This window comes from Myotis daubentonii, chromosome 1, assembly GCF_963259705.1.
Source record: "Myotis daubentonii chromosome 1, mMyoDau2.1, whole genome shotgun sequence".
Lineage (NCBI taxonomy): Eukaryota > Metazoa > Chordata > Mammalia > Chiroptera > Vespertilionidae > Myotis > Myotis daubentonii.
Genome location: NC_081840.1, coordinates 33,276,584 through 33,338,216, shown reverse-complemented (window position 1 = coordinate 33,338,216; position 61,633 = coordinate 33,276,584). Strand labels below are relative to the sequence as shown.

General features: G+C 37.2%; 1 protein-coding gene across 1 annotated transcript; it reads right to left on the bottom strand.

Moving 5' to 3' along the window:
- Positions 1-15,709: 15,709 nt before the first annotated feature.
- Positions 15,710-56,822, bottom strand: C1H14orf39 (chromosome 1 C14orf39 homolog). The gene is made up of 18 exons (XM_059666835.1): positions 56,735-56,822; positions 55,848-55,904; positions 55,693-55,749; positions 54,612-54,738; positions 48,227-48,316; positions 43,953-44,140; positions 43,820-43,862; positions 41,757-41,877; positions 40,507-40,586; positions 38,135-38,268; positions 37,339-37,415; positions 30,330-30,415; positions 30,181-30,239; positions 27,141-27,202; positions 25,388-25,563; positions 22,764-22,908; positions 18,358-18,415; positions 15,710-16,455 (listed from the first exon to the last, which is right to left on the bottom strand). Exons 2-18 carry the CDS (start codon positions 55,894-55,896, stop codon positions 16,259-16,261), a joined length of 1,749 nt encoding a protein of 582 aa, XP_059522818.1. The 5' UTR covers positions 55,897-55,904; positions 56,735-56,822; the 3' UTR covers positions 15,710-16,258.
- Positions 56,823-61,633: the final 4,811 nt, after the last annotated feature.

Genomic DNA, 61,633 nt, shown 5'->3' with positions numbered 1-61,633 from the left:
AAGTGATCATTTTAATTGAACTTATAGAATTATTTTACATTTTGAAATTTTTATAAGATTTTCCCTCCAAAACCAAATAAAACGTTTTTAAAAACTATAATTGATTTGTGAGGCTCCGTAGCATGTTCCTTTGTTTTCCAGAGAAAACATCCTGAGGCTGAAGGTCCTTAGGGCAGGGATCACGTCTCTGGGCTCTCCACTATATCCCAAGAATTTAGCACAGTGTTTGGTACACTGTGGGTGTTCGATCATATGTGTTGAACAATAAGTTGGCAAGTAAATGAATAAATTAATATACTTAAAAGAAGCTGGTGTCTATCATTATTTTTCTAGAATTCATTCCTTTCCAGTAGTATTCTTGAAGTGATTAAAATTTAACTCTTTAAAATGAATTTATCCCTGCCCCGTGTTTCCTAGTGGTTAGAGCATCAGCCCATACACCAAAGGGTCGCAGGTGCAATTCCAGGTCAAGGGCATGTACCTGGGTTGCAGGGTTGCAGGTTCGATCCCAGCCTGGTCAGGGGGCATGTGGGAGGCAACCAATGTGCCTCTCTCACATCGATGTTTCCTTCTCTCTCCCTCCCTCCCCCATTCTTTCCACTCTCTCTAAAAATCAATGGAAAACTATCCTCAGGCGAAGATTAACAAATGAAAAGAGGATTTAAAAGGTTACTTAACATTTTACTTTTAAGTTTCTCATTTTCATTCCTTTTCTCCTCCTTTTAATAAATCCTCAGTTTTTCAGTGGACTGTAGAGAATTGATTGGTCAGTGGTTTAACATCATGGAATAAAGTGAGTTCAGCCTATCAGTTTAATTTCTCTATATCCTTAATAGGATGGAACAAAATTAAAAAGGTAATTTTAGAGCCTTTCTATCCTTTGGAGAAGTAACTAAAATTTTGAAATGTTTAAAATAAAAAAGATTAGTCTTACTTTCTAATATTTAGGTGGTTGTGACAAGTGAAAAATGGATAAAATGCTCACATTTTAAAGTTAAACTTGAAAGTATGAAATTATATATATTTTTCTTTTCAGCCTACTGATTTTTTAAAGAAATGTAACAAATAGTTATATTAATGTACCAGGAGTCATCCTACTAATATAATTAGAGAAAATTATAATCAAATAAAGTTCATTAATAAACTTTGATATTTGTTGGCTGATTATTTTTTATTTTGCATCAGAGTCTGTTTTTCAGTTAGTGCTAAAAATACACCTTTTAGTTAATAAGTTCTGCTAATTGGTATAAGTATGCATAATGAAAGCTATGCTCTAATAGGATTATGTTAATACTAGAGGCCTGGTGCATGAAAATTCACGCACTGGAGAGGGTCCCTCAGCCTGGCCTGCCCCTTCTCATGGTTCAGGAGCCCTCAGGGGCAGGAGGCGACCTGGCGATCAGGGGAAGGAGATGTCCCATCACACCTCCGCTGTTGCCACTGCCGGCAGCGCAAGCCTCGGCCGGCCCTGGTCACCTGAGCCTCAGGCTGCCCTCGGAGGCTGGGTGGCTGAGGGGGGTCTTCGGAGGCAGGCACGCATAGGCTTGCCATGCGCCTGCCACCCCGGCGGGGCTGAGGGGACTGGGCGCCACCATCTTATGGCTGTGGGCGTCACCATCTTTGAGGGATGGGCAGTCAATTAGCATATTCCCTCTTTATTAGATAGGATTCCCTTTGCATCTGTAAAAAACCTACCACCACTAATTATTAATCATTTTTATGCAATAATCCTTCGCCATTTTTTCAGAAATTTATGGATATTTTGTTTGGATGAAGTCTTCTATTTTGCTCTTTTCCCCATATTTTGTGTTTGGTTTTTTTTTTACATTCAGTATGATTACATGTCTAATAGGTAATGATTCTATAGTTACAAAAACTGCAACAACAGGGAGAATGTCTAATAATGGTTTTCATTTTAAAAAGAAATATATCTTGAGAAACCAAGATGGCGGCATAGGTAAACACCGGAAATTGCTGCCTCACACAACCACTTCAAAACTACAACTAAAAGACAAAACAGACATCATCCAGGACCACAGGAAGGGTGGCTGAGTGGAAATTCTACAACTAGGAGGAAAGAGAAAAGCACACTGAGACTCAGAGGAGGTGCAGAAGTAAAGTGCAGAGGTACGGAGGCGCACATGGAAAGGGCTGGCAACAGAGGACACGGTTGTCTTTTTCAATCGGGAGGGAGTCTCAAACTCCCGACGGCTCTGAACTCCAGTTCCGTGAGTTCCTGGGGATCCAGACTCATACGGGGAGAAACTGGACTGTCTGGCATTGGGTGGAACTCGAGGGCGGCTTTCTCTCAGAGGTGCTTGCAGTGATTACTGTGGGACACTGAGACCCGGGGGCTTCTTAGGGTAGGACTGAGGAGCAGCCCTAGCTGTTTGCTCCACCCTGTTGATTCCCTGAGACCCCGCCCCATCCAAGCTGCGAGCAGAAGCTTTTGCCTATGAATGGGCTGGCCCTTTGAGATCTAAAATTACCTAACAAACTGCAGCTGGGTCAGAGAGACTCAGAACATCCAAAAGAAGGCCCAAGGCCCCACAGCAGCTTGCATTGCTTCACAGCTGGGTCTCATCTGAGCACCTCCAAACCCCAAACAAGGAAGGGGAATCTGCAGATCTCCTCATAGCTCCTGCTGGGTAGCCTCAGGCAGAGGCTAAATTAGCACCTCCTTAGAGATCCAAGAGCCAGTGTACCCAGTGGTCAGACTGGGACCATCCAGATTACAACTCCTCAGATTCATAAGGGACACACTCAGGGGGCAGACTCAGTGAGCACCAAAGCCCCACTGAAACAAGTCTTGCCCCAGAAGGGTGTCTCCAGCACAGAAGTTCTCCCACTGCAGACACAGCTGATTCTCACAGCCAATTGGCCTGGAGGTCAATTCCTCTTAGTGATACTTACAACAATCAAGGCTTAACTACAACAAGACTGTGCACACAGCCCACAAAGGGGTGCACCAAGAGTGTCCACCTCAGGTAATTGGGGAGGCTGAGCCACTGGGCCCTATAGGTCACCTAGCACAGAAAGCCACTCTATTAACACAGGGAAGCAGCCAAAATGCAGAGACAAAGAAACAGGTTACAAATGACAAAAATGGAGGAAAGCAAACTACAGGATATAGAGTTCAAAACCATGGTTATAAGGTTTTTCAAGAATTTTCTAGAAACCACCGATAAATTTATTGAGAACCTCCAGGATATGAAAAAGGACCAACTAGAAATTAAGCATACACTGACTGAAATAGAGAATAATATACAGAGCCGAAACCGGTTTGGCTCCATGGATAGAGCGTTGGCCTGCGGACTGAAAGGTCCCAGGTTCGATTCCGGTCAAGGGCATGTACCTTGGTTGTGGGCACATCCTCAGTGGGGAGTGTGCAGGAGGCAGCTGGTCGATGTTTCTCTCTCATCGATGTTTCTAACTCTCTATTTCTCTCCTTTCCTCTCTGTAAAAACTCAATAAAATATATTAAAAAAAAGAATAATATACAGAGATCCAACAGCAGACAAGAGGATCCCAAGAATCAAGTCAAAGATTTGAAATACAAAGAAGCAAAAAATACCCAACTGGAAAAGCAAAAAGAAAAGAGAATCCAAAAATACGAAGATAGTGTAAGGAGCCTCTGGGACAACTTCAAGCGTACCAACATCCGAATTATGGGGGTGCCAGAAGAAGAGAGAGAGCAAGATATTGAAAACCTATTTGAAGAAATAATGACAGAAAACTTCCCCTACCTGGTGAAAGAAGTAGACTTACAAGTCCAGGAAGTGCAGAGAACCCCAAACAAAAGGAATCCAAAGAGGACCACACCAAGACACATCATAATTAAAATGCCAATAGCAAAAGACAAAGAATCTTAAAAGCAGCAAGAGAAAAATAGTCAGTTACCTACAAGGGAATACCCATACAACTGTCAGCTGATTTCTCAACAGAAACTATGCAGGCCAGAAGGGAGTGGCAAGAAATATTCAGAGTGATGAGTAGCAAGAACCTACAACCAAGATTACTTTACCCAGCAAAGCTATCATTCAGAATTGAAGGTCAGATAAAGAGCTTCAAAGACAAGAAAAAGCTAAAGGAGTTCATCACCACCAAACCAGTACTATATGAAATGCTGAAAGGTATCCTTTAAGAAGAGGAAGAAGAAGAAAAAGGTAAAGATACAAATTATGAACAACAAATATGCATCTATCAACAAGTGAATCTAAGAATCAAGTGAATAAATAATCTGATGAACAGAATAAACTGGTGAATATAATAGAATCAGGGGCATAGAAAGAGAGCGGACTGACTATTCTCGGGGGGGGGGGGGAGGGGTGTGGAGGGTGCGGGAAGAGACTGGACAAAAATCGTACACCTATGGATGAGGACAGTGGGGGGGCGGTAAGGACAGAGGGTGGGGTGGGAACCTGGTGGAGGGGCGCTATGGGGGAAAAAAAGAGGAACAACTGTAATAATCTGAACAATAAAGATTTATTTTAAAAAAATAAAAAGAAAAAGAAAGCTATCTTATAATTTGATTCATCTAATTTTATAGTACTATCAACTTCTGTCACTAGGATCTTGTAATCAAAATCAATGTAATTCTAAAAGTACTTGGAGCTTATGCTTATCACTTAGCAAATTGGATTAAGCAAGTGGTAGGCCAATTCAAAAGAATATCTGCAGCAGTAAGGGACCTCACGCAGCTTCATCATAAGTAGAATGATATGGCTAAGTATACATAACGTTGGCATCTAATCAAATCAAGAGTTTCATTGCCCTTGCTAAATATGTCTCTTTTGAAAAGTTATTTTTAAAAGATATAATTCTGCTTGTTTCCCTTGTGTTTGTGTGATGCTATTTTATAGCTAAGAGACTTTACTAATGTTTCAAAAAGTACTTCTCTTAGAAAACCTTGCATGCTGACCATTAGATTCAAAAAAATAAATTAATACTTTTAATTTTATTTTTTGTTCTTTCCTCAAAGTGCTGTGTTATTTTCAACAAAGTGTAGTGATAATGAGACGTCTTCTTTGATGCAAAACAGATTGTGGTCCTGTGTACGCTATGTACAATTCATTCATTCTTCCCCTCCTTTCCTCCCTCCCTTACAAATCTTTAAAAGAATCTACTATATGCCAGACATATTAAATGCTGATATCTGAGCATCTTTAAAAAATAAATTTATTGTTTTCATAACATTTCTTCTAAAACATTAATAAAGCTTAAGTGATCATTCCATTTTTAACATAATATATTAATGAAATTCCTTTGAAGAGTTTCAATTTTTTAACTTTTTTAAAGTAAAAAATGAATATTTATTTAGAATGAGAAAGTAAATAATAAAGTACAGACATAGACTACAAACACAAAATCTAGAAAATTTAATCTTTTAATTGCCTGAAATGCCTCTGTAATATATTTCCTCAATATTTTCATAGGAAAATTATTGCATATTCCCATCAAGTTTCTTTCTAATCCTATATAATAAAAGCCTAATATGCTAAGTGTCCAGTTGGCTGGTCATCTGTTCAACCAATCAAAGCATAATATGCTAATGATATGCTAAGGCCGCTCAACCACTCACTATGACGTGCACTGACCACCAGGGGGAAGACACTCCAACTGGCAGGTTAGCTTGCTGCTGGGGTCTGGCTGATAGGGACTGAGCGAGATGGGCCAGACACACCCTGGAGCCCTCCTGCGGTTCCTCCCCAGCCAGCCAACATCCCATGTCCCTCCCCGGCCCACATCGTGCACCAGTGGGGTCCCTCAGCCTGGCCTGCACCCTCTCGCAGTCTGGGACCCCTCAGGATGTTGGAGAGCTGGTTTCAGCCTGATCCCACAGGCCAGGCCAAGGGACCCTACTGGTGCACGAATTTGTGCACCGGGCCTCTAGTCTTCATATAATGCTATGTACTCTGGCTGAGGTGGCACAGTGGGCCATGGAAATATGTTGAAAGCTATTCTAACACCACTTTTTAAAAAAATGTTTTTATTGATTTCAGAGAGAAGGGAGAGGAAGGGAGAGATAGAAACATCAATGATGAGAGAGAATCGATTGGCTGTCTCCTGCACGCCCCCTACTGGGGACTGAGCATGAAACCCAGGCATGTGCCCTGAGTGGGAATTGAACCATGACCTCCTGGTTCATGGATCAACACTCAACCATTGAGCCACCCTGGCCAGGCTCCATCACCATTCTGACATGTAATAATAGTAACACTATAGTAACTGCCGGGAGCCGGTCCATCCTTGCTGTTTCAAGGGACCTGGCATACATGGCATGCGGTTCTTAATGTGTTTGCTCACCTTCTTGGCGCTGTGTTTTAACCAAAGTCACCTCTCCAAGAAAGGTTGAATCCCCAGGTAGGGATTTTCCCCTGAAGTTAGGGAGGGAATAAAACCCCTCAACTAAGTGCCAGGCGGGTAATTAATCCCTTTAACTACGAACAATCATGCTTAAACTACATAATCTTTTCTCCCTGGAATGGAGATAAGAAACGCCCTAACCTTTGTAATAGAGATTGATAGGATTGAATCAACTGGTATAAATACAGTTGTAACAAGACAGAAACACTCAGAACTCAGGAGACAGAATTCAGAAGACAGAACCTACACGGAGCCTAGAGACAGAAGAACTTTGCTGGCGAGAGCATGCCAGAGGATCCTGGACCGGGACTGGCCTCGGAGCCTAGAGACAGAGCCTAGCGGGAGAACATGGCAAGGGATCCTGGACTGAACTTGACTACAGAGATTGGCAGGAGAACCTGACTGGAACCTGGACACTGAACCTGACTGGAGAGCCTGGACAGAACCTGGCTGGAGAACCTAGCGAGGGAACATGGCTACAGAACCTCGCTGGAGATCCGAAGCAGAGCCTCTCTGGAGATCAAGACCAGAACTTGGCTGGAGATCCGGGCTAGAGATCCTGGCTAGGCTGCTGATCAACTGAACGCTGTTTCCGTGTCCTTCCTTCTTCGCCGACTCCGTCCACACCTTTGGGGACCCCTGGACCTGCTGGGGCTGGACCCCGGCAAGTAACGTCAATATTCCTAATCTTAGGCAGTCTAATGGGTATGAAATAATATCTCCTTGTGGTTTTGTTTTCATCCTCCTGACAACCAATGAAGATGAGCATCTTTAGGTGTATTGGTCATCTACATATCTTCTTTTGAGAAAGTTTTGTTCATATCTTTTGCCCATGTTTTACTGAATTGTTTGTCTTTTTTGTTATTGATTTGTAGGAATTCTTTATATATTCTGGATACCAGTCATTTGTCAGATATATGTCAGAAATAATTATTTTTTCTTGTTTGTATCCATCAGGATAGAGAAGCCATATAGTAATTTGAACAGGAAAAGTTTAAATAGTTAAGAATACTTACATATAACAGGGGATTGAAGTAACAAAAGATTGGTTAGTAAGAAATAAAGAGAGCTCTAAAAATAAATATAGTAGATAGAATGAGTACCTACTATCCCTAGGACTTGGATGCACAATACCCAAGGATTGAGCCTACAACCTGGGCATGTGCCCTGACCAAGAACTGAACCCATGACCTTCTGGTTCTTAAGTCGATGCTCAACCACTGAGCCATGCTGGCAGTGTTTTTTTTTCTTAACTGTGTCTTTTGCTGAGCAGTTTTAAATTTTGATCAAGACCAACTTATCAAAAATTTTTTTCTTTTAAAATTAATGATTTTTGTGTCCTCTAATAAATCTTTATCTATCCTAAGTTGTCAGAGCTATTCTATTATGTTTCTTCTAGAAGTTATAGCTTTAGATTTTATATTTAGGTCAATGATACATCTCTAATTTTTGCGAAGTATAGCAGATAGGATTTGAAGTTCATTTTTCCGCATATTTATTCCCTTGTCATAGTACCATCTGTTGAAAAGACTTTCTTTTCCCTGTTAGATAGCTTTGGCATCTTTGGGAAAAAGCAAGTGACTACATATGAGAGGGTCTATTTTTGGACTTTCTGCTCTGGTTCACTGATCTGTTTATCTGTCTTTATGACATGACCACATTGTTTCGATTATTGTAATTTTGTAGTAAATTCTGAAATCAGATACTGTAAATCCATCAGCTGTGTTTTATATTTTTCCAAGATTGGGTTTTGTTTTTCCATATAAGTTTTAGGATCAACTTGTGAACTTTAAAAGAAAAATCCTGTTAGGATTTTGTTTGGGATTGAATTGAATCTAAACATAAACTTTGAAAGAATTCAGTTTTTAAATCTTTAAATATGTTACCTCTCTAATTATTTTGGTCAAAAATTTCCTGTGAAATGTTTCTTGGTTTTCTGTGTGAATAAATTCAGGTTCTTACAGAGATGCTACATTGCTGTAAAGGATTAATACACTGTATTTTCCTTCTTATTCACTACTAGGGGCCCGGTGCACGAAATTCGTGCACTGGGTGTGGGGCGGGGGGGAGTGTCCCTCAGCCCAGCCTGCCCCCTCTCACATACTGGGAGCCCTCAGGCGTTGACCCCCATCACCCTCCAATCGCAGGATCAGCCCCTTGCCCAGGCCTGACGCCTCTGGCCTAGGCGTCCGGCCCGGGCAGTGGGGACCTGCAGTGGTAGCGGGGGCGCCGCGATCGCGCGGGCTCTGCCCCTGCCCCTGCAGGATGTCTCTGGCTGAGGCGTTCAGCCTGGGCAGCGGGGACCCACAGCTGCAGCAGCCCCACGATCGTGGGCTTTGCTTTAGGCCCAGGCAAGGGGCCCCTAGCTCCTGGGACTGCCAGCTTCGACCATGCCCAGCTCCCATCGCTGGCTCCACCCCTACTTCCTGCTATCACTGGCCAGGGCGGAAAAGGCACCTGATTCTCCGATCATGGCTGGGGGGCAGGGCAAAGGCGGCCCCAGGGCCGCCTTTGCCCTGCCCCCCAGCTCTTAGCTCCCCCCTGGGTTTCCAATCACTGTCAGTGGCAGGGGGCTTCTTCCTGCTTTCCCTTTTCCCTCCCTGCATTGTGCCTACATATGCAAATTAACCACCATCTTGTTGGCAGTTAATTTGCATATAGCCCTGATTAGCCAATGAAAAGGGTATCGTCGTACACCAATTACCATTTTTCTCTTTTATTAGTGTAGATGTTCCAGCCTGGTGAATGAGAAGGAAAATAGAGTGTATTAATCCTTTACTTTTTAAAAAAGCCAAGTTCCTGCCTCAAAATCTATGCCAATTTTATGTTCATTTTAAATATTTATGCAATTTTTGTGCACTGCTTATCATCCCATTTAGATCTTACCAAATATTTCTTGAATTATTAGATTTGCCACATTTTCCCTTTTGAGGCCCTTTAATTTTCAACACATCAAGTACAGAAAGTAAGAAAAAGACATACTAATCAAATATATGTGGAATATTATTAATTTAAAACCTCAACACACAATTCAAATATTTTTATAGTACCAGAAGGTATCAATTGGTAAAATAATAAAAATAAAATTAGGACCTGGGCCAGGGAGGATCCTGCAACCTGGGTACATGCCCTTGACGGGAATCAAACCGAGGACCATTTGATCCACAGTTTGACGCTCTATCCACTGAGCCAAACCAGCTAGGATGGGAGTAAATAATTTAATGTTACTGTTTCATGATATGTAAAGAAATTCTTTTTTGGAAGAAAGAATTATTTCCTTGCCTGGAACAAAACACACATCGCTTTGCCAGCAGTAATTTTTCAGACCCATTCGGACCGGAATACTGATATAAAACGCCTGCCTACTGAATACCTGCTGTGCCACTGGACAGGCTGTAAAAGTTACTTTAAATATCTTGCATCTCTGTCATTTGATGTTGCTTTGTATTTCTTAATGTTTTAAAAATTTGAACATCAAATTATCTTGTTTTGCATGAAAATCTCTATCTGTAAAACAAATGAGACCACAATTCATCAAGCATTTACCATGAGCTAAGCACCAGGTCAAACACTATCATATTCCTAACAACCCTATTGGTAGGTAGGATCATCAACCCCATTTTGAAAATGAAGAAACTGAAGCAAAGAGGGTAAGCAGTTGGCCCACAGTCAGACCTGAGCAAGAATCTCTCTGTGTTTAAACCCAGACAGTACTCCAGGGCCCACACTATGGAATATTCTTCCTATCATTCCTCTGCTGTACTTAACGCTTCATCGGTCTGGAGCTACAAATACTTCATTAAAACACACTTCCATCAAAAATAAAATAAAAATACTAATGTGAGCTGATTCTTTAGAAAAACTACCTTCAAAAAAATAAGTTAACTTAAGTTCTAAAAAGTATCATATTCATATCAAAACAAAAAAGGTACACTATAAAAGAAATGGTGTTTTAAGAGACAAATTCTCAGCTAGATGTCAACATCAGAATACAAAGTAATGTATTTAGAAGACGAACTGCTGAGCTGCAAATAACCTGGGTGTGAGTCAGAAAATATTAGGACAGGCCTATCCACCAGGGATATAGATTTGATTACATGTGACTTGTGTCAACTTTAGAGAAATCAAGAGCAAAATATAAAAGCAAAGCAATGGGAATGCTTCTAAATGAGCCATTCAGCCTCCAAGGCAAGTTACATGGCAGCAATTGAAATTCAAAGGGAAAGCATCAACATGCCAGCCAGGTTTATATATTGCTTGCTCATTCATTCTTTCAAAAGATCAGAAAAACTTTGCTTTTTAAATTAAAAGTGGTAATAATACCACTTCAAAATTACTAACACTCTCTGGTGAGCTGTTTAGGCCCCTGAAATTCTAATACCTACTCAGTCACAATAAATAAAAATTAATATTTATATTTCCTATTACTCAATAAGGATTTACAACCCTGAAATCAGCAAGATAGTAAAAAGCTTAAGGTTGTGTGTGTGCATGTGCATGTACATGTGCATGTGTGTGCATGCGTGGGTGCGTGCGTGAGAGAGAGAGAGAGAGAGAGAGAGAGAGAGAGAGAGAGAGAGAAGGGGGTGGTGGTGTCCAAATTGCCTTTCATTCGTTTTTTAAAATATATTTTATTTTGTAGAGAGGTTTTAGATTCACAGCAAAACTGAACAGATGGTTCAGAGATTTCCCATATATTCCCTACCTACTTCCACACATGCATAGTCCTCCCCATTAACATTCACTACCACAGTGGTACATCCTATCTAAAAAAAGAGAAACATGGTAATTGGCGTACGACCGCTACCCTTCCCATTGGCTAATCAGGGTAATATGCAAATTAACTATCAGCCAAGATGGCGGCCAGCAGCCAGGCAGCTTGAAACTAACATGAGGCTTGTTTGCTTCAGTGACGGAGGACTCCAACGTTCCCCACCTGCCGCTACAGGCCTCTGAGCTGCAACTCTAAGCAACTATGTAACAAATATAGAAGCTAAACAAAACCCCAGAAACCTGCTTTAGTCCGCCGGACTTCAGCCAGCAGGATCGCAACATTGTAAGCAAAGGCCAGAAACCTACTTTCAGCAGCGGAGGCCTAAGAGCTGGAGCCAAGCCTCAAAGCTAAAGCTGGCCCAGAATAAAAAAAAAAAAAAAAGAAAAAAAGGAGCAGTTGGGAGCTTCAGTCACCCCCAGCCTGAAAACAGCCCTCAGCCCCTCACCCAGACTGGCCAGGCACCCCAGTGGGGACCCCCACCCTGAAGGATGTGTGACCAGCTGCAAACAGCCATCAGCCCCTCATCCAGGTTGGCCAGGCACCCCAGTGGGGACCCCCACCCTGATCCAGGACACCCTTCAGGGCAAACCAGCCAACACCCACCCATGCACCAGGCCTCTACCCTATATAGTAAAAAGGTAATATGCCTCCCAGCACCAGGATCAGTGGAGCCGCGAGGCCTCCCGGCACCGGGATCAGTGTGACAGGGGGCAGCGCCCAAACCCCCTGATTGCACTTAGGCTGTGTGTGTGATAGGAGGCGGGGCCACAACATCCCTATCCACCCTGCTCTGTTCGTGACAGGGGAAGGCGCCCCAACCCCCTTATCAGCCCTGCTCTGTGCCTGATCGGGGGGAGCTCCCCAACCCCCTGATCGCCCTGCGGCTCTGTGTGTGACAGGGTGCGGCGCCCCAACCCCACTGATGGGCCCTGCTCTGTGTGTGACAGGGGTGGCACCGCAACCTCCCCATCGACCCTGCCTTGAGTGTGACAGGGGGCGGTGCCCCAACCCCCCAATTGGCCCTGCTCTGAGCCCGACCAGGGGCTGCACCTAGGGATTGGGCCTGCCCTCTGCCACCCGGGAGCAAGCCTAAGCTAGCAGGTCGTTATCTCCCAAGGGGTCCCAGACTGGGAGAGGGCACAGGCCGGGCTGAGGGACCTCCTTCCCTCCCGAGTGCACAAATTTTTGTGCACTGGGCCTCTAGTTTGTTATAATCAATGAAGCTACATCAGCACATTATCACCCAAGGTCCATAGCTTACATTAGGGTTCACTCTTTGTGTTGTACATACTATGGGTTTGGACTAATTAATAATGACATGTATCCATCATTGTATTATCACAGAGTATTTTCACTACCTAAAAATCCTCTGTGCCCTGCCTATTCATTCTTCCCCCCCCTCCTAACCCCTCATAACAACTTATCGTTTTTTCTGTCTCAATAGTTTTGCCTTTTCTGGAATGTTGTATAGTTGGAATCAAACAGTATGTATGCTTTTCAGACTGGCTTCTTCCACTTACTAATACGCACTTAAGTTTTCTATCTTTTCATAGCTTGAAGTTCATTTCTTTTTAACATGGAATAATATTCCAGTATCTTGTTATACCACAGTTTGTTTATCTACTAAAAAACATCTTAGTTGCTTCCAAGTTTTGGCAATTATGAGTAAAGATGCTTTAAACATCCATGTTCAGGTTTTTGTGTAGACTTTTTTTGCCTTTGTTAGGTATACACCAGGAAACGCTATTGCTGGATTATATACTAGTAGTAAGAGTATGCTTAGCTTTGTAAAAAACTGCCAAACTGACTTTCAAATTAGCTATACCATCATTTCACATGCTCATTTGCATACCTACACCATTGCAATTACCTCCTAATTTCATTTTTCCTCTGACTATTGTCAGTTTAATCTGTCTTAGCCAAACTTTTTCTCTTGCAACGGTGGCATTTAGGATATAAGTTCCTTATTCGCCTCAGAAATCAAATCAAAACACTTGAAGATCCTCTATAAATCAGTCCTATCATATGTAATAGACTCATTTTCCTACTCTCTATTCCAATTAGGCCTATTCTAAATTTCCTTCACACATACTATATTTGTGATTGTATATTTCTTTTGTTCATATTGTTCCCCTTACCTCGAAAGTCCTCCCTGCTTCCTTTACCAATACAGTCAATTCTATTAATTCAATAAGCATTTAATGAAATCCTACTAAACACTTTCCCATAGAGTTAGGCAGAAAAAATGCAAAGCTAAAAAAAGCCATCAAACTTACACTGAATAATTTTACAATCTACGTACCTTTAAAGTCCTAATTTAAATGCTATCTCCTCAATGAATCCTTCCCAGGCTTTCCATTCCATGATGACCTTTTTTCCTGACTCTTAAAATACTCAGTCTCTTCTCTACCACAGACCAAGTTATAAACTATCAAATTTTATTATAAACTACTTTATTGTAACATTTTTGTTGTTTAATAAGTTTTTGTCCTTTCAACTAATATAAGTTCCTTCAGTATAAGACTGCCTTTTACAGAAAGAGACTTTGCTTGGGGCAATGAGTGCATTTGCAGCATGCAGATGAAGTTTTATTGAGTTGTAGACTTGAAACCTGTATGGTTTTGTGAACCAATGTCACCACAATAAATTCAATTTAAAAAACAACACTATGTCTTTTAGCTCTTCTATATGCCCTCAAAATATCCTGCACACTTTAGATATTTTTTAAATACGTATTTTACTTTACCTCATTTATTAATACATGATAAATCTAACTCTACTGGTGTGGTAGGCATTTATTTAAAGTAAAAATAAACCATAGAATCACTGGGTCTCTCAAGGCTAAAACCCATTTTGACCCTCTTAATAAATGACAAATAAGTCAATAACTTTTTCTTCTTTTTCAAATATAGTCAATGTTTTTGCCAAAACTATCATTTAATTCAATTGTAGAGTCAATAAAATACTTGAAATAAAAAGTAAAACTCCAGCCCTGGCCCATGTGGCTCAGTTGGTTGGAGCATCGTCCCGTACCAAAGGTTGCAGGTTTGATTCCCGGTCAGGGTACATACCTAGGTTCCATGTTCGATCCCCGGTCAGGTGCATATGGTAGGCAACAGATCGATGTCTCTTTTTGTTCTCTCTCTCTCTCTCTCTCTCTCTCTCTCTCTCTCTCTCTCTCTCTCTCCTAAAATCAATAAAAACCTACCCTCCAGTGAGGATTTTAAAAAAACAACCCTCCAGCCCAGCCCGTGTGGCTCAGTGGTTGATTGTTGACCTATAAATCAGGAGATCACAGTTCTATCCCTGGTCAGGTCATATGCTTGGGTTTTGGGGCTCAGTCCCCAGTAGGGAGTGAGAAGAAGGCAGCTGGTCAATGATTCTCTCTCATCATTGATGTTTCTATGTCTCTCTCGCCATTCCTTTATGAGGAAACAAACTCCACAAAAAACAACCCCCTCCAGCTTCACTTTCAACCGTTCATCTTTCAACTGTTGTTGAAAGTTTTGTGTTTTGTTTTGTTTTTAAAAACACAGTCCAAAGTTCTCTTAAATTTTTTCTATCATTAGTTATATGTCATCCTTATACTTCTAAAAATACACTTTGAGAAGTCTTAATTTAATACAATTGTGATATGTTGTGAACATCCTAAAGAAGCAAGATAGACTCTCACTCCAAATTTGCTTAGGATATTGAGATATAACACCAAACACACTCCAATAGGATATGAGAAGTCTTGTTACTTGCATAATAACATTTTTCTGAAGAGAGAAGACCAGACATTCTAAGCTGGTATGAAAATGGCTTAAGAGAGCAGGGGAAGAAGACTGGCTTTGGGTTTTTATATCAATAGGGGTGGAGCTGGAGCAAGAGTTTCTATAGATTGTTTTAATGTGGTGCCAAAGGAGGGAACATCTGGGCTTTCTTAACAGCTTGACTAAATATAGGGCAAAAGGGGAAGAAAACAGGGTGAGGCTTAAAATCCAAAATATGGAGTCAAATTCTTTATTACTTAATAACTCGATACAACTAATTTAAAAAACACAAAATACAATGATATTGAGCAATGTGTTTATATAATTTCATAAAATTTTAAATATCTTCACTTAAGCTATAGAACTGATTAACAAGCAAATGCTGTACATAAAACAGATTTTTGTTGAAGACAGGAAACAAAATTTTAAATGTTCTTTAAAAATATTTAAGCAAAAAAATACATTAACAGTGTCACCATTAAGACAACAATTCGATTTTCAGAAAATTATGTTTCACATTTCCTTTTCTTCCACTAAAGAAACTGAAAAAAAACTGATAAAATTATAATTTGATCCTTTGTTGTATTATAAGAACACACATATTATTAAGGTATTACTCTTTATATTGCGAGAGTAAAGCATAAGTGAAACACAGTAATTTTAAAAGCATTTTTTAGTAGCTAAAAACTAAGTATATCTCAACATTAATTCTGCATAGTTACTGCTAAAAGGTCTTCTGATGGCATGAAGGAGTTCTTGTCCTTATCAAAGCACCTAAAATACTACCAAAATGAAACTTAGATTCTGTGGAGAAGCAGGCTTAATATTTATAATAAAGATTAAAGGAAAAAAATATCAAATTCTATTAAGATTAGTAGAAGTTCTGCCTGAATATGGCTTGCAAAATCAAAACCAAAATAATGATAGTGATAGCTAATACCACAATAAAAACAAAATTAAATGACATGAGCTTAATTTCCTTCAATATTTAAATAATATAATAATATAATTATGATAACCCATTATTGCTTTAATCAACAAAAAAGTCTTCATATTTTAATAATGTAAATTTATGCCCTAGAGCAGTGATGACGAACTTTTTGAGCTCGGCGTGTCAGCATTTTGAAAAACCCTAACTTAACTCTGGTGCCGTGTCACATATAGAAATTTTTTGATATTTGCAACCATAGTAAAACAAAGATTTATATTTTTGATATTTATTTTATATATTTAAATGCCATTTAACAAAATCAACCAAAAAAATGAGTTCGCGTGTCACCTCTGACACGCGTGTCATAGGTTCGCCATCACTGCCCTAGAGGTTTACAGAGCAGTAAAATAATTCAAGTACTTAGTAATTAGTTCAAAAAAAAGTAAACTGAGTTGTATTTTGTGAGGAAGATGAAAAACCTTTTACAGAAGAAGGGGGTGTTGAGTTTTGATCCTGTTCAAATGAAAATGGAAAACTAAAATCATCTTTTCCAGCTCCAAATGTATGAGTTGAAGAGTCTGATGGAAAAGAAAATGTAAAGGCATCTTCTGGTTTCCCAAATGAGTTTCCTGAAGAAAATATATACATAATATCATGCTATTCATGTTACATAATTTGCATAACCTACTAAATTACAGTATACAGCTTACAATAGGATAACATTGAATCATTTATCTATCATGCAGATATTTAACTGTATTTCTCGTATGTGCAAAGTACTATCCTTTGTAGTATGGAAGGTTATTGAGATTCAAACTTAAATTCTACTTTAAAGTAATTTGTACTCAAGTACATAAAGAAGTAGTATATAAGGTGGAAGGAAGGGTAAAGAACTCAAATGGAGAATATAGCACAGAAATAGGTATGCATAGAAAATATACAGGTGACAGAAAACAATTCAGCTTTCAGGAGCACTGAGAAATAAGTTATTAAAAGGGAATTAATGAAGATAAGCTTGGAAAAACTGCTGTATGTCCAGCTACAGAACTGGGCTTCATTTGGTAAGTAAATGAAAGCCACTAAACATCTTCAAGAAGAGATATGACAGGACTTCTACTTCTTTATATAAGAGTTATTCAGGAGAGGATATGTAGAAAGGCTGGGAGAGTGTCTAGAAGTGGAAATAACAGAAAAGAGATGATAAAAGCTTGGCCTTACCTAAAATCACAGCAAAAAGAATGGAGAAAGAAATATTGGATCTAAGAGACATCGCATAAGTCAAACGTATTCAAATATTATTTATGAGTAACTACAATTACTGCTAATGACATTGGTCTAGGACAGTGATGGCGAACCTATGACACGCGTGTCAGAGGTGACACGCGAACTCATTTTTTTTATTGATTTCTGTTAAATGGCATTTAAATATATAAAATAAATATCAAAAATATAAATCTTTGTTTTACTATGGTTGCAAATATCAAAAAATTTCTATATGTGACACAGCACCAGAGTTAAGTTAGGGTTTTTCAAAATGCTGACATGCCGAGCTCAAAATGTTCACCATCACTGATCTAGGAAATAACAGAACAATGAAAAGGGCTCTATAGTTTTAAAATAAAATTTTAAAAATCAACTTTACATAAAAAATAACAATTCTCAGAATTGTTATTAAGGAAAAATATTCTTTTTCATTCATTTTATTATTTAATACTATAGATATATTTTCAACATCTTAATTATAATTGTTGTTAAGTAATTTAAAATGTACAGTAATCCAAAGACTTACCTGAAACAAGTCTTTTAAAGCACCTATATTTTTCCATAGAGAACCAATTCAATGAGTGCATTAAGCAAAACAATTTAGTTTGTGCCACGTAGAAATTTCATATATTTTTAAACATCTCAGTTATTTCACCCTAAATAAATCTGAACCAGCCAGCAGTAGGGTGAGTGGGTCAGTAGGTGGATGGATGGGTTGATTACAGATACCTGAGTACTTCCTGCCTTTTTCACTTTATTGTTCCATTGACATTCAGTAGATTTAAAGGAAGATTGATAAAATATAGCTACAGGTCCAGAAAGAACTAAAATATTGGAGAGAGAGAGAGAGAGAGAGAGAGAGAGAGAGAGAGATGATCGGTTGCCTCCCACACACACCCTGACTAGGCATGCCCTGACCAGGAAATCAAACCAGCAACCTTTTGGTGCATAGGACAATGTTCGACCACACCTGCCCAGCTATAATGTCAACAGGTATTTTAGATATGAAGAGATATCAATAATACTGTCAGAAATAAGGTCAGATGGCTTCAATGGTGAATTTCACCAAACATTTAGAGATGTATTAACACCAACCCTTCTCAAACTCTTCCCAAAAAAATCAAAGAGGAGGGAACACTCCCAAACTCATTGTATAAAGCTAGCATTAACTTGATACCAAAACCAGAAAAGGACACTACCAGAAAAGTAAAGTACAGACTAGTATCCCTCATGAATATACCAGTAGATGCAAACTACATATCACTTACCAACTTCTTGTTGTGACGAGAGAGGATGTAAATTTCCTGCAGAATAGTGTTCATTAAACTGAAAAATAATTTCCATTAAGTATTATTCATAAAATCAGTAAAACAGTATACATAGCATTTATATTTGAATCTAAAGTCTGGTTCTTCTAGTAAGCATAATCAGAGTAGACAAAACAGCAACATTCTATATAGTACACTATTGTACTTAAAAAGAGATTTATCTTCATAACCTATCATTTGATTATATTAAAATAAATAAGGCTTATTGATTTGATTCTGGACACTGATAAAATATTAGTAGGCAACATATATTTTACTAAGGAAGTTCCTACTTTGGAATATTAATAAAACCTAAAATTCTAATTAACTTTTGCTTTATTCTGAAGCCTTTTTTACAAATCAGGTTCTTGGTATTGTTTTTTGTTTTAAAATATATTTTATTGATTTTCTACAGAGAGGAAGGGAGAGGAATAGAGAGTTAGAAACATCAATGAGTGAGAAACATCGATCAGCTGCCTCCTGCACACCCCCTACTGGGGATGTGCCCGCAACCAAGGTACATGCCCTTGACCGGAATCAAACCTGGGACCCTTCAGTCTGCAGGCTGACGCTCTATCCACTGAGCCAAACCGGTTAGGGCTCTTGGTATTTTTTTCCTGCCTATATGCTAAATGAAATAAGCCAGTCAGAGAAAGACAAGTATCACACGATCTCTCTTATGTGGAATATAATGAACAAAATAAACTGAGGAACAAAATAGATCCAGAGACATGGAAACATGGAACAGACTGACCAATCTCAGAGAGAAGCGGGGCAGGAAGAGATTAACTAAAGAATTTATATGCATAATGCACTATTGAACACAGACAATAGTGCAGTAAGCCTGGGAAGGAGGTCCAAAGGAGATGGAGGGGTTCAAAGAGAGAAAAAAAGGGGACATCTCTAAGACTTTCAATAATAAAGATATATATTTTTAAAGTAATAGGAAGTATGATAGCTTCACGTCACTTCAGATCAAGTTTGCTGCCAAAGCCTGTTTTCTCTGTAAAACAAGCTTTTAAAAAATGGAATCATGGCCTTGGCCGGCTCAGTGGTTAGAGTATCAGCCAGTGCACCAAAGGGTCTAGGGTTCGATTCCAGTCAAGGGCATGGACCTGGGTTGCAGGTTCCATCCCTGGCCCCAGTTGGAGCATATGCGGAAGGCAATCAGTCAATGTGTCTCACGTCGATGTTTCTCTCTCTCACTCTCCCTCCATCCCCCCTCCTTTCCACTCTCTCTGAAAATCAATGTAAAAAATACCCTCAGTGAGGATTTAAAAGAAAAAAAAGGAATCCTTACAACAGGTTTCTGTTCTTTTAAAACTTAATATTGCATTATGAGCATTTTTTATGTTGTTATTCTTCCAAAACCTGATTTTTAATGGCATTTTAATATTTCTCCATAGTGACATACAATGCAGTTTCTTTTTCTAAATACATATTTTATTAATTTCAGAGAGGAAGGGAGAGGGAAACATTAATGATGAGAGAGAATCATTGACAGGCTGCCTCCTGCACAACCCACACCGGGGATGGAGCCCACAACCTTGGCACATGGCCTGACCAGGAATTGAGCTGTATCCTCCTGGTTCATAGGTTGATGCTCAACCACTGGGCAGGAGTTTATAAATTTTGTTAATATTCTTCAAAGGCCCAACTTGGCTTTGTTAATTTTCTCTGCTTGTTTTCTATTTCATTGATTTATCTTTCTTATTTTTACTTTGTTCTTTTTTCTAGCTTTTCAAGATGGAACCTTAGGTCACTAATTTTAGACCTCTCTTCTTTTCTATTAATTTAATTATCTAAATTATCAAATACTTAAATTGATCGTTTTGCTCTGGTTTTGGAAGCATTCCACAGTTTTTGATATGCTAAATGTTTACAATCATTCACTTCAAAATTTTTCTATTTTTTTTTCATGATTTCTTCTTTGACCCATACCCTACATATTTAGGATTTTCCCAACACCTTCCTATTGATTTCTAATTTAATTCTATTGTGGTCTGAGAAATTTATTAAGACATTTTATGGCCCAGATTATGATCTGTCTTGGTGAATGCACCATCAGTTGCTGGGTGTGGTGTTCTATAAATGTAAGTTAGGTCAAGGGGATCAATAGTGTTGTTCAGATTTTATAACATACATTTATTGACTATTGTTTAATTATATAAATTGCTGACAGATTTTAATTGTTTAAAAATCTCCAACTTAGTTTGTGTTTTTGCCTATTACTCCCTTAATTCTGTCAATTTTTGTTTTGTATTTTGATGCTGTTAGTAGGCATATACACATTTGTCATTGTTATATCTTCCTTAATAATTGACCCTCTTATCCTTATGAAATGTTCCTTTTTATCTCTGTCAATATTATTTGCCTTGAAGATTACCTAAAATGCTATTAGTAGAGCCATTGTGACCTTATGCTTACAGTTTTCATGATATACCTTTTCCATCCATTTACTTTCAATCTGTCTTTGTCTTTATATTTAAAGTGTTACCTTATAGATAACTTATAGTTGGGTCATGCTTTTTATCCATTCTTACAATCTCTACCTTTTAATGGAGTGTTTAGTCCATTTATGGTGAATGGAATTATTTTAAAATTTTATATTTTCATCAAACATTTTACTATTTTTTTTTCACTTTCTTCCTATGTATCTTGTTTTGCTGTTCCTTCTCTGCCTTCCTTTGGGTTAAATGTCATCTTAGAGTTCCACTTCAGTTTATTACAAATCTTATTTTTTTTAACATTTTTATTACTCTTAGTCAGAAAACTTAGTAATTATTATGCCAATCTTATTCCTCAACCCTACTACTACAAAATCAAAACAAAAGATTAAAGGTAAATCAGCTTGCCAGGACTCCAATTAGAATTGGATATTTATAAATTATTTGGGGAAGAAATATATACTTACAATATTTTCTACCTATACATGTATGTCATATATCTTTTGATATATTCAATTATATTTTTTCTTTATCCAAATGGACATATTTCCTGCTAAAGTTACATACATGTGTTTTGCATTTATGTTACTATTGTAAATGAGAATTAATTAACTATAGTCTATTTTTTAATTCCTCTAGGGATTACTGTTTTTGAAATAATCATTTAGATAAATTGAGATCAAAGGTGAAGACATAAAATACTACAAATTGTACACTAATACTATGTCACCCATCAATAAATTTATAATATCAACATTTTAATATTATGTATTAGATGTAGGAATAAAATATTCTAATCCACATAAAATTGGCTAACTGTGACTAAATTAGTTGAGCAATAACAATATAATATTTATATTATATTACACTGCTACTTATGGCATTAAATGGTTTGAACTTTTCTAAGTGTTTTATATACATAAATCCACTTAACAGTAAAAAAAACCCCTATGGTAAAAGTTATTATTTTCATTTTACAGATGAAAAATAGAGTCTTACATATTCAAAATCCTACATCCAGTATACACCCAAGTGGTCTGGTGTCAGAGTCTAGTGTTAATCACTATGCTATACTATCTCTACTAATCAAATAAAGTACATAGTGTTAATTTTCAGTTTCAATTGCTAAATACAGAAGTAAGTACTTTATCATGATTTCTAACACTTAAAAGGAGAAATCACTATTAGATGGAAATTCTTTAGGTCTTTTAAAATTATCCTATCTAATAAAAGGGTAATATGCAAATTAACCATCACTCTGTCACAAAGATGGTGGCGCCCATAGTCACAAGATGGAGGTGCCCAGTCCTTTCAGCCCCGCTGGAATCCCCCAGTCCCAGGGGTGGGGGTGGCCACTGAGAGCAGGTAGCGTGAGAGGCCTGGCAGAATGTTTGCTTCATCGCCGTGGCGACGAGGCAAGCGTTTTGCACCCGGCCACAGATGGGCCTCTGGGCCACGGAGAGCCTCTGGGCAGTGGGCGTGGAGTGGCCAGGCCCCGCAGAGAGCTACTGGTGCACGGATTCGTGCACAGGGCTACTAGTTTGATTATAATGTTGTTATATACACTCATGTAGATAGAAAGACCAACTAATAACCTGGAGTTTTTACACTGAGAATATGGGAAATTTGTTTAGAAGTTAAACACATAAACTATAAAACCAAATTAATTTTTAAACTGCCTTTAACTGCAGTTTAAAGCATTCCTGCCCTGAGATTCTTTTTTTATAAATATATGTCAATTTGGGGCACCTAAAGTTGAAAATAAAAAATAATGGGTGAACTTCGCTATTTATCAATATTCAGAATCTTTTTAAAAATTGCTTTTGTCCCAAGATAGTTTGGTACTAAAGAAATAAAATTCCTTGAGGTTCTAGTGTACATTTTTTTTTTTAGAAATGAAACTTTAGCTTCTCATGTTACCTTATCTGATGAGGTTTCTGAATCAAATACAGAAGAATCAAATAAATTCAATCCAGGTGATCTAGAAGTATAACTCATAAGAAAAGAAAACCCAGGGGATTCTTTTTGTGTTTGATCTTCAGGCATTGTATTTCTGTTTCTGTTATAAAGAAATAAGAAATCACCAAAATGTTAAAAACATATTATTTAATATTGCAGAGTGGTAAGTACCATAACAAATGTCATAGAGCAGTGATTTTCAACCTTTTTCATCTCATGGCACATATAAACTAATTACTAAAATTCTGCGGCACACCAAAAAATATATTTTTTGCTGCTATTACAAATAAAAGTAGGTATAATTTTGATTCATTCACATCTGACAGCTATTGTTGTGTTGTCATTTTTTTTATTTGACCATCTAAGGCAGCGGTTCTCAACCTGTGGGTTGCAACCCCTTTGGGGGTTGAATGACCCTTTCAAAGGGGTTGCCTAAGACCATCGGGAAACACATATATAATTACATATTGTTTTTGTGATTAATCACTATGCTTTAATTATGTTCAATTTGTAACAATGAAATTGGGGGTCACCACAACATGAGGAACTGTATTAAAGGGTCATGGCATTAGGAAGCTTGAGAACCACTGATCTAAGGGAAAAGAGGTCAGTGCCTAACTAAACAGTCAGGTATTGCATGTTTTAAAAATTATTGCCACATACCAGTTGAAAAATCACTGGCATAGAGGTAAGAATTGACACGGTAGGGAAAGGGAGGAAGTAGCTACTGAAGTGACAACCTAAGGAGAAAAAGATGGTTTAAGGTGAAAAATAATGTTAAATAGAGTAAAACAATCAATTATGGAATGATAATAATTCCCACTGAGAATATACTGTCAGGCTCTATTCTAGGTATTTCCAACACCACTAAAGTGCTTTATTCCCCCAAATAACCCTATGAAATAGGTACTATTATTATCACTTCCATTTTATAGAACAGGATTTTGATGCATAGAAAGGTTAAATAATTTGCTCCAAATAATGTAGTGCCAGAGTTGGGATTTGATGCAGCAATCCAGATTCAAAGTCGAGACTCTTAACCTTGATTCTGTAGGTCCTGAAAGCCAGTCACAAAATTATAATCTTTATGAGAAGTCAGATTGTTGCATAAGGGATTTGGAAACAATAATTAGACAAGACAGCATATAAAACAGTTTTTATATACAAAAAGATTTGTATATAAATACAAAAAGATTTGGAGAAAATAATTAGATAAGACAGTATATAAAACAGTGGTTAAAAGCAGGGATTCTGAAAGCAAAACTGCCTGGGTTTGAATCTCAACTCTAACATTAATGAGTTGTACCACCTGTAATTCTGTTTCCTCATTAATAATAATGTACTTACATTTCATAAAGTTGTGAATATTAAATGAGTAATATTTATAAATTCTTAGACATTGCTATTAAGTGTTTGTTAAATACATAGAAATCTGAAGATAACTTCTATAACTACCTCTATGACTATTAATGAATCACTTAACTTTATAGATCGGTTTTCTCATCCATAAAAAGAGGTTTTAGCATATGATTGCCACATCCTTTTACAGTTCTTGGATTTGATGATGAGTCCGCTTTGAACATGCTGTGTTTGAGTCAACAGTATTACATTAATATATATAATACTCTTACTAGCAATTTAAAATATAGCTGTAGAACCCTGGCCAGTGTTGCTCAGTTGGTTGGAGCATCGTTCCATAGACTGAAAGGTTGTGGGTTTGATTCCTGGTCAGGGCAGGAGGCAGCTAATTGATGTTTCTCTTTCAAATCTATTTTCTATTCTCTCTCTCTCTCTCTCTCTCTCTCTCTCTCTCTCTCTCTCTCTCTCTCTCTCTTTCTCTCTCTCTCTCTCTCTCTCCTTCCCCTCTTTCTAAAAAAAAAAAAAATCAGTAAACATATCCTCAGATGAGAATTAACAAAAAATTTAAAGATAGCAGTAGAACACAGGTGAGAGATTCCTGATGAAGTGAAATCTGTTTGACATAGGGTTTAGAGGAATCTCAGGGATCAGCATTAAGGAAGGGAGTGAACTATAAAAGGTAAAAATGCAGCACTATTTTCTTAGCTGCAAATTAAAAATCTATGGTTTTCAAAGTTAAATTATCATTTTAGAGATATTTATGCCTATTGATGTTAGTTACAGAAGAGCAATTCTTGCTTTAGACATTGCAACATAAGGAAAAATGACTGCTGTAACATTATTCAATGATGTCTACAATCTACCACATGGGGTAATAGCATTTTAAACTTTCCATAGATTTTTTTTTATCCTTTGGAAAATGTTAAATATGTAGACTATTGCACTAGATAAGTACTCAGGATCTATGCCATCTCCAGCTAAATGTTGCAGAAAAAATGGGGTAGAAGATACATGAAACAAGAATGGCAGGATGTTAATAACTGATAATTGTTTAAATAGGGTTATAGGTACATAGGGTCATTATATTAGTGTGTATCTCCTTTGTATAGATGACATATTCCATAATAAAAACTTATTAAAGGTATAGGCATTTTACTATTCCTATCAATTATTCATGTAACTCAAAACATAAGTTCTTTAATTATAATTATTAATTAAAATCTTACATTTCAAGTGGGGGCGTTTTAGAGAACAGTAATTTCTCCAAAGATTCAGGTGTTTTCACAGCTTCAGGGGTTCTTAAAAATAAAGGAATTTCAGAAGTCTGTGCAAAATTCTCAGCCCTTTCTTCTACTTCATTATTATTATCTATTGGCTTCCCCAAATGTTCTTCATGTATAACCTGCAAATTTAAAGTAACAGAAAACTATAAAAATGAATGTTATTGCATTAATAAACTCACATATATAAAAATGTGTGAAGTGGAAAATACCATATTAATGTATGTTATTATCATTACACTAGAGGCCCGGTACACTAAATTCATGCACTTGGGGGAGGTGGTGGGAGTCCCTCAGCCCGGCCTGAACCCTCTCACAGTCTGGGAGCCCTGAGGGAATGTCCGACTGATGTCTTAGGCCTGCTCCCCCCAGAGAGTGGGCCTAAGCTAGCAACCGGACATCCTTAGTGCTGCTGTGGAGGCGAGAGAGGCTCCCACCACCGCTGCTGCGCTCACCAGTCGTGAGCCCGGCTCAGGGCTTCTGGCTGAGTGTCGCTCCCCCTGTGGGAGTGTACTGACCACCAGGGGGCAGCTCCTGTGTTGAGCACCTGCTCCCTGGTGGTCAGTGCATGTCATAGCAACTGGTCTTTCTGCCACTCAGTTGATTTGCATATTAGCCTTTTATTATATAGGATAGGCAAAATAAGTAAAATAAGAATAGTTAATGAAAATAATTGTCCAAACACACAAAATATATCTGTCCAAAAATGGGGGAGGGGGGGAATGATGAGCAATTTTCTTTTAAAATTTCCACATCATGCTCTGGGTTGAGTTGAATATGGTATCTCCTTGAAAGGGAGAAAAGTAATTTACTTCTAAGCAATCTTGCTCTCATTGCATATGTTCTTTGCATTTTTTTTTTGCTTTTATAAATTCATTATACTATTTTCTCAGCAAAAATTGAGAACTTGAATAACTAATTTTCCTTTACATTATTTTATATGCTAGCAATGTGGTTTCTAAAATATGTTTGTTATACCTAATTCCATTACAGAAACAGTTTGGGTCACTCCACAAAAAACTCTAAATGTGCTTTTTACCTGTATTTCTTTACAGCAAAAAATCTATGTTGCTTCTCCTGTTTTTCTTAAGTTCTTTATTTTATTTTTAAATTATGTATTGGTTAGGGTGTACAGCTTATGGTTAGAAAATAATATACTTTACATAGCGTTCCCCACAATATTTTGAGTACCCCAACTGGCACCATACATAATTACTATAATACTATTGACTATATTTCCTATACATTTCTTACTTCCCCCTGAATATTTTATAATTACCAATTTGTTTCTCTAGTATGTCTACATATATCAACATTAACGATTTCTATTATTAAAAAATATTCTGAATATATTTTTATGGTAACCACTGGTCTTAAATTGCTTTGGTAAATTATTCCATCTTACCAAACAAAATTGTTTTCTTCCATTATAATTTAGTTGTGGTGTCAATATATATAGTCAATTATTAATGACAACTCTTTTTGTGTATTTTCATATAAACTTTTTGTAGCTTCATTTTTTTAATCTAAAACTCGAAGGAATAGATTCTATAACATCATAGCCACTTGATTACTAAGCTAATAACATCTATACCTCACATAAATAATCTTTACTATAATAAATCTGAAATAAAATTATGAACTAATATTTAAATTGGAATGTTTTGCTGAGAAATTAGAAACCAGACATTTGACTTACTTGTGAAATACATTTTGATTCTTTCAATTGTCTTACTGTCCCTGTATCTCCACACTCAGCATCTGTTATATGAGAATAAACTATTTTTTCTTTTTGCAATTTAATTATAAATAAAACATGTTACACCATATGAAATTGCCAATATTTAACTGTTTTTGACCTACAAAACTACAACTTCATATAATTCAAAACAATACACAGACAGTAGAATAAAAACTATATGATCCCAGTCAGCGTGGCTCAGTGGTTGAGTGTCGACCTATGAACCAGGAGGTCACGGTTCAATTACTGATCAGGGCACATACCCAGGTAGTGGGCTCGATCCCCAGTGGGGATGGTGCAGGAGGCAGCCAATCAATGATTCTCTCATCATTGATGTTTCTATCTCTATTTCCCCCCTCTCCCTTCCTCTCTGAAATAAAAAAATATATATTTTTAAAAAACTATATGAACAGTTTAATGAACAAAATTACAAAAAGAACACCTATATAACTACCACCCATGTAAGAAACAGAATATTATGAGTACTCTAAAAGGTCTTATATTCCTCATATCCTCCTCCTCAGATGTAAGCACTATTCTGACTTCTGTAATAATACTCTAAAAGGTCTTATATTCCTCATATCCTCCTCCTCAGATGTAAGCACTATTCTGACTTCTGTATATATCACCTAAGCAATATAGTTTACTTTTCCTGTTTTCAAATGATAACATGATGAAATAATAATATGCATGCTCTTTATCTTGCTTTTTTTTGTTTAGCATATGCTTGTGAGATTCATCTGTATTGTTATACATAGACAAAGTTGCTTATTTTAATGATATAAAGTATCCCATTGTCCAAACACACAATATATCTATCTATTCTACTGAAAATGGGCATTTGAAGTGTTTCTGCTTTGAGGCTATTACAAACAATAATATCACATTCTTTTACATATATACTTGCATTTACACGCTTGTATTTCTGTAGGTATAGAGTGGAATTACAAGGTATAGAGTATGTGTATCTTCCATTTTACAACATGTTAAACTATTTTCAAAGTTTAGCTTCCAAGCTATTTATCCATTTTTGTTGTGGCAACTGACCATCCTGAGCTACTCTAGGAAATCATTCAATTTCACCAGACAAAACTATTAGCTCCAATTATAACTTAGGTGTGGTTTCAATACATGGTCATTTATAAATGGCAGTTCCTACAATAATTATGAGAATTCCTATTGCCCTATATTCTCATCAATACTTACCTAGTATTGTCAGACTCCTTAATTTTACTAGTCTGGTGGATGTGTAGTAGTATTTCATTGTGTTTTTATTGTTAAGTTTCCTGATTTGCTGAGCAACTTTTCAGATGGTTAGCTGCCACAAAAGTTTTGCTATGTGAAGTACCTATTTGTGTACTTTGCACATATTTCCAATAGGATTGCCTTTTTCTTCTTGATTTGTAGAAGTTCTTTATACATATTTGGAAACTAGTCTTCTGACAGTTCTAAATCATCTTGCCTTCCAATCTTTTTATAGTGTCTTTTGATGACCTAGTGACCTAGCTTCTATTTTTTTAAGTGTCTTTTGATGAACAGAAATTCTGAATCTTAATATAGCCAAATTTATCAATCTTTCTTTTATGATTGGGCTTTTTAATTCTTATTTAATAGAACTTTCTTACCTTGAATAAATATTTTTCTACTTTATCACCCGAAAGCTTTATATTTTGCCTCTTGCATTTAAGCCAAAAATATTATTTTTACCATATATTAACTTCTTCAAAAATACACTTGGAAATTATTGAACAGAGTCTTTTTTCTTCTAAGATAACTATATGCTTTCTTGAGTATGAAACCTCGCCATATCTGTTCATTGCAACTAGAACTACACCACATATATGCATTTCCCCACATAAGTGTATTAGTGATGTGTTGTTTCTAGAGATTAGCCATTCTTTCCTTGTCTAACACTCAGTCAGCTTGGCATGTATGGAGGATTATAAACAGGTGGAACAGATCACTGTGCAGATAAGATATATTTCTTTTTTCCAGAAGAAAGCAGGAAGAATATCCATTTACATGGGTATTTAAATAAGCATATTGTATTGGTTGAATCCTATACTGTGTGAGAAATAGTATATTACATGACCTTTTTGAATATGCATATATTTACAGAATTTTGATACTACCAGAATGAGCCATTTTTAAAACCTCAAAATAAAAGTCAGCAATCCATATGCTAGAGACAAGAAGAGGTGAAGACTTTTATATAGTTTATAAGTAGAATAATTATTATTCATTACTAGGTTACCACAATATGCATACATGTGAACATGATATATTAAAAATATATCTACATGGATGTATACAGATACAGAGAGAGACAGAGAATGAGTTAGTATTTTTAAGGATGTGTCGAAGTTTCAACAGCTACTTGTTTCTAGGATAATAAACTCATAGATATATATCCTATGACCTTTCTATAATTTTATTCAAAGTTAATAATCCAAAATAGTAAAAGATTTATGTAAAAGAACATAGTAGCATTATTTTAATAGCAAAATAACTGGAAACAAAATATTCAAAGTGAGAGGAGGCTACTAGTAAATAAATTGTAGCAAATCTATACAATCATTACAAATAAATTCAACTGAATGGCACAGAAAAACACCCTCAACAATGGTATACTAAGTGGGAAGAAAAACAATACAAAATTATATACATAGCATGTTTCAAATTTGTGGGGAAAATATCAAAGAACACAACATACATATGCATAGGAAAAAAAATCAAGAATATACACCAGTGTGTAAAGAGCCTGTTATGTCTGGGTGGTGGTATTTTTGTATCTTTCATGTTTTTCTCTGTTTCCCAAATTTACTACAATGAAAAGTATTTGTTTTATATTTAGGGGAAATGTACTTAAAAAACCAGGCATGCATGGTCAATTAACCAGAGATGTAAACAATCTAAATTACTTATTTGAATAGCATAAAAACCTGATATAATTTGTTAGTCCCAATTCTTAGGAAAAATATAAACAGAAAATAAGTACCTGTATCTCCTTTTTCAAACCATTGATTGAAGTTTGACTGTTTCTGTGGGGTTAGCAATCTAAAGTATAGTAAATATAGTTTTTATATTATTTCCTAAGTTGATAAATTATTTTAGAAATTAAAGCATTTTCTTATTTTTAAAAGTTACCTGAACTGCATAAAATTCTGTGAACTTTTAATAGCTGTAACATGTGAACATTTTGAGTGGTTATTCATAGCAGAGTCATTAAATATCTGAAAAAAAGAAATTAAGCATTAGAATTTGATACACAAAACAATAAAAAATGTTTGGCTTGTCATGGCTGCTCAGAGCTTTCCAAGAACATTGTCACCCTGGTCATCACCATTATTATTTACTAGAGGCCTGGTGCACAAAATTCATGCATGGGTAGGGTCCCCTAGGCCGGGCCAGAGATCAGGGCGATCGGGGCCTTCCAGCTGCCGGCTGAGGCCTTCTTGCCAGCCTGGCTGGCGATCAGGGCCGATGTGGGCCATCTCGCCCAGTCCTGATCGAGGCCGGCAGGGCGGAAGGAGGGACTTGGGGAGGTTGGCTGGCTGTGGGAGTGCATTGACCACCAGGGGGCAGCTCCTGCATTGAATGTCTTCCCCCTAGTGGTCAGTGCATGTCATAATGACCGGTCGTTCCACTGTTTGGTCAATTTGCATATTAGCCTTTTATTATATAGGATGACAGTTAATATTTCATTTTTAACTTTAGATATTAATATCTAAACCACTGCTTTACTACTGTTTGTATTGTCTGTTTCAAGTCTTTAATTTTTCCTGTGTCACTAATTTTAAACAGTCCCTGATTTTTCTTATTTAACCCAAAATGAAGATATTTTTATTTTAATAGAAAAGTTTATCCCATTTCTTTCTGTTTAACAGCCACTGGTCTTAATTTTATCAACTTGTTGTACTTTCAGATTATAGAAAACCTGGACCTTTAAGGAACACCTGTCTCTTAAAGAACACGTGTTCTTTCAATGCCTGTTTTAAACAATATACATTTTTGCATATGTCTCCTAGTACAAGTATTTGTACAAGTATTTTAAGTATTTGTTTACAGTAGATGCCAAGAAGTAACACTGCTGAGTATGTGCACTTTTATTTTTAATCAGTTCACTGAATCAGTCCTCCAATGTAACTGTATCAAATTATATTCCCACTAACATTGACCTCACTAAATGTTAGCAATTGTTTTGATGTCTGAAAACTGATAGGTGAAACCAGGCATCTCATTGGTTTAATTTGCATTTTCCTGTACTTCTGAGGTCAGCATCTTGTTATGTTTAGTGACCTTTGCCTTTCCTTTCCTGTAAACTACCTTATCTTTGACCATTTTGTATTCTTTTTTATTAATTTGTAAGAATTATTATGTATTTATTTGCATATTATACATTCTGGATATCAATCTCCTGCCCATTCCATCACTGTCTTTTTGTTGTTGTTAATCCTCACTTGAGGACATTTTTTCCATTGATTTTTAGAGAGTGGAAGGGACGGGGAGAGACAGAGAGAAACATCGATGTGAGAGAGAGACATCACTCTTACACATGCCCCGACCAAGGTCGGGTATTGAGCCTGCAACCAAGGCATGTGTCCTTGATGGAATCAAACCCGTGACCCTTCAGTCCCAAGGCCAATGTCCTAACCACTGAGAAAACTGGCTAGGCCCATCACTGTTTTTTATTTTGCTAATATTGTTTGTCATACAGAAGTTTATTTTGATGTAGTCCACTAATAAATTTGTCTTTTTTTGTTCCACACTTATAATTACTACATTTTGATAATATTTTAAAGTGTTTTTGGATGTTCTGGAATTAGTAGTGGTGATGGTTACACCACCTGTGAATATACTAAAAACCACTGAATCACAATCTTTAAAATGGCGAGATATGTGAAATATCTCAATACCAAAAGTAAAAAAGAAACATTTTGATATCTGGTAGTATGAGTGTCCCTACATTCTTTTTAAAAAAACTATTTTAAATATATATGTTTTGGGGTTTTTTGTTTTTTGTTTTTTTTTACCTCTGTAGTCATTTATTAACCTGTTAATGTAGGGAATCACATCGATAGGTTTTTCTGCATAACATTCCTTGGGAAAAGTGAAGATAGCTTCTTTTTAGAATTGGTTTAGATATCCTTTTTGTTGTATTAATTGGTCAATTTTGGTGAATACTGCAAATTAAAATTTAACTGAATTCTATGTATGTTAGAAACAAAGTTTGATAATTGTGTTATTCAGGTCCTCTACATCCTTATTTTTTATCTTTTTTTTTAATTAAATCTTTATTGTTCAGATTATTACATTTGTCCCTCTTTCCCCCCCCCCCATAACTCTCCTCCTCCCAGCTCCCGCCCCACCCTCCGCCCTCACTCCCCACCCACTGTCCTCATCCATAGGTGCACGATTTTTGTCCAGTCTCTTTCCGCATCTCCCACACCCCTTTCCCCCCCAAGAATAGTCAGTCCATTCCCTTTCTATGTCCCTGATTCTATTATGATCACCAGATTATTTATTCACTTGATTCTTAGATTCACTTGTTGATAGATGCATATTTGTTGTTCATAATTTGTATCTTTACCTTTTTTTTCTTCTTCCTCTTCTTAAAGGATACCTTTCAGCATTTCATATAATACTGGTTTGGTGGTGATGAACTCCTTTAGCTTTTCCTTATCTGTGAAGCTCTTTATCTGACCTTCAGTTCTGAATGATAGCTTTGCTGGATAAAGTAATCTTGGTTGTAGGTTCTTGGTATTCATCACTTTGAATATTTCTTGCCATTCCCTTCTGGCCTGCAAAGTTTCTGTTGAGAAATCAGCTGACAGTCGTATGGGTATTCCCTTGTAGGTAACTGACTGTTTTTCTCTTGCTGCTTTTAAGATTCTCTCTTTGTCTTTTGCTCTTGGCATTTTAATTATGATGTGTCTTGGTGTGGTCCTCTTTGGATTCCTTTTGTTTGGGGTTCTCTGCGCTTCCTGGACCTGTAGGTCTATTTCTTTCACCAGGTGGGGGAAGTTTCCTGTCATTATTTCTTTAAATAGGTTTTCAATATCTTGGTCTCTCTCATCTTCTGGCACCCCTATAATTCTGATGTTGGTGCGCTTGCAGCTGTCCCAGAGGGTCCTTACACTATCTTCGTATTTTCGGATTCTTTTTTCTTTTTGCTTTTCCAGTTGGGTGTTTTTTGCTTCTTCGCGTTTTGAATCTTTGACTTGATTCTTGCGCTCCTCTGGTCTGCTGTTGGGTGTCTGTATAATATTCTTTATTTCAGTCAGTGTATGCTTAATTTCTAGTTGATTCTTTATCACAACATCGAGGGTCTCATTAGATTTCTTGAGGATCTCACTACATTTATCGGCGGTCTCACCAGTCTTTTCGAGGGCCTTACTAAGTTTATCGGCAGCTTCTAGAAAGTTCTTAAGAGACCTTAAAAGTGTGGTTCTGAACTCAATATCCTCCATTGACAGTTTTGTCCTGTTTCTTTGTCTCCGCATTTTTTATGCTTTCTTGGTACACCCCCTAGTGGTCTTTGTGCGCAGTCTTGTTGCCTTTAAGCCTTGATTGATGTCGGCAATACCGGGGGTGATTTGACCTCCAGGCTAACTGGCTATGAGAGTCCGCTGTGTCTGCAGTGGGAGGGCTTCTGTGCTGGATCTCTAGGGCGGTGCTAATCTAGCCTTTGCCTGAGGCTATCCGGCAAATGGTTCTGTGCAGGGCTTGGGCGGGGCGGGTCCCCGGGGATCTACAGGGCAGGTGGAGCAAGCAGTTATGGCTGCTCTCAGTTCCTTCCCCAGGGGCTCTGCCTCTCAGAGTCCCAGCAATGGCTGCAAACCTCGGAGAGAAAGCTGCCTTCGAGTTCCGACCGAAGCCAGACAGTCCCGCTTCTTCCGTTTGAGTCTTGGTCCCCAGAGACTCGCCCGGATCTGGAGCTCAGAGTCTGAAACTCCCTCCCGATTGAAAACAACAACCGTGCCCTCCGCCGCCAGCCCGCTCCGCGCGCACTCCACACCTGAGTATTTCACTTCAGCACTGCGCCGCCTCTGAGTCTGGGTATGATATTCTCTTTCCTCCTAGTTGTAGAATTTCCACTCAGCCAGCCTTCCTGTGGTTCTGGATGATGTCTGTTCTGTCCTTTAGTTATATCTCTGAAGTGGTTGTTCGAGGGCAGCAATCTCTGGCGTTAACCTATGCCGCCATCTTGGTTTCTCCTCCTTATTTTTTATCTTACTTGATTTTTTTCCTGTGGCAAAAACTTTCAGTTTTCTATCCTATTCAAAATCTACTTTCCTTTTGTGTTCTGATTTCAAAAACCAAAACCAAAACCAAACCACATATATTTCTCAACCTTTCCCCAGATAGAGGTAGCCATATGACTAAGTTCTGGCCATTGAAACATTACTATAAGTTGTTTAAAGAGCTTCCAGGAAAGATCTTTAAAAAATGGGGCTGAGCTCTGGCCAGGTAGCTCAGTTGTTTGGAGAATCATCCTGATACTCCAAGGTTGTGGATTCGATCCCTGGTCAGGGTACATACAGGAATCACCAGTGAATGCATAAATAAGTGGAACAACAAATCGATGTTTCTCTTTCTCCTCTCTCCCTTCCTCCTTCTCCTTCTCTCTCTCTCTCTCTCTCTCAAATCACACTCTAAAATCAATTGAACACACACAATTTTTTTTTAATGGGGCTGAATCAGCTAGCCTTGATCTCCTTTCCAGCCTAGAAGGCAGATATAATGGCAAAGTTGCAATGGTTAGCTTCTAATCATGATGTGACCTTGAGGCAAAAGCTTAGCATTTAAGGATAGCAGGAAAAGAAAGCAGAGATGTAGCCTGAAAAATAATGAAATTGTGGAGATGGTGCTATTAGCCCTAATAAAGTGAACCTGAGTCACTTTAGAATTTCAAGAGAAAAATAAATGTTTATCTTCTTTAATGTTATTATTTCATGGTTTGATTTTATATTGTTTCACATGTAGCCAAATTCAGAGTCAGCACTATTTTTGATAGAGCGATCATGTTTTAACTGTGGATTCAATTGCTTCCTTGAAATTCTATCGATTTTTCCTTTATATGTTTTGAAACGATCATTTTGTGCATCATGGTTATGACTTCTTGGTGAATTATTCTTTTTAAAAACATGAAATATATTTATCCTTACTAATGTTTTTAAATCTTGAACTCTATTTTATATAGCATTGTTACATTTGGTTTGGCTTTGTTTGCATTTGCCTGATGTATATTTTTCATCCTTTTATTTTCAGCCTTTATTTGTCAAGTTGTTTCAGCTGTTCTGTTTTAGTAGTATTTAGTTGTATTTTGTTTATATATTCCTTAGAAGCACCAATGTCAGATTTTTATTATTACTGATTTGTTCAAAACTATTTTTGGCACCTTATTTGTTTTCTATTTAAAATGCTTTCTAGTGCCTGCCTGGCATAGCTCAGTGGTTGAGCTTGGACCCACAAACCAGGAGGTCATGGTTCGAATCCCAGTCAGGGCATATGCCGAGGTTGCAGGCTCGATCCCCAGTGTGGGGCATGCAGGAAGCAGCCAATCAATGATTCTCTCTCATCATTGATGTTTCTATCTCTCTCTCCCTCTCCCTTCCTCTCTGAAATCAGTTTTAAAAATATGTTTTAAAAATAAAATGCTTTCTAGCTGTTTTATCCCCCCCTCCCATTCCTGACTTCTGTTGAACTAATTTTCTCCATTTCATCTTTTTTTCTACTGTTTTAAAACTTACACATTCCATTTATCTACTTTTGGCTAACCTTAAGTGTTAACATATGCATAAATTTATATTTTTCCAGCAAACATAGAATTAATCAGTATTTATATATTCTCCTTACCTCCATCCCTGAATAAAAAAAGAACTTGAGTAAACTCGTTTCCCTCATTTATTTTTCACCTTCATCCCATATTGGATATAATCTAGAATTTTAGTACCATATTTTAAAATTTTTTAAATTAATACATATTTAGAATTAATGTTTCACTAATTACTTTGGTCACCACTATCCTTATATCTGTGTTATTAATTATGAGTTAATGGAAAGCAATTATATTTTTCATTGAGAATTTCCTTCTGGACTATTTTCAGGAAGAATGAAGGAAAAGAGATTACCACACCAGAAGCTAGCTTTCTGGGTGGTGTGCTCCTTGTTCTTCATGCAAATCCAGAATCACCCAGAGTACCACCTCTCTCTAACCCAAGCTCCTATATTCACTGCTTCTACCTGGAGACAGTAAACCCATTGCTGACACCTGGCCAAAGGCAGAAGGATTATGAGATGAACAGATGTTAATGAAACTAATACCTACTGAAGTAACCCAATCAATTGCTCTCAGCTCTATAACTTCGATAAGAGTATTCTATGCAAATCCTGGGCTACAAGTTCCCTCTTCAATCCAATCCTGTTTTCATCCTTCAGAAATATCTCAGTTTTTGGTCTACTGGGTAAAGGGCTTGGTATTTTTAAATATTTTTTCTATTATTTTTAGGAGCACATGAGAAGGCTACAGTATATGCTCAGGCTGCCTTGTTGAAACTCCTTTTTTTTAGACCCTGAGGTTGTACTAATGGCTGATATAATCCTATATAATAAATCCTAATATGCTAAGTGTCCAGTCATCCGGTCAACCAATCAAAGTGTAATATGCCAATGATATGCTAAGGCTGCTCAACCGCTCACTACGACATGCACTGACCATCAGGGGGCAGACAGTTGACTGGTTGACCAGTCACTATGACGTGCACCGACCACCAGGGAACAGATGCTCCGATTGGTAGGTTAGCTTGCTGCTGGGGTCTGGCCGATTGGGACTGAGTGAGACAGGCCAGACATGCCCTGGAACCCTCCTGCGGTCCCTTCCCAGCTGGCCAATCTCCCCCGTCCTTCCCCGGCCCCGATCATGCACTGATGGGGTCCCTCAGCCTGGCCTGTGCCCTTTCACAATCCAGGCTGAGGGACGCACCTCCCCGCTCCCCCCAGAGTGCACAAATTTCATGCCCCAGGCCTCTAGTATATTTATAACACACATACACACACACACACACACACACACACACACACACACACACAGCTTGTCCTAAATAATGCAAGCAAGTATTTAATTTATACTATTAAAAAAGAAATACCTACCTACCTGCATATTGTTTTCTTTTTGTTTGGAGTCAACACTGGCAAGCTTTGACTGCTTCATAGAACTGTCTTCTTTTTTATCTAGGTTATTAAATTGAATAACTTCAAATAATTTCCAGAGATTAGACTCAAATATCATACCCAATATTTAACCTAACCTTGTAATTTAAAAAAAGTCACATGAATACTTAATTTAAATTAAAATATAGAATTATGAAATTATTATACAAATCTTAATACCTCACTATATAATAGCTACTACAGTAACTATGACTGTAAAATGAAATCCAGCTGGCAAAACTACATCTTTATAATGGGGAACCAAAGACAGAGTGGTAATATTAATGACCAGGGGACAAAAATAGTTAATATACTTATCTAACACAATTGTAGTTAATCTAATATACAGATCTATTGAATGAATCACGATTCAAATATCTCAGTGACTAAGTCACAAATATCATTAACACAAGTCAGCTACCCACTTATTAATAAGACTTCTCAAATAAAGAATATATAATTATCCATCCTCCTCTGATAGCTGTGCAACCAGATCAGAACACTTTTTTAAAAAAAATGTAGTATGAATGATTTCTCTTTCAAAGATAAAAAAGCTAAGTACAAAAGGCATGTCTTGTTTGCTCTCAGAAAAAAATCAAAGTGGTACTTTCCTGAGTTGATAGGTTTCTAGCAGTTTGTTTTTGGTTATATCAAATGATAACTAAAACTGCTTCTTCCTATTTCTTCTTCTAGGTGTTTGAAAAGAAAACTAAGTTTTTGGAAATAAACAGATACTATACCTATAACTCTTGGTTCTGAAGACAGAATATTTATTGGATTGACTAATTTCTGAGATTCATTTGGAAGAAATAATTGACTTTTCTGAGAGGTTTTATTCAATACAAGTACATGTTGTTCATCTTTTTCAAAAATTCTAAAGAGAAGAGTAAATCACATTAAATATTAGTGAAGTAAAAAATTAATATATATTGACAGAAGAAGACTTGACTTTGGGTGGTAAAGACATAATATACAGATGATGTAGTATAGAATTATACACCTGAAACCTATATAATTTATTAACCAATGTCACCCCAATAAATTCAATAAAAATTAGCATATATTAAAGCCAGAAGAGATATTTAGATATGAGATAGTTAAAACTCCTTATTTCACAAATAAAACTGAGTTCCAGAGAATTTAACAGATCTACCCAATATTAAGTTACTTACTAGTGTCACAGCTAAAAGACACCTTTCCTGATTAAGTCCAGTGCTCTTCTCAGTATACCACATTCTCATTTTTAAAACAGTAATTTTATGACTCTAAACATGTCAAAAATATTTTAAACTAAAATATCCTATATAATAAAAGCTTAATATGCTAAGTGTCCAGTCGTCCATTCAACCAATCAAAGCATAATATGCTAATGATGTGCTAAGGCCACTCAACTGCTTGCTATGACGTGCACTGACCACCAGGGGCAAACAGTCAACCAGTGACCAGTCGCTATGCTGTGCACTGACCACCAGGGGGCAGACACTCCGACCGGTAGGTTAGCTTGCTGTTGGGGTCTGGCTAATCAGGACTGAGCGAGATGGGCCGGACACACCCTGAGCCCTCTTGCAGTTCCTCCAAGCTGGCCAACCTCCCGCATCCTTTCCTGGCCTGATCATGCACTGGTGGGGTCCCTCCGCCTGGCCTGCGCCCTCTCCCAATACGGGACCCCTCAGGGGATGTCGGAGAGCTGGTTTTGGCCCGATCCCTCAGGCTAGGCCGAGAGACCCCACTGGTGCATGAATTCATGCACCAGGCCTCTAGTAATATTTATAAGTAGCATGCTTTAGATTTTGAAATACTTCAAACTTTAAAAATATTTATTTAGAAATAATCAACTAGCATGAATACAGAAACCATTAAAGCAACATTATGATCATAAGTCTTTTAAGTTTTTTACTAGAAGAACAATTTCACTGAAGTTTTTCTAAGTCAAAAAAAATTTTTTTAAATATTGATGATTAAATAATTTAAATAATTATATTACTTGATAATAACTATCAAAATCTATATTAAATAAAAGGACTAGTTATATAAGTTCCTTTCAATATAAAGAATTTTCATATTAAAAATTTGTGAATAGCCTGGCCGATGTGAGTGTCAACCTATGAACTAGGAAGTCACGGTTCGATTCCTCGTCAGGGCACATGCCTGAGTTTCAGGCTTGATCCCCAGTGTGGGGCATGTAGGAGGCAGCTGATCAATGATTCTCTCTCATCACTGATGTTTCTATCTCTCTCTCCCTCTCTCTTCTTCTAGGAAATCAATAAAAATATATTTTTAAAAAATTTGTCAATAAAGTGAGATTCTGTACATTTACTATTTTTTTCTAATCAATTTGATTTACAAAATTAAAGACACATTACTGTGAATGTGAGACATGGGAGAGGGGGAATCAAGAAAATAACAGACCCAAGAAAGTGGAATCAGGAAAATTAATTTGGGAGAGGAATGTGTTGAAAAATCAGGATAAAAGCAATGGAGCCTATAGGAGAGAAACTTAAGAAGAATGAAAAAGGGTATAGGCAGATGAGAAAAACAGAAAGTTTATCAGACATAGCAATAGTAATACATCTGTTTTTTCATCACACAATAACAGACAAAATCAATCTTTTTTTAAATGCCTCCAGCACTGATGTCTATTTTATCACCATTAGGATGAATGACAAGGAAACACATGATGCCACAATTCGGTAGCATTTTGGCTCATCTTCACTCTCTCTGGCAAAGGAAGAACTGGTCAAGCTGGTGACAGGATGATAAAAAGGTAAGTATGTTGCTGCTCCTACTATTTTCCCATTGCTGACTCATCATGGAAAACTGGATGAAAAATACAACTGACAGGTTATAAAACAGTGAATATGCTGCTGCTATCCCATTTCTCTTTACAAATTATCCTTGGCTGTACTAAATAACGAGCAAATTTGAAAATCAGCCCATCGTATTTAAAGGTATAAATTAATATTTTTCATAAGAAATTAATAGAAAATAGCACACACAAAATATGAATATAGATTCTGTATAAATATCAGTGGCTTGGGATAAAATATAGAATAAAATTGTTAGATGGAGAATATTTGTTCACATAAAATCCCATTTTAAAGTTTACCTATACCTTTCTTTCAATTCCTTTCTTTTTTCTATATTTTTAGTATTCTCTTCCAGATTCTTAGTTTCATAAAATCTTGTAATCTGCTAAAAATAAAAATGATGAAGCAAAATAAAATAATTACCTGCAAAGTATTAAGGAACATGCTTTACCTTAACTAATAAATATGATTTTTCTATATTACCACAAGATTTATATTGTAGCAAGTATAAGCTATTGTTTAGTGAAAGTTGTTAAATTAACAATAAATCCTACTTCTTTAATTTTTCCTTACAACTCCATTAGCAAACCTAGATTTCAATGAACTTCCACCTTTTAACTTTTTTATTTTTTATTTATTTATTGACATTTACATTTTTTAAAAAAGGATAGTTAGAAGCAACGTAGAGATTCCCTACTTAGAGACATAATTACCACAAACTTTAAAGGAAGTCAAATGATATTACTAGTGCGGCGTTGGTGGTATAGTGGTGAGCATAGCTGCCTTCCAAATGATATTACTTATCTTGAACCTCATACCTATGAATGATCAATATACCATATAACACAATTTTCAGAAAATTTAGAAAATTAGCTATTAAATTTTCCTCAAAATTTTGAAAAATTTAGACTTTGATTTGTTCACATACCTGTCAATGAAAGCCACATTTCAATAGATGGCACTAAAAATATATTCAAAAGCCTGGCTGGTGAGGCTCAGTTGGTAGGAGCGTTGTCCCATGCATTGAAAGGTGGCAGGTTTGATTCCCATCAGGGCCCATACCCAGGTTTCGAGTTAGGTCCCCCAGTCAGGATGTGAACATGAGGCAACCAATCAACGTTTCTCTCTTTCTCCCTTCCTATTTCTAAAATCAATTTTAAAAATGTACTCAGGAAAATATCATGTACCATCCATCAATCTTAAAGGCTAAACTAGTTCTAGCCTAACTCTATAAAGATTATAGTCATACATTTTCAAAACTAAGTCCTTTAAACCATTTACTGTCTTGTTCTCTTTTAATGCCTTTAAATTTTTGTTATTAAGCTAGATGATAATTTTTCATCATTTTCTTCCTCAGTCCCCAAAGAAAGTTAAACTAGTCCCCAAAATCCAGAGTTGGATATACTCAATACCTACATTTTGGCTCCAAAGGCAATCTGAGGCAAACAAATTATCATATGCCCTTGGTCCATACTGAGGCTCTTTAAAAATAACTCTTCTAAGACCTTAAAGTAATATACCATTACACTTATACATTTATACACATAACATATACCTGGTTTAAATATTTAATTTCTATTTCCACTTCATCTACTTCTTTCTTCAATTCACATGAAATTTTGGAAAAATTGTTGGCATGTCTAAGAATATCTTGTGTTTTACATCTCAAATTAACACTTATATGTTAAGGAACTATGTTATGAAAACAGATTTTACATTTATAATACGTATATTATATCAGAAATAATATCATGTAACATTTATATATACTTATGTTCCACATAAACAATAATTAATATTACTAACAGTATATGAAAACAGAATATAAACATCTGTCAAACTGACAAAGAAAATTTATTGTTTATCTATGTTATATATTGAGCTTACAGTAAAAATAACATTTCAGCCCTAACCGGTTTGGCTCAGTGGATAGAGCATTGGCCTGCAGACTGAAGGGTTCAGGTTCAATTCCAGTCAAGGGCACCTAACTTGATTGCAGACTTGATCCTCAGCCCTGGTCCAGGTACACATGGGAGGCAACCAAATCGATGGGTCTCTTTTTGGGTCTCCCCCACTCCCTTCCACTCTCTCTCAAAATTATCCTCTGGTGAGGATTAACAAAAACAAAACACATTTCATCCAAAATACTTAAGATTTTTTTCTTTCAGTTAAGTATTTTTACAGTGTGGTTTTTTGCTTTTGTTTTTTTTTACCCAAGTTCATCATGTCATTTGGCATGACTAATAATAAACAACCAATTTAGGTTCAAATCTAATTTCCCGTGTTTCCACATTATTTATTTTTTCCAAAGTCAACATTAAAAATCCACCCTTTTCCTGCTCTGTAAGGTGCATCAGTGTACCCTGCAGAACTCAGAAGAGAGCTAGAACTTCTATCTGGACTTTCTGCTTGAACTGAATTTACACCCAATTTCAAGTAGAGAATTTTTCAGCTGTTAATAGATATTCTGCATGGTTATTAGCTACTACAATTCCCTAAGTTACTCTAAAATTCATTTAGGAGAATTTAAAAATAAATACTAATAGGACAGTAAACAAAAACTCCATAGAAAATCTGTCAGGCCTTTTCTATTCTGCCTTAAAATACGACTTGCATGAACATAAAATTTCAGATGAACATTATTTATAATGCTATGCCATTATCAAAAGTATCAATTTAAATTTTAAGGTATAGACATCTAAATCATCTCCCTACCTGTAATACCTCTTCTTGTTTGCCATGCATTCATATATCTCATCCCTCCTACATCCAACTCCCTACTGCTGTACCTTCTGCATCTACTAACCTCTGCCCTTTCCTATTGAGAAGTTAAAACATAAATGGGCAGCAGATGAACAACCAAGAACAACCAAAAAGCTAAAACCCAAACACGGAGAGAGCAAGCAGCAAAGGAATAAAAGGGTAATGAAGGATGAAGCAGAATGAAGAAAGGTAGAGTACAGGGATAAAGAAGACTTAGTACTAACAGTGGAGTTATAATCTGATAGGAAAGCATATGAAGGATTGTGGAGGTTGGAAGAGGATTAAAGTTCCATATTCATCACCAGGCAAGATCTTGACAAACAAATGAGACTTAGACCAATTAAGAATTACTTAAGACTCTAAGACAATGCCACTGTATCAAACTATTTGCCTACTCATCTCTCTCCCTACTAAAAGCTCCTTGCAAGAAAGTTCTGTATCTTCTTGAGCACTGTCTGGCACAAGGCAGATACCTAATGAATTTCTATAGGTGAATGAATGAATGTGACTCCACCTCCTGACCGCTTTCCATCCTAACAAGTTAGAATCAACTACTTAATTGGAATTCTTTCTTTGGTAAGACAGAGCAAGATGACTTTTTCATTGGTTTGGTTTCTAAGACATACCACATAAAGCCAGATACATATAGCACTTCATTCTCATTAAAATTCCCTCTTCTAATCACATGCACATATATGAAAATTAATCCCAGATGAACTTTAAAGTAAACTCTAAAATTTTTGAATTAAACCAAAAACAAACCCATGTGATTCTCACCAAAGAAACACAACAATTAAAATGCAGAAATAATACTTATCTAATAAAAATTCTAAGTAGAAATACTATTGTGGATACATATGTAATGTCCATTTAGTAAGTGATGGAAAAGGAGCAGGCACTGAAAAACAAAGTTGTATTTTAGATTGAGTTATTATTTTCATTATAAAGATGGCACTATTAAAACAATATACAATAAAAATGTTAATACCTAGAAATTCCATAAAAATAGTTTCATTCATTTTTAGTTGTTCAGTACATGCCAACACTCTGTTTTGAACTTCTTCATGTTCTTTTTTCTTCTCATAATATTCACGTGAAAGAGGTGCTTCTGAGTATTTTAGTTGGTATTGCTTCAAAACATCTTTATACTGACATATATAACCATGGTACATTTTTCTGTTAAAATTTTTAAAAATGATGTCATCATCACAGAGTATATTTTAAAACTATCACTTGTTAAAGTCTACTAAATTAAGCATAAAAGGCAAGTCTAATACCTACTTATCCCTGCTTCCCTAAATACCGTTTGTCCTTCAGATTTTCCTTAACTCTATCACACTTTCCAACTCTTATACTTTTTCTTCACTACCTGAGTTATTCACTCCTTAATCCACTTCTACTTCCATTCTCACCATTCTGATGAAACTACCCTTCCCAAGGTCACCAATGAGCTAATTTGTTGAACTCAGTGATCTCTTTTTAGCTCTCCAACTGACATTACAGAACCTGGCTCTTTTTAAAAATATATTTTTGATTAACTTTTTTAGAGAAAGAGGAAAAGAGAGGGGGGAGAGAGAAATGATGTGAGAGCAAAACATATATGGGCTGCTTCCTGCATTCTCCCCCCCCCCCCACCACCACCCCCCGCACCAGGGATTGAGCCTGAAACCAGGCATGTGCCCTGACTGGGAATCGAACTGGCAACCTTTTGGTGCATGGGATGACACCCAACTAACTGAGCTACACTGGCCAGGGTACAACCTGGTTCTTTTGATCACTTCTTGAATTTCTATTCTCCCTGAGTTCTGAGTCTCTATTCTCCCCAATTCAGCTACTTCTACAACTACGGCTTTTAAATCTTCTTCAATTATCTAAGCCAAAATGATTACAAAAAGTCATGTTCTATGTGTTAGAACTCTGGTTTCACAACCATTCTGGTATACTTCAAAACTATTTTAGAAAGAAAATTTCAGCACTGTTTGGAACTCCATTCCAACTCAGGTAGAAGTGGGTGGTCATCTATTTAGGTACAAGTCTTGAGTGAGACAGTTAATTCTTGCAAAATGATATTAACTCTTCCTTCTCATTTGACCTTTGCTTGCTCTACAGTAGGGGGTCAGTGACTATGACCTATGGGGCAAATCTAACCTGCCTCCTGTTTTTGTATGACCTATTAGCTAAAAATGTTTTTTTTTAACATTTTTAAATGATTGAAGAAAATAAAAAGTATAATAATATTTCATGACACATTAAAGTTGTATGAAATTCAACCCTAGCCTGTTTGGCTCAGTGGATAGAGCATCAACCCATAAACTGAAGGGTCCCAGAATCGATTCCAGTCAAGGGCAGGTACCTCAGTTGCAGGCTCAATCCCCATCCTGGTTGGGGCTCATATAGCAGGCAGCCAATCATTGTCTCTCTCACATCAATGTTTCTCTCTCTGTGTCTCTCCCCCTCCCTTCCACTCTCTCTAAAAATCAGTGGAAAAATATCCATTAACCAAAAAAAGATTTAAAAATGTTATGTGAAATTCAAACTGTAATGTTCATCAACCAAGTTTTATTGGAATAGTCATTCATTTCTATATTGTCTAAAGTTGCTCTTGCACCACAACAGCCGAGTTCAGTAGTTACAACAGAGACTGTATAGCCCACAAAGCCTAAAATATTCATTATACTCTTTTTACCCAAATTCTTATAAAATACTTAGCTTCAAGAATTAATACTCATAGAAAAGGTTCTAAAAATATATAATCTTCATGTTCCTCAAAATTTTGTAAATTTTATAAATTAAGCCATACTATATGGGGAAATTATTTTAAAATACAATAATGGTTATCTCACTTCAGCACAGGAGTAAAGAAGAACAAGTATTCATAAACTGCTTGTATAGTGAGAAGAAAAGTAGGGCTAACAGCCTTGCACTAGCAGGTCTGAATCTTGAGAATGTTTTAATTTCTTAATATTACCAAACTCTGTTCCCTTTTAACCAGATAAAGCAGTTGATCCTATTCCTCTAAATGCATATTTGCTAATTAGGTGCTAATTTAGGGAAAATACCTGTAAGAAAACTGAGTCTGAGATACCAGTTCCTGATGAGATTAGCATACCACATCTGTCCTATTCATATTACATATTCCTGCCCACTCTTCTAACATACTCTGTATAGGAACTCTGAGAGAGCCCAGCATAGCCAAGTCATGATTCAAGAAGAGTCATTACTATCTTATCTGTTGCCAACTATACTAGTCTTTGTGAATGCCTGGGACAGGGATGGGAGATTAGGAAAAACAAGGAGCTGGTGCCTTTACTTCTTTCATTACCCATGATACCAACAAATAGACCCTATCCTTTTTATAGATGCCTGGTATTGACTCATCAACTCAATCAACCCATGTGGCTGGTTTAAGAAAGAAAAACTGTTATTTGTTAAAGCTATGGAGAGCTAAAAGAAGTAATCCACAACAAACAAGATCAAAAAAGTCCATGTTTGTACTGGTTTTCATTAGCCCCTCATAGAATCATTTTAATAACTTTTATAACCAAGGCTTGCATTGAGAGATGTTATCAGAAGCAATAATATATATTTTATTTTGGGGAGAACATTGAAGATACTGATTATCACATTGCATAATTTCCCCTTTATGAGAACCAAGAGGAGAAATTTCTCTCAATTCTTATTACCAGGAAAAACCTCTACTTATCCTAAGCAATTGAACTGTTTTTTGTTTTTAAAATGATTACTCTGAATTCCAAACAGATCACATTTCCATAATGTCTTGGCTACTACTAGGAATTTCAAAGCCTAATTTATGTCTATATCTAACAAATATGCAAAACCATGTAGTATGAATTTCTATCCTGATCAAAGGCTTCATTTTTCTATATTATCCTTAGTTCTCTGTAGCCTTGACTTTTATATTTAGTTTTAACACTGTGGTACTATTTATACAAAGTATCTCAAATGCTTTTTGGGTGAAAGCATGGTCTATAAATGACAAAGTAACAGTCTCCTTTACTAATTCCACCCTCTGCCTTTTCCTTGAATGATCATGTATTCTACCTTTCTCTTATTTTTGCTCTATACATTTTTCTGGGCTATCTCATCTATTTTCATGATTTCAAAAGCCAATGAAGATCAAATCTATACCTTCAGTCTCTACCTTCTTTTAATATGAAGGGCATTGCAATATCAGCAGTGAGACTGGCACTACCAAGTTCCTTCCCTGGGAACTATACTCAGCATCTCATTATCAAGCCACCATAACCTTGAACTGTGCCTGTGAACAGCTGTGCTTTATCTCAATTTACTTTGTGCATTTCTGCTTTTACTATAATGTTAATGTTATTTGGTTTTATGTGTTATTTGGTATGATTTAATAGATTATTTTTAGGTCCAGAAATGCTCAAAAATGTTTCCATATAAATTGATGGTAACTGCTTCTTCACTTAACGCCATTTCAGCTTATGAAGGACTTCATAAGAATGCTCTATTTTTGGGTTGCGGGTAAAACCTGTATTCCAAATTTTTCATAAACTAAATCTACAGCTAACTAGTCTCCCAGATGCTTGCTTATAACAATGTAGTCATAACTGAAGCACTATTAATTGAAGCACTCTGCTACAGCAATTGCTATTGATAGTTTCTATTTAAGGACATATGTAAACAAATCCAGGGTTTGATAGAGCTATATAACAAATAGGTAGGCCTTTAATGGTACCCCAAGAGTCCAAAACATGGCTTTACTTGACCAGAGGGAAGGAGAAGTGAGGACTAGGTGAAGGTGGACAAAGATGGGAAAAATGGAGACATCTATAATAATATAAACAATGAAAATAAAGTTAAATAAAAACAAAACAAAAAACTACCCGCCCCCCCCACTGTACAAAATTTCTGCATTCTTACAAAGCATATCCTATTAATACTTACAGGATTGATAAACTTAAATATAGGTACTTGCTCTGGCTGGTGTAGGTCAGTGGTTAGAGCATCAGCCTGTTTACCAAAGGACCTCAGTTTCTACTCCCAGTCATGGGCACATACTTGGGTTGCAGTTTTGACCCCCGCCCCAGTCAGGGCATGTGTGGGAGGCTACCACTCAATGTGTCTCTCTCACATAGATGTTTTTCTTTTTTTTTCCCCCTGTCTCTCTCTCTCTTTCTCTCTCCCCCTTGCCCCCTTCCCTCCCTTCCACTCTAAAAATCAATGGAAAAAATACCCTCAGATGAGGTTTAACAAAATAAAAGCATTTATATACTGTACTTGTCTTTTTCAATTGTTTCCTGATAAATAGTAAATTGGTCCTTCATATAGTCTTCATATTTATGAAAAACATCACATGTTGGCTTCCAGCTAAGGAAAAAAATATTATAATTAGCATCTCAGAATGATAAATGAATTGTTAGAGATAATGAAAATGAATGCAACCATTTAAAAATAAACAAATTTTTCCCTTCCTGGAGAAAACAAGCTTACATCAAGAAAAATAGTACCATCTCCCATCATCACTACCATCCTTCATGCAATCATACATATGCTCAAATATCATTATCTGTTAAGCTATAATAATAAAAGCATAATATGCAAATTGACTGACTGAACAGCAGAACCACCGTCTGGCTGACCTTCCAGACGACCATGCTATGACATGCACTGGCACCAGGCCAGCCAAGGCAGGTGCAATGCGATTAGTGGGGGGGGTGGGGGGGGCCTGCCATCGCCCCATGATCGTCCCACAGAGGGATGCCAAGGCTACCTGGCCAGGCGGTGCTGTGGCGGGTGGGCAGGGCCTCCCACTGCGGGGCCATCGATCACGGGGCTCCCAGAATGCAAGAAGGCACAGGCCAGGCTGAGGGACGCTCCCACCCTCGAGTTCACAAATTTCATGTACAGGGCCTCTAGTTTTTACATAAAACCCATTTTGGAATCGTAACTAGGGAAGCAGCAATTGTAACATGACTTGACTGTGTACATATTGCTATGGCATTTCTAGAATATCCTCTGCAACACTGCAACATCCGGTTTTCTTTCTCATCATACTTCTAAGGTCTTGGCTAAGAAATTCTTTTGGAGTAAGCATTCAAAGAGCTAGGATAAGGCCTAAAGAGAGATTTTTTCTCCTTTGAAACTTAAAAAGCCAGGTTGTTACACCCTCCTGAACTAAAAAAGAAACTAGACCAAAATGAATTATAAATGAATTATAAAATCAGATGGTAATAGTAAAATAAATATTCATCTTATACATTTTTATTACATGACTCAAAAAGTGTTACCAATGTGAAAAATCTAAAATTAGCATATATATATATATATAGCGCCAAAACCGGTTTGGCTCAGTGGATAGAGCGTCGGCCTGCGGACTGAAAGGTCCCAGGTTCGATTCCGGTCAAGGGCATGTACCTGGGTTGCGGGCATGTCCCCGGTAGGAGATGTGCAGGAGGCAGCTAGTCGATGTTTCTCTCTCATCGATGTTTCTAACTCTCTATCTCTCTCCCTTCCTCTCTGTAAAAAATCAATAAAATATGTTTAAAAAAAAAAAATAAAATAAAATAAAATTAGCATATATCATGGCAGCCTCCATTCTAAGTATTGTTCAAATATTTTCTCTAGCTCTTCTTTCTAATCTTTTTTATTTTTTCAGATTCAAAAAGTATAAATGCCCACTTTGGAAGCACAGAATATCATCCATATAGTTTCAACACTGAAAAAATAACTAATATTATTGTTTCAATAAATTGCTTCCTTTTGCCTTTTGTATCAATTTAGTGTGTCTTTCTTTTTAATCTGCATGTAGTCATACTTATCCATTTCCTAGGTGATTTCTACTTTTGGTGACATATTTGGAAAAGTTTTTTTCTCTCAAAGATTATGTTGTCATCCATATTTTTTTCTAGCACTAATATGAATTCATCTTTAACATTTAAATTTCTAAACCAGCATGCTGACATCATAAACTAGAAGTGGTCATGGCATTAAACTCAACAGATCCTACTAACAGTCCTCAGAACCCAGCAGAGATGAAATTGTATAAAGTACAATACATCTTGAATACAGCAGGTTCTCAGGCAAAACTATCAGTTCTTTCCCAGTACCCATTGCAGTTAGTTGATGGAAACCACTGGTAAAACCCATTACAATAAAACCTAAATCAAAAAAAATTTTTTTAAAGTTCAACAAGATATAGTTTTTATAGATCAGATATCCAAAAAACTTAAACAGTACTAATTCCTGTTCTGGCAAGGTTTTGAGGAAATAGAAACTCTCATACCTTGTTGGTGGGAGTATAAAATTAGTATAATCTTTCTGAAGAGCATTTTGACATTATCTATCAAATGTTTAAATGTGCATGCATACTCTTTGATTTAACAATTTCACTTCTAGAAGTTTATCCTATAGCATTAGGCCTATAAATGTGAAAGGATACCTGGACATGTTGCTTATAATACAAAAAAACTGAAAACAACCTAAATGTCTATTAATAGAAGAATGGTTAAATAACTTAGGATACATCAATACTAAAAAATACTATGGAGCTGATAAAAAAAATGAAGCCTATAAATAATCATTACATATATAATATCATTTACATTACATATTGTTAAAATTTAAAAAAAAAGTTGAAGAATAAATATGGTATACTTCCATCTTTGTAAAAAAAGATATGTAGATAGATGTGCATGCAGTATCCTATATAATAAAAGGCTAATATGCAAATAGACCAAATGGCGGAATGACCAGTCACTATGACACGCACTGATCACCAGGGGGCAGATGCTCAACACAGGAGCTGCCCCCTGGTGGTCAGTGTGCTCCCACAGGGAGAGCACCGCTCAGCCAGAAGCCTGGCTCACCTCTGCGGCAGCACTAAGGATGTCCGACTGACAGCTTAGGCGGGGAGCGGGCCTAAGCCGTCAGTCAGACATCCCCCAAGGGCTCCCTGACTACGAGAGGGCACAGGCCGGGCTGAGGGGACCGCCCCCCCCAAGTGCATGAATTTCATGCACCAGGCCTCTAGTATGTAATAATATTGAAAACTTATTAAAAAGGTCTGAAACGGCCCAGCCAGTGTTGCTCAGTAGTTTGATCACTGACCCATGAACCAAGAGATCACTGTTCGATTCCCAGTCAGGGCCATGACCAGGTTTCAGGCTCAATGTCAAGAATAACTATGAATTTTTTTAAAAAAGTAATGAGGTAAAAACCAAAAAGGCTTATTAAAATTTTGAATAACAAAATATTTTAAAACAAAGATGAATCTAAGATATAATACTTAATGTAGACAATGATCCACATAAAATTAAATACAAAAAACTTAACACATTTTATTTTTTTCATATATTTTAAAAATCTTTATTGTTGAGAGTATTACAGATGTCCCCTGCATTTCCCCCCTCCACCCAGTTCCCACCCTGCCCCAGGACTTCGCCACCCTATTGCCTGTGTCCATAGGCAATATATCTATAATAGTAAAAGTGTAATATGTTAATTAGACCAGACAGCCAAAAAACCTTCCAGACAAAGCTGGGGCTGCGAGGGCCAAACTCCTTGCACAAATTTCATGCATCAGGCCTCTAGTATGCATATAAAATCTTTGGTTAATCTCTTCCCATCCCCCAATCATCCTTCCCTCTGAGTTTCGTCAGTCTGATCCATGTTTCCATGCTTCTGATTCTATTTTGTTCATCAGTTTATTCTGTTCATTAGATTTCTTGTTCATTTAATTTTTAGATTCAGTTGTTGATAGATATGTATTTATTGCCATTTTATTGTTCACATTTTCTTCTCCTTCTTTCTCTTAAAGAATACCCTTCAACATTTCATGTAATACTGGTTTGGTGATGAACTCCTTTAGCTTTTTCTTGTCTGTGAAGCTCTTTATCTGATCCTCAATTCTAAATGAGAGCTTTGCTGGGTAATCTTGGTTGTAGATCCTTGCTATTCATCACTTTGAATATTTCTTGCCACTCCCTTCTGGCCTGCAAAGTTTCTGTTGAGAAATCAGCTGATAGTCATATGGGTGCTCCTTGGTAGGTAACTAACTACTTTTCTTTTGCTGCTTTTAAGATTCTTTGTCTTTAGCCCTTAGCATTTTAATTTTGATGTGGCTTGGTGTGGGTCTCTTTGGGGTCCTCTTCTTTGGGACTCTCTATGCTTCCTAGACTTGTAAGTCTATTTCTTTCCACTGGGTAGGGGAAGTTTTCTGTCATTAATTCTTCAAATAGGTTTTCAATATCTTGCTCCCTCTCTTCTCCTCTGGCACCCCCATCATGTGAATGTTGGTACTCTTGAAGTTGTCCCAGAGGGTCCTTATACTACCTTCATATTTTTGGATTTTATTTATTTATTTATTTATTTATTTATTTATTTATTTATTTATTTATTTTCACTCTTCTGATGGGGTGTTTTTTGCTTCCTCATATTCCAAATCATTGATTCTTGAAATCCTCTACTCTCCTGTTGAATCCCTGTAAATTATTTCTTATTTCAGTTAGTGTATGCTTAATTTCTGACTGGTCCTTTTTCATATCTTTGAAATTCTCACTACGATCCTTGAAGTCTCACCAAGACCCTTGAAAATCTCATTAAGATCTCTGAAAGGTCCTTTTTCATATCTTTGAAATTCTCACTACAATCCTTGAAGTCTCACCAAGTCCCTTGAAAATCTCATTAAGGTCCCTGAATAACCAGAGTTCAACCATAATTTTGAACTCTGTATCATTATTTTGAACTCTGTATTCAGCAGTCTCTGCATTTTGGCTGCTTCCCCGTGTTTGTTTCTATGTGTTTTGTAGAGCTGTTACATCTCCTGGAATTGGCAGAGTGACCTTGTGTATTAGGTGTCCTATGGGGCCCAGTGGCTAAGCCTCCCCAGTCACCTGAGCTGGGCACTCTAGGTGTGCCCCTGTGTGGGCTGTATGCAGTCTTGTTGTAGTTGAGCTTTGATTGCTGTTGGCGTCCCTGGGAGGAATTGACCTCTAGGCCAATTGGCTATGAGGACCAGCAGCGTCTACAATGGAAGAGCTTCTGTGCAAGAGATACCCCTATGGAGAAGGATTTGTTTCTGTGGAGCTTTGGTGCTCACTGAATCTGTCCCTTGAATGTATCACTTGTGAATGTGTACAGTGGTAATCTGGTATGGTCTGAAGCTGTCCATCAGTGCACTGGCTCTGGAGCCACCCAGGAGGTACAAAGTCAGCCATTGCCTGGGGCCATCCATCAGGAGCTACCATGACCTGCAAATGGCTCTACTTGTGTTGGGCAAGAGCCTAGGTAATGCCCAGCTATGAAGCAAGGCAGGCTGGTGCTAGTGCTGGCTCTTGGGCCTTTTATTGGTAGGTTTGGAGCATGCTGATGCCAGCTGCTGCTTGTTTAAGAGATTTTAGCAAAGTCTGAACACTGACCCAGAACAGGCCATTCATATGGAAAAGCAGCTGCAAACAGCTTGGATGGGGCTGAAAATTAGATGGGGTGGGGTCTCAGGGAATTACCAGAGTAGAGTGAACAGTGTGAGCCATGCTCATGGAAACTCAGTTATGGCTGCCAGTTAGCTCTGCAACAGGGGAGGGCCCAGCACAGGAACAATGACCCCTGTGAGCAGCCCTGTCTGAGAGAAAGCAGCCCCTAGTTCCTGCCCCAATGCCAGACAGTCCAGTTCTTCCCCATATGTCCTGGATTCCCCCAAAGCTTCCACCTGGTTCTGAAGCTCAGAGGAAGCGGGATCATGTAAGTTTGTGCACAGGCCCTTTAAGAGAACACCCGGGACTCCAACAGCCTCTGTGTCACTCAGCCACATCCCCACTGGTTTTTACAGCACAAAGTTACAGGGACTTCTCTTCCCAGCTCTGGAACCCTGGGCTAGGGGTCGGGTGTGGGTCTGAGCCCCCCTTCTTCTCACGAGAAGCCTTGGAGATAACCCTCCTGATTAAAAAAATGCCACACCTAGGTGTTGGACCAGCACGTTCCATGCCTCCACCCTTCCTACTGGTATTAATGTGTTTTCTTTTTTGTTCTAGTTGTAGGACTTCCATTCAGTCAGCCGTTAAAGATGGTTCTGAATGACTGTTGTTCTGTATTTTCGTTGTAATTTATATGTGGCTATAGGAGGCGATGAGTACTAGTGTTTACCCTTGCCATGTTGGTTCTCCTCTCTAACATTCTATTTTTAAGTATTTGTATATACAATAAAGTCACATTAACAATTCTTTATTTCAAAATGGTTATATCTTACAATGGATTTAAGTACTAGAATCTAAAACCTGATGCCATATTGAAATAATTCTTAACATATTGAATACTTTTATTTTGGAAAGCTACTAATTTTAGGCTAGATTCTACTACACAAAAATACAATCTTGAAAATTCAAAGATGTAAATTATTTCAAATTTACTTATGTAATAGTAATTTTATATACTGAATCTAGATTATTCAAAATTCAGTATTTAGACTAATTGGATCTGAATTAGAGATCTTGTAGCACTTTTTTTTTTTGAACTTCCTGTGATCCCTTCTTACAAGGCAATTTAAGACTTAATTCATCATTGTGCTAATATAAAATACTATTATAAAACAGCAGTTTCTAAACTCAGAAACCTTGAATAAAAGAATCTAGTGACAATTACTCAAAGTTCTTTTCTTTCAAATACTCACTTACTACAGTTGTCTTTGATTTCCTTACTATGTTTACAGTAATAACCAATTTCCTCATCTGTTGTATTTATAGTTTCCTGTATCTTACAAATTATTACTTTATTTTGTTTAATATCTTCAACGCTTTCTGGAAAAAAAAAAGAAAATATTTATTTTCTTAAGGTAAAAAGCATAAAATTAAAGTAAACAAATACAATAGAAAAAAAGAGTTTGGCAATTTACCTAAAAGGAAGATAGCCAGAGAATGGAGCAAAAATGAGATGGGAAGGGCCCTATACTGAAAAGCACAGAACCAAAGCCAGGCTTGCTCCTACCTAGACCCATAAGCTAAGGATTTGTGTTTGGGATTGAAGAGAAAGATAAACATCCTTTTTTATTGTAAGAAGGTTAGAGTGATATCTAAGACCAATGGTATCTAATGAAGCCATGAGTTCATGTAAATGTTTACTCATATATGATACTAACATAAGTTTTGACAAATGTGAAATTTCGATTCAATTCCATGTCAATTAATTATTAAATGCACCTTCAACTCATTTCTTTTTAATAGTGACTAAAACAGATAAAAGTAAAATATAGTTTCTTAAAAAGACTAAAATAAAATTTTAATAGCCTGTATTCTGTTGCAGAAAAGACAACTAAATTCTACCTTTTCAGAACTATTAAGAAATTAATGGTTCTATTTTATTTTCATAGTTTTTCTGTAGAATCTTAAAGTACTGTATTTATGTAATTTGCTTTACCATCTCACTCTTAATATTATTTTCAGTATTATCATCCCTGAAAAATATGGCATCCATCAATCCTGGCCCCTGACTCACTCAAATGTTTGAAATAACCTGTGTTATTTGAGAAAAATATTACTTTCAATTGCACTTAGATGGTCATTTCAGCTTAAAGCAAAATTCTCTACACAAATTAAATACTGAATACAGAATAGGACATTATTAGGCACTCAATAGAACTGGCACAGAAGTTATAATGCCAACTGTAAGTTACCCTAAGCAAGGCAACCGCATATTACCTTGCATGCCATAAGAAATTAAAAACTAAGACATTTTTATCATGCAAAACTACTTACTATTAATTCGTCGAATCATATCTTCTTTAGTACTTATATCTTGCTCATACTGAAAAACTAAAATAAATAATTCTTTTGTGACTTCACTTCATTGTTAAAATAGCAAGTGATCATACAAATAATTCCATAATTCTTTATTTTTATTTCATACCTACCAAATTCTAGCAAAAGTCTGTCCAAACTGACAAATAGGCTGTCATTCATCTTGGATACTGTGTTTAAGGAAAAAAAAAAATTATCAGGAAGTATTTTCTGAAGTCCTATGCAAAACAGCACATATTCAGTAAGACATTTGTTAACATAGCAGTATTACAGGAAAATGTGGATGGAGCAAGAACCGGGGAGGGCAGAGACCCATTCAGCTCAGCGCTGGGCAGAGACCTCGTGGGCACCTCGCCCAATACTTGCTGAACGCTGTTGCCTGGCAGACTTCCCGGGGGAGCCTCACACTTGTTTATAGGTGCTTGTCTGAATGTTCTGGAGCCCACAGACACCCAGAGCTCTCAAAAGAACATGCCCTATGAAATAAATATCTCTGAATATGCCCTTTCCGAATGTGTCCTTCTAGGAGTAGCAAGATGGCTAAGGAAAGCCCCTGACCAAACTACAGCCACTGTGCGCTTAGAATGGACCGCCAAGGACGCAGAAGGCGGGGGTCTCCCGGACCGCTACATCGGCTAACTAACGAAACACGCCTACGAAACATGCCCGAGGCGCGCTTCGCCCCCTCCTAACCCACCCAGGTTCCGGAGCCTCCTAACCCGCTTCCGGAGCCGCCCTTCCGTGCTCTGTGGCAGGAACAGCGTGTTTCCCTTCACCTGAGTCCGCCCCACGCTCCGCCCACGCGGCGGCGCCGACGGCTTCGGCCGCCCTGTTTCGGCCGCCCTGTGGCGGAGGCCGGCACGCGCCTGGAAGTTTCTAGAAGCCCCTAGAACGCGACCTCCCGCTGTTTTCTGGAGACAGGGCCCGCCAGCTTCCCAACCTCACAGCCACCGGCGGGGAAATAACTGCCACACACAGCTCCCTTTCCCATCCACCTCACCGGCCCCTGGGGACCGAACGTCCACTCCCTTCCTTTCCCGGGTCCCAGAATCCACTCAGAATCGAACGCCCGGCACGCGAAGGCAGACGCCAACCCGGAACTGCCCGCTGGGCCCCGGCGGAGGAGCTGAAGAGCCAGATCCAAGTCCCGCGAGACTACGCCAGTCACTGCTTCCTCCGGGCCAAGCGGAACCGAGCGCTTTACCACCCGGAAGCGGGTGCTCTGGCAGCCGGGAGGATCCCGAAGTGGAGGGCTGGGGAACCTCTCAGAGGCGCTCCCGGTTTCTTTAAGGAAGTGCTTTTTGAAGACTACTCATGCTAACCGTTTTAAAAGCTTTTTGAGAATAACAATATTAACTTTAACAGTAAAAACACTGGCACCAGTCATACAAATTCAATTTGCAATCAGCATTTTTCGAAAGTTCTTGAAAAGCAAGCATAAGATTTCAAACACGTTTTCCCTCAGCAAACATTTTGGGAGTGAGTCATTTGTTTCTAATAAAATGCACGTTAACATTTTCTGTATGAAATGCTGTCTTTACTTATTCTTAAATATATTTTTATTGATTTCAGAGAGGAAGAGAGAGGGAGATAGATAGAAACATCAATGATGAGAGTGAATCATTGATTGGCTGCCTCCTGCACACCCCACACTGGCGATCCATCGTGCGTGACCTGGCCGTAGGCCCTTGATCAGAATTGCCAGTGCTCTATCCACTGAGCCAAACCTGCTAGGGCCAAAATGCTGTCTTTAGATAATTTATGCTCTTAGATTTGCATCTCCAAAGTGAAAAAAGGATGCAGAAAAAATAATTTCAACAAACCAGTCCCCCAAATTGCCTTAATTATTGGTATATTTCTTGTCAAAATGTTTTTTAACAGTAAATGATCTAAATAATTGCCTCAATTCAGCACAACCTAAGTTATTTCAGATTATTAAAATGAAAAGAGAAACTTTCAGAAACTTTTCTTGCTTAAGTTCCTTAGATCATATATGCATAACCAACTTTATTGTAATGTGATATGTTAATCATTAGCATTAATAATTGTGAGCCATCAAAGCAAATATAAGTTTGATGATGCAATAAAGTTAGCAGCTTTATTTGTATACTAGTTTATAATATCTTTATTAACTACTCCTTTTAAGAAAACCTGAGAGAATAACATAAAGGCTAAATTTATAATTTAATTTTACTGCCATTACACGGCTTTGATTGTCAAAAAAAATTTGATGGGTCAAAAGAGTTGATCCATTTCAGCATACCAGTAGGTTTTCTTATGAAAATTGTGGAAACCTAGAAACACCAGCTCACAAAGACCTGAAAATCAATTTATTTGTATTAAAATTCACACCTATTTATATCCTAATTACTCTCACAAAAATACACCTGCATTCTACCAACACCACTACCACCTATCCCATTCCAAAATCCCTTCTGGAAAAGCAATAAAGATGATGTTCCATGTACTGGAGTTTTAAACAATAAATTGTATTCATCTCTCTAAATTCCCCCAATAAAATATAGTGCTCCATTTGAAATATTATAGAACATCAACTCAGGTAAACATTTATCCTAGCAAATCATTTCCTGGGAAACTACTCCCATAAAAATATCTCCCTACCTATTATTAGCACCTTCCTCTTTTGCTCCATACATGCAAATCAGAATCTGAAGAAATCCTTTATTTAAACCTCTTGCCCATTTTAATTACACTATTTTCCTTTTCTTTTACTGCTAAATTTATCCAACAGAAAGCATGTCTCCTCCCTACAATTCCTTTTCACTCCTTTACTCATTGACTTTTTCAACTCAACTGCTATCACCATTATATTTAACCACTTTCTCGGGTAATCAATAAAATATTTTTGCTCCAAATCTAATGGCCTTTTCTCAGTCTTATTCCCCCCTCTCTCCTCCCCAAAACTCTCTTCTATATTCGGTTTTATTAAAATTCCCTGCAACCTGCCCAGCCGGCGTGGCTCAGTGTTTAAGTGTTGACCTATGAACCAGGAGGTCCTGGTTCGGGTCTGGGTACATGCCTGGTTTGCTGGCTTGATTCCCAGTGTAAGTTGTGCAGGAAGCTGCCAATCAATGAGTCTCTCTCATCATAGTTGCTTCTATCTCTCTCCCTTTTCCTTCCTCTCTGAAATCAATATAAAAATATATATTTAAAAAATTCTCTGCAACCCTGACTTCCAAGATACTACTTTCTTCTAGTTCTCCCATCTCTTCTACCTGCCCCTCTGATTTTGGCTTCTTACTTCTTACCCTCTCACTGTCACTACCCAAATATGGACTCCTATCAAAGTTTTTTCTTTAATTCTACCCTTCATCCTCTTTTTTTGGATTATTCATCCATAACAACATCAGTTCTCACTTCTGTGCTTAAAACTCTCAAATCTATACTTCCAGTTCTCTCCTATTATCTGAAAATTATCCAAATATTTACATTTATGTACTTTGCCATCAATCTGCATCTAATGCTCTATCCTTCATTTAATAACCTCCTACTTATTCTTTAACTCTCACAGTTCATGCACTTATCCTTTGTAGCCTTTAACATGGTTATAATTCTACATTATTTGTATAATTATTACAGAAATATCTATCTCATCCACTACATTCCATGAGAACAGGCCCAACCTCCTCTGTTCCTCCTCCCCACAACACTCACAAACACCTTGGCAGCCACAATGAATAGGTTACATCAGTAGTTTGTCAAAATGGCTATAATCCCAAATCAATTCACAGACAATTCCAAGGTAATAAATGCCACTTCATTCTAGCTAAGGACTGCCTATATAAGAGAAACGCTCATAGAAGAGAAAGGAAAGCAATGTGAATCTGCTAATATAAATTTATTTACATAATGGCAATTATGTCAGTGGGGAAAACAACAGGCTTAAAGTGTGCCGGGATTTTCAAATATGCATGATTAAATCTACATTTTAATATTTTAAAAAAAAAAACCACACACCTTCGTTTCCTCATTTGATTCCCTGTGTTGGGATTAGTGCTGCTGACTTTCCTGGCCAAATTGGATTTATACCTTCATTACCTCTGAATTACCAAGGCTGTAAAATATGGGTAGTTGTTTGATGACTCTGTTATCCTTTCTTGACAATAACCCTAATGCTGGTAGGTTTCCCTGTAAGTGTGTGCAAACCATAGTAGGCAAATGCAAAATTCCCAGCTGTTTTTTGTGTGTTTTGTTTTGTTTTTGTCTTGTAGACACCATTTAATGTTAATCTGATCCATCCATTGTCTTTCTGTTCATATATCTTTGATTCTGTTTTTGGTGCAAACCTGCTTCCCTCAAATATGTCTACTACTATAAAATCCTATTAAGTGGGATTTTAAATTTTAATTTGCTCCACATTTTTCTATCCTTTATGTCACATAATTCTTTTTTTTTTTTTGCCTTTTTCCTTATTTATATCCCCAGCATCTAGCACAGTGCCTGACACTGATAGAAACTAAATAGGTAAGTTAATGAATAACTAAATGAATTAAATGAATGAGAAGTGTTCAAAAAATGGTTATACCATTTCACATCTAAATTATTGTATCAGACTGGGAACAACCCCTCCCCTTTAACCAATCTTATATCCTTTCTATTCCATTCTATAACGATACTGATTTTTCTTACATCTATTTCATGACAGTACTCACCTAATTCCATATAAATTAATGATTATATTTTCATCTGCTTTAAATTAAAATACCACTGCTCTATTTAAGACCTCCTATAATTTGACCTCAACTTTATTTCCCAACAAATTCTCTCATTTTAAGCAGGCCAGTTCCCTCACTGATCCATGAAAACACTATGCATGTTTAAGCCTTAATGTCTTTGTGTTCAATGTTCCTCTGAACTGGAACGTTTCTTCTTCTTGACCCAATCAAGATTGATCCATTCTTCAGAGTTCAAGTCCCAACTTCCCCCAACAGTCTAGCTAGCCTGACTATTTATAGATATCCCTTTTCTCTGAGATCTGTGGCACTTTCTCTGGAGTCTATGGCACTTATGTAGTACTTAAGTATATAAACACTAGGGTTATAAAGATTAAGAAATTCCTTGCTCTCAAAAACTTCTGCATTTGACTGTTGACACAGATATTGATGATTATGAATACTATAATAAAGATATACATATGATAGCTTGGGGATATTAAATCAATGACCTCAATGGCCTTTAGGTCTAAGTCAGTCAGCAACTCTGTATTAGTCAGGGTCCCATAGGGCAGGAAACAAAATCAGATGATTCAAGTGATAAAACCTTAGTGAAGAGACTACTTAGAGGTATGGGCAGAGTACAAAGTATTCACTCCAGAAGTAAATGTCTAGAAACCTAGATTTTAGTAATGAGTTTCTGTACAACACTCCACAAGGCCTCGTGGGGGCCAATCCATACTATAAAACCATTCATTCCACAGCAGAGACCAGAAAGGATCCGAAGGACACCAAATGTATCCAAAACCCCATCTACCCCAAGAAGTCACATTTGCCTCATCGCCATAAAAAAAAAGAAAAGAAAAAAAGAGTTTAGAGAGGCAGAGGGAAGCAGATTTAGCATTTATCTGAGAAAGACTAAATTATCTAAAAGAAACTTTTAAGCTGACAGTTACTAAGACACCTCTCAGAAGCTTAAAGTTGTCCCCCTCATACTACACTGCTTCCAGTATCCAGCAAGGTAGAAACTCACAAGAAAAAAGTTAGAGAGAAATAAAGGCTCAGGATGTTCAAGAGTTCCCCCTCAGACAATAGAATTTCTCTTTCTTAATAAGAACCAATAATACTATGCATTTAGCTACCACATGCATCCTCTGATCTCAGGATGGACTTTGCCACCAATCTGCATCTAATGCTCTATCCTTCATTTAATAACCTCCTACCAT

Bases quoted from the DNA above. Each gene is read 5' to 3' on its own strand.
- C1H14orf39 (XM_059666835.1), bottom strand. From the start codon at position 55,896: ATGAATGACAGCCTATTTGTCAGTTTGGACAGACTTTTGCTAGAATTT. The intron at 43,863-43,952 runs GTATTAACATTT...TTTGTTTTTCAG, and splicing joins TATTTTTATGGAATTTCTAG to TGCCTGCTCCTTTTCCATCA. The intron at 40,587-41,756 runs GTATATGTTATG...TTTTATTTTTAG, and splicing joins AAATTAAATATTTAAACCAG to CAGATTACAAGATTTTATGA.